At 43.7% G+C, this 72,089-nt stretch overlaps 1 protein-coding gene across 1 annotated transcript; it reads right to left on the reverse strand.

The window, feature by feature from the left end:
- Positions 1-1,936: 1,936 nt before the first annotated feature.
- Positions 1,937-44,233, reverse strand: LOC126284929 (gametocyte surface protein P230-like). The gene is made up of 3 exons (XM_049984196.1): positions 44,157-44,233; positions 18,680-19,747; positions 1,937-2,229 (listed from the first exon to the last, which is right to left on the reverse strand). Exon 2 carries the CDS (start codon positions 19,732-19,734, stop codon positions 18,790-18,792), a length of 945 nt encoding a protein of 314 aa, XP_049840153.1. The 5' UTR covers positions 19,735-19,747; positions 44,157-44,233; the 3' UTR covers positions 1,937-2,229; positions 18,680-18,789.
- Between the last annotated feature and the right edge of the window lie 27,856 nt (positions 44,234-72,089).

Consider the following 72,089-nt stretch of genomic DNA (forward strand, 5'->3'; position numbering starts at 1 on the left):
ACGCACAGAAGAATTCTGTTTTAGCGTCAGTCCGGCGCAGAAGTTTTGCTGTAGAGATCAGTTAGGGCACTGTATTTTAGTGTACATTTGGAGGCGATACTGTACTCTACCTGTGTTGGGAATCCACGTCTCGCGTCCAAGTTCTCTCTAGCACTTTGATGTTACTCGCTTGCGCTTAAGACATTGCTGAATTCCGCCTTGTGCTGGCAGTTCAAGTCCTACGTTCTCTGCTGGCAGTAAAGTGACAAGATTCTGCTGCATGAGAAAAAGTACCAACGCAACTGTAACTTGAGAATGTCTTAATTTTAGCACGCGACTAGTTTCGACGGTATCTGCTTTAATATTGTATATATTCATACTATTAGTATTGTTATTTCAGCTTTTAAAAAAATATTGACATGTTTCACATCCACGAGGATCTCCTCAGCACGGATCTATGGAACGAAAAATTAATCTAATCTGAACATCGCCGCCATCCTCAGACTCCGACACTGTCAAAAGAGTATTTTATATCCTTGACTCATTTGGCACTGGAGACAACGCGGTGTGCTAGTAACAAGGATCCTACAATAAATGCTCAAGGAAATCAAATACTCTTTTAGCAGTGGTAGACTGAGGATGGCGGTAATGTGCCACCGAAACTAGTCGTTTGATAAGATAAAGACATTCTCAAGATGCAACTGTGATGGTACTACTTCTCATATATATCATCTGCGGAAGTCCCTAGTCTATGAAATAAAATGGACGTCCATAGATTCATCTGTGCTTTAACAGTTATAGATTTCTGTCTAAGGTCTCTGCGGGTCTGCGGCTTTGTCGCCAGCGGCGTTTACATCGAGTTTCATCATTACAGTCAACCAGCACGCTTTTGCTACGGTGATATAGCCAGCGGCACCTTCTTCGTAGGGCAGATAGAGATTAAATTGTTGCGATGACGAGTAAGGATAATTCCACTGAGGTTACACGCCAATCAATACATTCCAATAGCTGCTTCTTCTATTGTACGACAGACATAGTCACATCGTGTAGTATTTCTAAGATCGTGTTACCCACTAAGGACAGATGCAGGCGGAAGTTTCCCAGTAGTAGTTAAGTCCATTTATTTCGCAATTGTTTGAGTTCACAAGAAGTGTATTGTTTCTTATTTCTGTCGGTAAATTTCTGGGCTTTTATTTAAAATAAACGGTGTAGTGAACAGTAGAATTTTTCCTTTCAGTAGATTTATTGTTTATCTCTGATCCTTCTTTTAAATATGATTGTTTTAATTTGTGCTCTAACATTCGCCACCGGGTTATTTGTAAGTGACAGGACCAGATTTCAATAACGCTTTAATTTAAAGTTTCCGTTGGGCAAATTAACACTGATAAGTCTCTCTACCCGCATATTCTGCGACTGAGCGGTAGAAAAGTCCTCGCGAAAATCACGCCTGTCCCAAACACACACAGCAAACGTGCGGAAGCGCGTTAGAACTTGATCGGCCCCTGTTACAGTTTCAAATAAACCGAGGGAAGGATGTTGCCTGTTAGTGTTGCATTGTGAAACCACTAACGCCATCTCTTGTTAGCTGCCCAATATTGCACAACGTCGGCTTATACAGGTATGAGTTTCAATTCCTTTTGTCTCGTGTCTGTCTTTACGTAGAGTGAGTTTTATCACAAACCTGTATTTTTACTCTTCCGTCCATCCGAGGCCATAATTTTTGGAACTGAGCTAGATTAATAGTCGTGGCAACCTATAGTTCTATTGTTTCTAGCTGGAGTATAAGAAGACGTGTTAGGCCGTTGACCCAATACAGTAAGCCATTCAACATCAGCTTTCCTAAGAAAATTAGCATTTCAGTGTGAGTGCTTCATTAATAACAGTAAAATCTATAGGCGCATAAAGGAAGGTTTTGTGAGGATTTCATATATACGTCACACAAGTGCAGACAGATAGATTAAATTAAAATTTTTATTTAGTATTTCATAGACTGTAGACGAAAAATCGCTGAGAAAATTAAAACGAAAGTAATAAAATTAGCGCAGTTGTCGGTAGTCAGTAAAATTGGTTGCTGTCTTGTCATTTAATGGCGCTGTTTCCGCATTGTGCTACTAAAACTTTGCGCAGAGCCACCAGTGGGTCTGCAGTAAATGCTTTCCGAATTCTCGGCCAATCAGCAGCTGTTGTTATTTGGCGATTCGTTGCGGAACCGCAAGTCAGCTTTGATAAAGCGCCAAGTATTCGGGAGCGCTGTAACACAAGAAAGAGTTTGTTATAATGGTTAAAATGGAAACAAAACACGTTTTGCAACAATTGTCCAACTTTGCTTCAGAGTAAAGCGTAGTAGATAAAGTAACTGAAGCAAAGCTCTTCATCTCATTTTTAGTTTCTTAGAGCTAAAAAGTCGAATCATAGTGCATGGATACATTTGAGGTATATTCTACGAACCTAGACATTGGAGGCACTTTCTGTGTGAACTACCTTTAAGAACGATCACATGAATGAAAAAATGGTTTATTTGAAATACAGAACTCAGAGATTATTGTGTAAAAGTCTGAAAGTATCTGAAGAGCTGTTGCTACATCACTGTTACAAATACTGTACGTTTATATATCTAGCGTGAGCGTATGCAGGTGTTATTCTCTGATATATCGGTGTAATAACGACTCTTCATTTCTGAGTGACTTTCCTCTATCCAGCTCTTCGTTTTCTTCCAAGTTGTAATCGCTACTAAGAGTCGGAAGTAACTTATTGTTTTAAACGCTCACCTACCTTTACGTACGATCATTCCCTTTTCTATTTCACGCTAACACCGCAAGAAAGCGTGACTGAACGTATGCTAGTTTCAAAGCTGGAAAAGGGCAGCTCTTAAGTTCAATGTCTTCTATCTGCAACTGAAGTGATCTTGCGTTACTAAAGGTACTTCAGAGCTTTTCCACATAATATCCCGTTAGGAAGAATAGCGACGTGATGGCCGTATTGCCAGACTCTAGTGGAGAGACAAAACAAATGCTATCTGCCGTAGCCACCACCCTGCCCTAGTCTCGCCTGATAGGAGATGCATATACCATTGTACCCTTACGATATTATGGCTCCTCTAAATCTGAAAGAAAACCTTGTCCATAGTAGGCTCTGTAGTTATCCTTTACGTGCCGTGCGATTGCCCAATTTCGACTAACAAGGAGACAGCACGACTGTGGGGTCGCGGATTTGTCCGAAATTTTGTGTGGTGAAAGAGGACCCCTAACACCTCACGTGGTTAAAATATTAGAAAGCACTACCTGGAAAATCCCGGGAGAAATTGACCCAAAGTTTCTTAGGTGCCGTATCACTATAAATGTCAGTCCGTTGCCGAGCCTCCGTCTGGCCTAGATGGTTAGGGCTCGGACTCTTACGCCAGAGGTCTCGGGTACGATTCCTCCTCTGGCACTTTTTTCCCTTCTGTTTCATTTTCTTTTGTTATTCCGCCAATTATTCAGAAGTTTTCCCAAACCTACATTGTCTTTAACAACTTAGTTACATTATTAAATAAAAATTATTTTCTTTTTGTCCAACAACACAATTCATGGCGGTGGGTTTTCCATGAGAATAACAAAGTCGATTGGGAAACATTCAGCTTTTATACATATAACAATTATAAACAAGAACCGCAGTGGCAATCACCGTAAAAACAAACAAAGCAATAATTTTTGCGAAGTCTTGCGCAACGTATAAAAGGGGATTTTTTTTACAATCACTGCGCGTTTGCAATAAATCTGCACAAAACGATGCCCCATTAACATTTACAAAATTGTTTCTAGTTTCTGATAATTTTGAGGCAAACCAGTCATATTAAATCATGTCTCGGAATATTGGTGACGATAATCGGTAGTAAATTATAGAATGAATTTTTGTACAATCTTCAAAAATGGTTCAAATGGCTCTGAGCACTATGGGACTCAACTGCTGTGGTCATTAGTCCCCTAGAGCTTAGAACTACTTAAACCTAGCCAACCTAATGACATCACACACATCCATGCCCGAGGCAGGATTCGAACCTGCGACCGTAGCAGTCGCACGGTTCCGGACTGAAGTGCCTAGAACCGCGGGACCACCGCAGCCGGCAACAATCTTCCCGGGTATTAATTTCACGATTCTCCTGTAACAATGTGTAAGGTGTCAGGCAAATCCAACACCTTCCATGAAAACCCTGACATATAAGCAAATCTACTAGTATGTCACATAGCTCCGAATAAATCGTGACATTAAATTAACCAAAGTAATACAAGTAACGAGTGAGCAAATGGAATGCCACAGACTAACAGAAGAATGCCTAAATGCATGTAGTACCTTCCCACCGTGAGGCAGACGCAGTTCCGAGGGGAGAAACGAGAACAGAAGCCGAGAGCAGAACCGTGTTAAGCTAGAAGGCCATACGATAAGGGAGGGGCTGGACACCCACGCCGCCAGCCTACCTGTACGACTACACAAGACGCACGTTTTAGCGTGAGGCTTTTTCGCGTCTCTGCTACGTCAAGGACCACCCCCCAGCCCACGTTAAAAGCAATAGCCCTCCAAAAAAAAAAAAAAACCAGTATAGATCTTACGATAACACAAAAAGGGCCACTACCACCCGCACGTTTTAGCGTGAGACTTTTTCGCGTCTCAGGTACGTTAAAAGATAGCCCTCCAGAAGAACAGTATAGATCTTACGATAACGCTAAAAGGACCACACCAGCTGCAGGTTTTAGCGTGAGACTTTTTAGCGTCTCTGTTACGTTGCAAATTTTAAAAACATTGCCCCACCACGAAAAGTATAACGTTTCTCATTGGATAGACAGAATTTTTGTAGACGGAGCTTAAGGTTAACATTGAGACCCTGATTGGTCAGATGAAAACACAGCCAGATAGTTTTTTAAACTAACTTCGGTAAATTGTAGTAAGGAGAAGTGAAGAGTTAGTTCCGAGACGGCGAGCTGGATGGCTGGTGCGCCGGCCGCTGCCGCCCTGACGCTGCCTAAACACCGACAAGGTAATGAACGCACGCGATGCCGCATTTTTGAGCGCATAAGGCTTCACACAGAACTGCAGAAGTCTCATCTGTTACACCCCCTTTTTGCGTAATACTAGTGTAGATCGTTAATTAAAACGCATGGTGTTCACATTTGCCACTTGAAGAACAGATCTGAAACGCGATGCTTTTTCTTTTATATACACTCCTGGAAATGGAAAAAAGAACACATTGACACCGGTGTGTCAGACCCACCATACTTGCTCCGGACACTGCGAGAGGGCTGTACAAGCAATGATCACACGCACGGCACAGCGGACACACCAGGAACCGCGGTGTTGGCCGTCGAATGGCGCTAGCTGCGCAGCATTTGTGCACCGACGCCGTCAGTGTCAGCCAGTTTGCCGTGGCATACGGAGCTCCATCGCAGTCTTTAACACTGGCAGAATGCCGGGACAGCGTGGACGTGAACCGTATGTGCAGTTGACGGACTTTGAGCGAGGGCGTATAGTGGGCATGAGGGAGGCCGGGTGGACGTACCGCCGAATTGCTCAACACGTGGGGCGTGAGGTCTCCACAGTACATCGATGTTGTCGCCAGTGGTCGGCGGAAGGTGCGCGTGCCCGTCGACCTGGGACCGGACCGCAGCGACGCACGGATGCACGCCAAGACCGTAGGATCCTACGCAGTGCCGTAGGGGACCGCACCGCCACTTCCCAGCAAATTAGGGACACTGTTGCTCCTGGGGTATCGGCGAGGACCATTCGCAACCGTCTCCATGAAGCTGGGCTACGGTCCCGCACACCGTTAGGCCGTCTTCCGCTCACGCCCCAACATCGTGCAGCCCGCCTCCAGTGGTGTAGCGACAGGCGTGAATGGAGGGACGAATGGAGGCGTGTCGTCTTCAGCGATGAGAGTCGTTTCTGCCTTGGTTCCAATGATGGTCGTATGCGTGTTTGGCGCCGTGCAGGTGAGCGCCGCAATCAGGACTGCATACGACCGAGGCACACCGGGCCAACACCCGGCATCATGGTGTGGGGAGCGATCTCCTACACTGGCCGTACACCTCTGGTGATCGTCGACGGGACACTGAATAGTGCACGGTACATTCAAACCGTTATCGAACCCATCGTTCTACCATTCCTAGACCGGCAAGGGAACTTGCTGTTCCAACAGGACAATGCACGTCCGCATGTATCCCGTGCCACCCAACGTGCTCTAGATGGTGTAAGTCAACTACTCTGGCCAGCAAGATCTCCGGACCTGTCCCCCATTGAGCATGTTTAGGACTGGACGAAGCGTCGTCTCACGATGTCTGCACGTCCAGCACGAACGCTGGTCCAACTGAGGTGCCAGGTGGAAATGGCATGGCAAGCCGTTCCACAGGACTACATCCAGCATCTCTACGATCGTCTCCATGGGAGAATAGCAGCCTGCATTCCTGCGAAAGTTGGATATACACTGTACTAGTGCCGACATTGTGCATGCTCTGTTGCCTGTGTCTATGTGCCTGTGGTTCTGTCAGTGTGATCATGTGATGTATCTGACCCCAGGAATGTGACAATAAAGTTTCCCCTTCCTGGGACAATGAATTCACGGTGTTCTTATTTCAATTTCCAGGAGTGTAGTTATTGAGAAGCCACATCAGCCACTGTAATCTACGACAAGTTAGATAAGTAATTAAAGATAATTGAGGGTCACTGTAGACCATTTTGATAGTTTTCTCTTTTGTGAAACTTAAATTTAACCTAGATTATAGATGTGATATGGCATAGGTCATCCTTCGATCGATTGTAGAACTTAGAAACCCATTCAGGGAATATTCGTTCACATTTTTGTTGAACGCGGTTGGTTTTTACCATCCTGTATTAAAACATTTTCTTTTATCAATAGTGCAAGAAAACGATGTTTTGTGAGTAGAATAAAATTTCCAATGGTAAACTTAACTGCTTTTTCGACGTTATTTTACCAGCTAACTAAAAATAGGAAAGCCTTGAACCCTTTCCTCTAAATTTAGTTATTATTAAGATTCTTTTACAGGGAGTGCAGTGGAGCTGACGCTGAGATCATTTAGAATTTGGTTATATCATCGCTAGTCTCACTGAACTCTTCTAAATTCTACATGTCATGTGAGGTCTGGCGTCTCCTTACCAGAAACAGGTCCCAGGTTCAAACTAGTTAATTCCCTAAAAAACACGCTCAGAGCGTCGTTGCGCGAAAGTGGTAGGGAGACACGATATAGTACAAACAGACACCACCATGAATGTTTAGAAATGTGCTATAATTTTGCAAGCGCTTTATGAAATTTTTAACTTGCTGTAAAAGTAAACATCACAAGTTTGCACCAAATAAGTGCATTTTGGAGGTATGACATTTACAGAACAAGTTGGCATATTTTCGTCATCTTGAAAAATTGCATCATATATCTCCGGATTCGTTTGACATCCCCAAGAGTCAACGAGAATAAAATTTATTCTCCCCGACGCAAGATTTTAAACATTTCCGGAGAAAATCTATGTAAAAAAACTTGTTAATTTTCCGGACTTCGATGATGTTACGATGACGTTCGATTAAGTATTGGCGTAGCCATCTATTAATTTGTGAATACGAGGTCCGAAAAGATCGGTCGCTTCTTGCAAGCATATGAAGACATGTGGGAGCAGTTTTCCGGATAATGTTATGGAATATCGTGCGGTGTACGAATGCGTCACTTCATTGAAAACCGACTTTTTCACGAAAACTGTTTTACTCCCTTTTTCAGTGAGAGTTGAAAACAGATTGATATTGGCATCCTGAAACAATATTAGTTTTAATATTAAACAATATTCGAATGTGTATGTAAGTATCTTTTTCTATAATTAAATTTGAATTGATGTATTTTACATCGGTGAAAACATTTTGTAGGCAGAAAACACGTATTTACCTGTTTGGTCAGTATTTATCATATAATCCTCATGGTATTGAGGGATTAAACGGCACGTCTGCCGACTAAAGGTCTCCGCAGACGACTGGATGTCCTCCATTGACGCCGGTTCTTTTATCGAAACCATTTTCGTGATCTTGCGTTGAGAAATTATGTGCTTCTGTTTAAATGCCGTGACCCATCGATCAGACGCCTTGAATTTGAAATCGACGAATTGTGTAGCAGCACCTAATGCCCATTGCTGTAAATTTCTTATCGTGACTTGCTGATATTGCTGTCTTACTTCCATAAAACGTTCGTAGGTCCACCAATCTATCGCCTCAAATTTATCCAATGGCGTACCACCACTTTTAATATCTTTTTGCCATTGTGAAAGATATTCTTTTCTCGTAAGTTGGCGGCATAGCAATATTCACGACTTTGACTTTATAGGCAGTGGGAATCATGTCACTTTTAAATCTTCTCGGTGACTGTTTATATTCGTCTGGAAACGAATCACTTTGTGGCACTTCCAACTGTTCGTCGTTCTCCTCACATTCTTCGCAATCAACATGAGCGTGAATTAATTCCTCTTCAGTTACGAATGTTTTTTCACCCAAAAGTTGCAGTGTATAATTATAAAGTTCTCCGGCCAGTAACGTAGCATCTCGAGAGATTTCTTCCGAAAATGTCGATGGAATTAAATTATTTTCCGTCAACAGCTTTTCATAATACACCACTGCGTCCTTCAATTGTAATTTTGACAGGTCACTATGAATGGATTCTTCAGGAATTTCTTCTCTTATTCCAGATGAGCCAGCAACTTCTTCAGTCGACATGTTTAACCTGGCATCGGAATAACATATTGACATTTGAAACAGGCACGTCTGTTCACGACGAAATCGAAAAACAAACTTCTCACGGCTCGCGTTCCCTTGGAATCCCATAAAACGAAATGGAACAACGAGTACGAATATTTTTCAGTGAATGAAAAACTTTACGTTCTTCAGCTAAAATAATGTTTTAAAACATTTTATACTCATACAGCACCTAAGAAACCTTCGATCGATTTTTTTCCGGGATTTTCCGGGTAGTGAGTCCTAATATTTTAACCACGTGAGGTGTTAGGGGTCCTCTTTCACCACACAAACTTTCGGACAAAACCCCGACCCCACGGTCGTACCGTCTCCTTGTAAGTCTTTTTCCAGCACCTCCGAAAATACACGAACGTGGACGAGTATTACATTGAAATATGTGTACTGTTGAATAACGACCTGTAGTTATGTTTAAATTTCATAGATGCGTTCTTATTTAGTTATCCATAAGCAATAACCTATGTGTTTCCTGTTGCGGCAGACGATGGGAAAAAAACTACTCCGTATGTTCATACATAAGTGAAACAATACATCGGTAGTGCAATCTGAGATGGAAAACATCGTGCTAGTAGCAAATAACAGCTTCATCTCAAGTGTAAACCCCGAGACTTTCACTTTCAGACTGTGGAAGCAGAGAGTTGTTCTAATTTCTAGCAAAGAATACACTAAAAATACACTCCAAAATTACGTTTCAATCTAACCTAAATTTTCCTCCGCAGTTACGCCTCTCACTTTCTACGTAAATAAAAATATGTGCATTACTTAGTTACTACACTGAGAAATAACGGAACTATGTTTGAGTGGAAAGCAGACATTGTACACATGTATCATTTTTTTGAGCTGATGTATTCAAGTGGTTCTGAGCACTATGGGACTTCATTTGATGTCATCAGTCCCCTAGAACTTAGAACTACTTAAACCTAACTAACCTAAGGGCATCACACACATCCATGCTCGAGGCAGGATTCCAAGATACGACGGTAGCGGACGCGCTGTTCCAGACTGAAGCGCCTAGAACTGCTCGGCCATACCGGCCGGCAGCTGATGTATTTCTATACCACGGGTATGTGTATTGCATTTTAGGTACAGAATATGACGATATCCATCCCTCTCTGTTTCCTGTTGTCCTTGACGAAACTAAGATTATGTACATAATTTATCGCCATGCCATGTCATGTCATAATGTTTGTCATTTAATATGCGTACTTGTATCTCTACCTTGAATGCGTTTAAACACTGTTTTATTAAGTGTATTTTATGCATACCACGTTGATGTCCTAAGCCTTGGTTCATTAATCTATTTTGACGTTATAACATGTTTCATAAAATATATTTCTAGACATAAAATGAAATTGCACTTTGTGGCAGGCAGCAAAGCGTGTAATGTGCACAGGGGTACATTATCCACAGTCTTCTACCTTATCTTTGAGTGTATTCTTTACTAGAAATTAGAGCAACTCGATGTTGCTACAGTCTAAATCCGGAAGTACTGGGGGTTACAAACGATATGAAGCGGTTATTTACTATTAGTACGATGCTTTCGATCTCAGATTGCAATGCAGATGTGTTAGTACACGTATGGGTGAACATATGAATCTTTTATTTTAGACTGTTTGTTACAAGACGTAACATACATGACGTACTGCTTATTGGTAATTAGGGAAGAACGCCTCTATGGAATGTAAACACAATTAAGCTTATGGTTAACGCTATCCCGCATTGTATATTTTAATGTGATACTCGTTCATGTTAATGTATTTCTATAGGTGTTGGAAAATGAGTTAGTCGAAATTGACCAATCGCACAACAAATAGAGGCCTACTACGAACAATGTTCTTTTTCACAAAATTCCAGGAGATTGTGGACCCACTTATGAACAAAATGCTCTAAATGAGATAGGGCAACAACATTAAGAGTGCAAAGGGAATCCACTGTTTAATGCAGAGGAGAAAGTGGATACCTGGAAAGGCTACATTAATGACCTCTGCAGAATGGGGGAACTTGACTGTTCATGCGGTAGATGAAGAAATGAGAGTCGATACGGAAGACATAGAAGGAGCAAATGTTAGAGGTCAGCAAAGTTTTCTAAGAGTTGCGATCAAATAGGCAGAAGGGCCACATTAGTTCGAAATTTCTAAAACCATAGGGGGAAGTGGCAACCGAAACGACTATTCAGGTTGGTGTGTTGAAACTGTGGGACTAACGACGAAGCATGTGCCTCAAGGAAAAACATCCTCACGGTTCTGAAGATCTTGCCCTTACTAAGTGCGACAGCTATTGAACTATCATGTCAACAACTCATGCACACAAGCTGCTGGCAAGAATATTATTCAGAAGACTGGAAAATGTAATTGAAGATATCTTAATTCCCTATCAGTCTGGAATTAGGAAAGGTAAACGCACTCGAGAGGGAATTCTGACGTTTCCCTTGATAATGAAAGCAAGACGAAACGAAAATCAAGACACGTACATACGGCTTGTCGACCTGGAAAAAGCTTTCGACAACATGTTACGGCGCAGCTGAGACACATGAAACAAAATGTGAAAATACAGTTGCCCAGCAATGCACTTACGTCAGATGTTCAAGAAACCCATGGAAGTAAACATTTACAGACTAAGTTACGTTCATATAAATGGCACGTGTATGTTTTTCCTGCCGAAGTGAAAACTAGAGGTGCAGTTAGTGGGTTGGGTTGTATGGGGAAGGAGACCAGACAGCGAGATCATCGGTCTCATTGGATTAGGGAAGGAAAGGGAAAGAAGTCGGCCGTGCCCTTTCAAAGGAACCATCCCGGCATCTGGCTGGGGCCATTTAGGGAAATCACGGTAAACCTAAATCAGGATGGGCGGACGCGATATTGAACCGTCGTCCTCCCCAATGCGAGTCTAGTGTCTAACCACTGCGCTACCTCGCTCGGTGTTCAGTTAGTGAGATGTTTCATTGTTCTAAACCTCGTACCTTGTGTAACATTGATCTAATGGTAGCCCGTTCCACCTTCCGGTTTTTTTTTTTTTTACTAGTCTTTCATTCCCTCCCGGAAAAGAGAGGGAGGATCCTACTAGAACTTAGTTGTTTTGAGAATATATTGCTGTAACTATATTTGTTAAATGAAGTGAATATTTTTGAAACAAATGAGAAATAATCAAGTAGTGTTTTTTACAATGTTGTGGTCCTTGCGTGGTCACAGTGGGGACATGTACGACTACATGGGTGGCTCGGGGCTCGAGCACCCACATAAATTAGTTTGATGAAAACAAACATTTCTCGCTTACCAGTATTAAAAATAATAAGCTGTTATATCTCTGAGATTGAAGTCAAAATTTGTAACCTCTAAAACGTAATTCGTTTCAAACATGTGCTAAGGCAACCACGCAACACTCCCCCAGTGTCTTTACCTGTCTCTGGCCAAAGAACAGTCTCTACAACAATAGTGGAAGTTTACTATGAACATAATCACGTTTTTTCGGCTTACTTTGACGGTTTCTTACAAATCACACACTACAACATGCCTGCTCTGTTCGTGAATAATTACTTTAAAATAACTCCTTGCCGACATTGAGCACTTCCAAAGAATAAACCAAAACACAAGGAAGCAGATTGTGACCCACCACCTCAGTACTGTAGTTAAATTTTCTTCTTCTTTTGTTCCAATCACGTAAGAGCGGTGTGGTTTGAGATTTCAGCCAAGTTGTTTTCGTGTAATCTGGATTGTTATCGCCTGCCGCTGTGTCCGAGCGGTTCTAGGCGCTTCAGTGCGGAACCGCGCTGCTGCTACGGTCGCAGGTTCGAATCCTGCCTCGGGCATGGATGTGTGCGATATCTTTAGGTTAGTTAGGTTTAAGTAGTTCTAAGGGATTGATGACCTCAGATGTTAAGTCCCATAGTGCTTAGAGCCATTTGAGCCATTTTTTGATTTATCGTTTTGCTTGTTCTCCGAGACACAGTAGCTTGGAAGGACGCGGGAACTTTGGCTGTAGACCAGGAAGTCATCATTTTCACAAAAAAGGGATGTTTCCGTGGTAATACTACAAAGAAGATGGTCTACTGACCGGATATGCCGCGGGCAAACATTTTCGCATTTTTCCAACGGGGCACGATAACTGGATACGAGTGGAAAGCTAAACAATATTGACTATTGCATCCTTAATGCACTTCCGAATTCGAACAGTACATTTGCTAGGCGCTATGAGTAAATTTGTTATTCGATTGTCGTCGTGGTCACAGATAGGGTGCATTACTGACACTGAGCATACTGACAACCATGTTTGGTCAGAAAATAAGGGACCCGAGAATATGCCTTCTACCAGTTCCTGTGGTAGAATAGCAAGAAACAAGTAGAAGGTAATCATTTTTTAAAAAATATAGAGAGCTATCTCAATACATTTACCTCGTTTCGCCGTCGATGTGCACCGAAAAACATTTTGCAAAGTCGATGCCCGTGGTCCGTAGTACTAAAAAGTCTGTACATCCGCGCTTTGAAGGATGTCAACGCTCCCCATTTTCTGCCAAAATGCCTGCAGTGTCCTAAAGCTCGCTATAAACAGGCAAATATCAGTACGTACTTTCTACCTACACTGTTTGGTCTACTTATGTCTCCATGTAGGGCCTGTTGTACTGCTTACTGCTTTCGATGTGAAACATGGAAACAAAGTGCGACGCATTTCACGTACGATTCGGACGTCGATTTCCTTACTGTATTGTGGCTTGTTTGCCTTTACTTTTGTCTAGTCGACATGCCGGTCTTCAATAATGAAGTAAACTCGATATCATGTTGATTGAAACCACAGTTGGAGCAGTGTATGCTGAATAGCACCCAGATCGACGCTTTCCTTCACCTCGTGCCATTGTAATCATCTGCTCTGGTCTCGGGTAAATAAGCAGCTAGGCTCCCAGTTAGCGTCAACGTACAAACACACAAACGAAATTACTGTTCTGGCTGCTGCAGCGCGCAATCCTGAGGTGATTGTTCGACAGATAGCACGCAGACCTACAGTAAGCCGTAGTCGCGTGTGGAGAATTCTGCATAGGCATACGTTTGTTCAGATGTGTGTGAATCCCTAAGGGACCAAACTGCTGAAATCATCGGTCCCTAGACTTACACAAAAACTGACGTACGCCAAGGACAACACCAACACACACACACACACACACACACACACACACACACACACGAGGGAGGACTCAAATCTCCAGCGTGAGGGGCCGCGCAGTTTGTGACATGGCGCCTCTAACTGCGTACTGGCAAATGTTTCATCCGTTTCATATCCCATACCGTCAAGACCTCTGTGGGAATGACTTTGAATCCGACATTCCATTCTGTCGTTTTCCACTCCTTCGGTTGCAATATAATCCTTAATTCCTAAGTGATACGTTGTTTACGGATGAAGCTGCCTTCACAAATCATGGTCACGTGAATCTCTGGAACATGCGCTACTGATCCATGCAAAATCCTCCCTGGCTTCGTGCGGTTAGTTCATCAACCTAACGACAGTTCGATATCAATTTCTGGTGCATTATCGTTGATACCCGTATTGTAGCTACTTATTTTGATCATGGACCGATAAACGAATAGCGAAATTTAAGATACTCTACCCCTTTTATTGGAGAGCGTGGGATCGGAAATGTGTGTATCAATGGGGTTCTAGCATAATGGATGTCATGATGTCCTCCACACTACGCACGTGTTGGCAGGGAAGTTACGGTCGCAGGGTTTCCAGATAGGTTGATAAGACCGGGAGGTAGTATGAGCTGGCCAGCCCAGTCCCCGACGTAACGACGTCAGACTACCTTATGTCAAGCGCAGTGAAAGAGAGTGAATGACGAAGAGGCAACGACGCCACAGGATATGCAACAAAGTATTACAGGTTCGCGTGTGGCAGTATCTGTAGAAACTGTGTAATCTGTCCCGTGCTCACTTGCTCACTGTCTCCAAAAGACTAATGATGCAAACGGTGGGCGCTTTGAAAATCTGTTTGAAATGACGTAATTTCATTGGACGTAGTGGATGCAACGCACTAGCATGAAGTTTCTGTTGCATACCCTTCACTTGTAACTGTGTTTAAGATCCTGTTTCTCAGGCTTATCACTACACTGTAACCAGTTTTCATTTTGATAGAAAAACCATATGTCATTCATTTGAATAAATGTAACTGAGTTGAAAGTGATGTTTATACAATATTATGGGTTGTTAATTGGTGCTCATTGTGTTTCATTTCGAAGGAAACATCAGGTTTGATGCAACAACCTGTATGAAATATGAAAGAAGGAGGAAGAGGGAAGGGGTGAGGGAGGGAGGGGGGGAGGGAGAGAGAGAGAGAGAGAGAGAGAGAGAGAGAGAGAGAGAGAGAGAGAGAGAGCAAGGGGGCCAGAGGGGGGGAGGCAGATTGCGGCAGAGGGGGCGAAGGTAGGGTGGGAGAGTGAGGGGTGAAAGGGTTGGGGGTGGGGGGGAGTACGGGACGAAGGGGGTGGGGTTGGGAGTACGGGACGAAGGGGGTGGGAAAAGTGAGAGGCGTGGGGGGTGGGGGTGGATAAAGTGAGGGGTTGGGTAAAGTAAGAGGGGTTGGGTAAAGTGAGTGGGGAGAGGGAGGGAGTGAGGGAGTGGGAGTGGGAGAGGGAGTGGGAGAGGGAGAGAGAGAGGGAGTGGGAGTGGGAGTGGGAGTGGGAGTGGGAGTGGGAGTGGGAGTGGGAGTGGGAGTGGGAGTGGGAGAGGGAGTGGGAGAGGGAGTGGGAGAGGGAGTGGGAGAGGGAGTGGGAGAGGGAGTGGGAGAGGGAGTGGGAGAGGGAGTGGGAGAGGGAGTGGGAGAGGGAGTGGGAGAGGGAGTGGGAGAGGGAGTGGGAGAGGGAGTGGGAGAGGGAGTGGGAGAGGGAGTGGGAGAGGGAGTGGGAGAGGGAGTGGGAGAGGGAGTGGGAGTGGGAGAGGGAGTGGGAGAGGGAGTGGGAGAGGGAGTGGGAGAGGGAGTGGGAGAGGGAGTGGGAGAGGGAGTGGGAGAGGGAGTGGGAGAGGGAGTGGGAGAGGGAGTGGGAGAGGGAGTGGGAGAGGGAGTGGGAGAGGGAGTGGGAGAGGGAGAGCCGTTCGGTCACAACCTGCAGGATATGATTAATAATTTTCCTGATCATGCCATTGTAATAGCGGGTGACGTCAACTTACTAGTGTGTTGGGAGTGTTACGCCATTGAAACTGGTGCCGGTGATTTGTGTGGCTTTGTTCTGGATGTTATGTCCAAAAATTATCTTGAGCAGAATGATTCATTTAACGTAGAGTATCAATGATCATAAGACTGTGACAGCATCTATGACGGCGGTCCTACAAGTAATGTTAAGAAAGGTAGGAAGATATATATATATATATATATATATATATATATATATATATATATATATATATATATTATTACACACTCAGTTAAGGTGACGGGTACAAATTTCAGAACACCTCAGCAGTCAGCATCAAATATTCGGTGATGAGGACGACGATGTGGAGAACAAATGGAAAACATTCGAAGACATCTTTGAATATGCTCTTGGCAAATATGTTCCGCCCATTCTTTTAAGGGATGGGAAAGATCCACCATGGTTTAATAGCCATATTAGAAAATCGCTACGTAAACAAAGAGCACTTTCTCAGATTCAAGAGAAGTAAGAAACTAGCTGACAAATAAAAGCTGAACGAAGCGAAAATGAGGTTAACGAAAGCAATGAGAGAAGTGTTCAATGATTTTGAAAGTAAGACGTTGTCAACAGACTGAGTAAAAAGCCTACAAGATTTGGGACGTATGTAAAATCTGTAACTGGGTCAAAATTATCTATTCATTCTCTCAGAGATCACGCCGGTACTGAAATGGAAGATAACGAACGGAGGCCTAAATACTGAATTTTGTCTTCCGAAGTTGTTTCACCGCAGGAGATCTTAACACCGTCCCTCCTTTCAATGGACGTGCGAACGTCGTAGTGGCAGATATTGAGATAACCGATCGAGATAACTACAACATTCCCCTTCTAGCAGTAATTTATCGCAAATCGCTTTAGCAACGAAAGGTACCTAACGACTTTAAAAAAGGGCAGGTCACTCCCGTTTTTAAGAAAGGCTGTTAAGACAGATCCACACTATTATAGACCTATCTCGTTGACGTCAATCTGTTGTAGAATTATTGAACATGTTTTATGCTCAAGAATTGCGACGTTTTTGTAAAATGAACATGTCTATAAAAATCAACATGGATACCCCAAAAAAAGGTCGTGTGAAATAGAGAGTTCTGTTCCTCCATGAGATGTACAGCGCAGTGGACAACGACGCTCAGGTTGATGGTATGTTCCTGGATTTCAGCAAGGCGTTTGTCACCATCCCGCATTACCGTTTAATGAAAACATACGAGCTTGCGATTCGATTCAAGACTTTCTTGCAGATAGAAGTGAACAAGTCGCTCTTAACGGAACTAAATCGATAGATGTAGAGGTAATATCCGAAGTACCACAGAAGTGGAATAGGACCTTTGCTGTTTACAACATAAATAAATGATGTAGTAGAAAGCGTCGGGTTCTCTTTAAAGCTATTCGCAGACGATGCATTTGTCTGCACCAAAGTAGCAAGGCCAGAAGATAGTAAGAATATGCAGAACGACCTGCACGGAATTGATTGGTGCAGACTCAGGCAGTTGACACTGAACGTAAATAACTAACATATTGCGCAGACATAGGAAAAGAAATCCACTACTGTACAGCTACACTGTTGACAGCTGGTGACAGAGTCTGCCGTAAAATATCTAGGCGTAACTATCCACAGCGACCGTAAGTGGAACGGCTTTATAAAACAGATAGTGGGAAAAGCAGTCACTAGACTCAGATTCATCTGAAGAATCTTAAGGAAATGTAACTCAATGACAAAAGAAGTGATTATAAGGCGCTTGTTCGCCCGATTCTTGAGTATAGTTCATCTATCCGCGCTCCCCATCAGGTAGGACTGATAGATAATATCCAACGAATAGCGGCTCGTTTCGTCACGGGATCGTTTAGCTGGCGAGAGAGCGTTACGGAGATGCTAAACAAACTCCACTGGCAGACGTTACAAGAGAGGCGTTGTGCATAACGGAAAAATTTACTATTGAGATTTCGGGACAGCACTTTTCAGGAGGAGTTGGACAACATATTACTTCCCCTCCATATGCATCTCGAGTGTTGACAACGAGGAGAAAAAACGCGTTATTAGAGCCAATATAAAGACTTACCGACGATCATTCTTCCCACGCACTATTCGCGAGTGTAACAGGGTTGGAGTTATCAGGTAGAGGTACCGAAAGTCCCCTCCGCCACACACCATTAGGTGGCTTGTAGTGTGTGTGTGTGTGTGTGTGTGTGTGTGTGTGTGTGAGAGAGAGAGAGAGAGAGTGTGTGTGTGAGAGTGAGAGAGAGAGAGTGTGTGTGTGTGTGTGTGTGAGAGTGAGAGAGAGAGAGAGAGAGAGAGAGAGAGAGAGAGAGAGAGAGAGAGAGAGAGAGAGGGGGAGGGGGAAATCGAATCCACTGTTTTCATATGCGTATGGCGACATCTCGGTGACCTTCACCCCTTGGCAGTGTGAATTTTTTTAAGTGAACGTATAGTGCTGGATATGAACCGGTTGTGTGATTGCATATGGTGTCAATGCCATCCATGTGGATGTGGTGGTTCTTGTGTGTGGGAAGGGATGACGCAAAAGTCGTAGAAAATGACAAATATTGCTTAACCTGTCGCCATCAATAAATGACAGATGTGTGCTATGAACTATGGTATGTATCTGAGATCACCATATGTCTTCTTTAGGGACATTTATCTTGCCTGTAAATGCTATGTAACAACTTTTTGGTGCATTACTTTCAGTACAGCTGATAAATATTTCTACAAATTGTAGTAGTCAATGGTAACCTTAGAAGAAAAGAGTAAAAAAACGAAAGAGAGAACTTACTTTCTGTTTACGTCAACAGCTCTGCATCGCTAGTCACCACACGAGCTGCTGTACCTGAAGCCATATCCTCTGCTGGAAGCTCAGTCTCGACAACAGCTGGAGGGTGTCTCTCACTCTGGCTCCTCTTCAGACCCGTCGTCATCGTCGCTGGGCAGCATCACGACGACGTAGTCACAGCCATCACCGGGACATTCACTCTCCAGGTGGGCCCAGCCTTTCTGGCAGGCACTCTCCCACCAGCTCAGAGTCTCTCCAACCTCTTCACCGTCCTCGGAGTCACCATCGTCACTCGTCAGCCTCACCACGATGCAGTCGCAGCCCCCACCCTGACACTCATTCGCCATGTGCCCCCACGATCGCCTGCTACCGCAGTCCTCTGGTACATATTCCTCAGTACATTCCCATTGCTCAGGTACGTATTCCTGCGTACATTCCCATTGCTCCGATACATATTCCTCCCTACATCCCATTTGCTCAGATACACATTTCTCTGTGCGTCCCCTTTGCTCAGATACATATTCCTCTGTACATTCCCTTTGCACAGGTACGTATTCCACCGCACATTCCCATGCCGAATCGCAGTCCCGCTTCCCCGACCTGTGACGGTCCTCCAGTGCATACTCTTCAACACTGTCTTCTCTCAAGTTGGGGGCTGTCTCCTGCCATATTTGGCCACCGTGATCCTCATAGCAGGCACTATCCTGGAGCCGCCACAGGCTCTGGATTCTACAGGCTGGCACGTACTCCTCCACGGTGTCAGAGGCCGGGTCGTACTCGGGCCAGTCCAGACTCTCCACTTGCGCTTCCGCCGCTTGCTCCTCCTCCTCCTCCTCCTCCTCCTCCTCATTTTCCTCGGAGTCGTCGCTGCCGTCCTCCTCGTCGCTGGACAGTGGACTGACCGGCCTGAACAGCGTCTTCTTCAGGAAGCTGTTGCACAGGGCCGCCACCAGCAACCGCCGGCGCTCCCTCTCCAGGACCCAGCTTCGGAGTCGCGCGCACTGGGCATTATGTCGGCAGCTGCTCTGGCCGTCATCTTGCTGCTCCAGCCGTACCATTGTGACCTGCAAACTGGAACAGTCACTACGATACTGTCCGACTGAACAACACTGGGAAAACAGGTCAGTCAACAAACAGGGAAAGGATAGGAAGATTACAGTACCTTGACAATGCTCAGGACACAAAACACTTTGTATGAGGAGTAATCACAGCTGTGATGCTGAGGGTGGCTATAATTACACTTTCGTTGCTTGAGAGGACCCCATCAAAAACGAGTGATTGTACGACACATGGAAGAGAAATAACGAATAATCTAGCGAAAGAAACAGTTCCACATGAGTATCGTTCGTTAATTGCGTACGATGTGTACGTTCCAGGATACAAACGTTCAATGTGACGACCACGACAACCTGGAACCGCACGAGTGATTTCTCTACAGCTGCGAAAATATCTGAGGTGCGATGTTTGCTACCTTCCTCGCTCAACTCATCTTCATCCTACGTTTTTTAGTGTGTTATTAATAAACTCTGTCGTTCAGGAACGCTACAGCCAAAAATCACACATATTTAAATCTGGTGATTTTGGTGGACATGTAGTGACCTCATGAGCATAGTGAGGTGGAGCTCCATCGTGCATCGAAACAGTTAAGTTCAAAGCACCTCTCTCCCGTAAATAAGGATCACATGTTGGTGAATCAGATCACATTAACGTCTACCGCTCACGCTGCATGTTCTTGATTTTTGGGCTCCAAGTTCGTTGCCCCAGTGAGTGTAAACTGCGTTCCATCAACCCATTAAAAGATTCAAGGCCACATGTCAATTACAACCCTTTTTGAAAAAACAGAAGAGCAACGTGAACAGCAAGTGAACGCGAAGGTCTATGATACGTAGCAACATTTGGTGAGTAATTTGAAGTTTGTGTGGCTACCATATTACAACTTTTTTTTAAAGGAATACACCGTCATTTGACACGATATTTCCGATAGTTTAACTGCACGGAAATGTACAGTCAAACGGCGGTGTATTCCTAAGACAGTTTAGAATTGCACGCAGCACTTTTCGAATGCTGGACCACGGAATGTTCAGTTGTCGTGACACAGCTCGGGGACTTGTTGGATACACCACATTGCGTCCAGTATTCTCAAACATGGCAACAGTAACTTCTGCAACAATTTGTGGCGCAATTGGAGCAATTCCCAAATCATCAGTTCATTTCAACTTCCTAATCATGTTCTTCACTCAAAGCGCCGAAATAAAACCTCTCCATAGTCCATGTGACGACGCTGGCTAAGATCAGCAGCACTGTTGCTGCTGTTCTGATAAACAGCTTTACGTGTAGAGACCTGCTTACCTTGTCCAGCCCCATATTGACTGACTGCAGCTGTAATGCACAGTGAAGCTTGCGTTCAGCCCTTTGTCACCGTACAAGTAATGGCGCCTAACGGCATGTCAGGACACTAACACTACTAGCAACAAGTCCTGCAACGCAGTCTGGCTATATTTCCTCTAAAGTTGGTACCCATACTCCTTTACTACTTTAAGTGTCTCATTTCCTAATCTAATTCCCTCAGCATCACCCGACTTAATTCGACTACATTCCATTATCCTCGTTTTGCTTTTGTTGATGTTCATCTTATATCCTCCTTTCAAGACACTGTCCATTCCATTCAACTGCTCTTCCAAGTCCTTTTCTGTCTCTGACAGAATTGCAATGTCATCGGCGAACCTCAAACTTTTTATTTCTTCTCCATGGATTTTAATACCTACTCCGAATTTTTCTTTTGTTTCCTTTACTGCTTGCTCAATATACAGTTTGAATAACATTGGGGAGAGGCTACAACCCTGTCTCAATCCCTTCCCAACCACTGCTTCCCTTCCATGCCCCTAGACACTCATAACTGCCATCTTCTTTCTGTACAAGTTGTAAATACCCTTTCGCTCCCTTTATTTTATCCCTGCCACCTTTCGAATTTGAAAGAATATTCCAGTCAACATTGTCAAAAGCTTTCTATAAGTCTACAAATGCTAGAAACGTAGGTTTGCCCTTCCTTAATCTTTCTTCTAAGATAAGTGGTAAGGTCAGTATTGCCTCACGTGTTCCAGTATTTCTACGGAATCCAAACTGATCTTCCTCGAGGTCGACTTCTACTAGTTTTTCCATTCGTCTGTAAAGAATTCGTGTTAGTATTTTGCAGCTGTGGCTCATTAAACTGATTCTTCGGTAATTTTCACATCTGTCAACACCTGCTTTCTTTGGGATTGGAATTATTATATTCTTCTTGAAGTCTGAGGGTATTTCGTCTGTCTCATACATCTTGCTCACCAGATGGTATAGTTTTGTCAGGACTGGCTGTCCCAAGGCCGTCAATAGTTCCAATGGAATGTTGTCTACTCCGGTGGCCTTGTTTCGACTCAGGTCTTTCAGTGATCTGTCAAACTCTTCACACAGCATCTTATCTCCCATTTCATCTTCATCTACATGCTCTTCCATTTCCATAATATTGTCTTCAAGTACATCGCCCTTGTATAGACCCTCTATATACTCTTACCACCTTTCTGCTTTCCCTTCTTTGCTTAGAACTGTGTTTCCTTCTGAGCTCTTCATGTTCATAAAAGTGGTTCTCTTTTCTCCAAAGGTCTCTCTAATTTTCCTGTAGGCAGTATCTATCTTACCCCTAGTGAGATAAGCCTCTACATCCTTACATTTGTCATCTAGCCATCCCTGCTTAGCCATTTCGCACTTCCTGTCGATCTCATTTTTGAGACGTTTCTATTCCTTTTGGCCTGCTTCAACTACTGCATTTTTATATTTTCTCCTTTCATCTATTAAATTCAATATTTCTTCTGTTACCCAAGGAATTCTAATAGCCCTCGTCTTTTTACCTACTTGATCCTCTGCTGCCTTCACTACTTCGTCCCTCAAAGCTACCCATTCTTCTTCTACTCTATTTCTTTCCCCCATTCCTGTCAATTGTACCCTTATGCTCTTTCTGAAACTCTGTACAACCTCTGGTTCTTTCAGTGTATCCAGGTCCCATCTCCTTAAATTCCCACCTTTTTGCAGTTTCTTCAGTTCTAATCTACAGTTCATAACCAATAGATTGTGGTCAGAGTCCTCATCTGCGTCTGGAAATGTCTTACAATTTAAAACCTGGTTCCTAAATCTCAGTCTTACCATTATATAATCTATCTGATACCTTTTAGTATCTCCAGGGTTCTTCCATGTATACAGCCTTCTTTCATGATTCTTAAACCAAGTGTTAGCTATGATTAAGTTGTGCTCTGTACCAAATTCTACCAGATGGCTTCCTCTTTCATTTCTTAGCCCCAATTCATATTCACCTACTACGTTTCCTTCTCTCCCTTTTCTACACTCGAATTCCAGTCACCCATGACTATTAAATTTTCATCTCCCTTCATTATCTGAATAATTTCTTTTATTTCATCGTACATTTCTTCAATTTCTTCGTCTTCTGCAGAGCTAGTTGGCATATAAACTTGTACTACTGTAATAGGTGTGGGCTTCGTATCTATCTAGGCCACAATAATGCGTTCACTATGCTGTTTGTAGTAGCTTACCCGCATTCCTATTTTCCTATTCATTATTAAACCTACTCCTGCATTACCCCTATTTGATTTTGTGTTTATAACCCTGTAGTCACCTGACCAGAAGTCTTGTTCCTCCTGCCACCGAACTTCACTAATTCCCACTATATCTAACTTTAACCTATCCATTTCCCTTTTTAAATTTTCTAACCTACCTGCCCGATTTAGGGATCTGACATTCCACGCTCCGATCCGTAGAACGCCAGTTTTCTTTCTCCTGATAACGGCATCCTCTTCAGTAGTACCCACCCGGAGATCCGAATGGGGGACTATTTTACCTCCGGAATATCTTACCCAAGAGGACGTCATCATTTAATCATACGGTAAAGCTGCATGCCCTCGGGAAAAATTACGGCCGTAGTTTCTCCTTGCTTTCAACCGTTCGCAGTAGCGGAACAGCAAGGCCGTTTTGGTTATTGTTACAAGGCCAGATCAGTCAATCATCCAGACTGTTGCCCTTGCAACTACTGAAAAGACTGCTGCCCCTCTTCAAGAACCACATGTTTGTCTGGCCTCTCAACAGATACCCCTCCGTTGTGGATGTACCTACAGTACGGCTATATGTATCGCTGAGGCACGCAAGCCTCCCCATCAAAGGCAAGGTCCATGGTTCATGGGGGGGGGGGGGGGGGGGGGGGGTCACTTTGCATATGACTATGGTATAGTAATGTATATCTGCTTACTAAGTGTAATACTGTTAAGACCGGCTTTCTCGGCTTTTTGTTGACACGGAGGTTTTCCTATCTTCCACTACTTTTAAGTATTTATGTATCGGTTTGGTTTGACACTTTGTCGTTACTTTTAGCGTGTGTGCCGTCTCTAGCCATTGTGTCGGTTCCTCTGGTTCCGTGCATGCGCTGCTACTCTACACTACAACGGCTTGTTTTTGATTATTTTCAGAGCGCAGGGTGTAAAGGCAATCTGTATCACCGAATTTAAACGCCACACTTTACACTTGCAAGCAGTTGTACCACAAACGGTCGTCAAAGAGAGATGAGGTAACATGATAGTTGCCAATTGAGTTTAATTTTTGCCCACGATATTTCAGTAAGCAATTTTTTTGAGTATGGATTCAGTGATTAGATGGAGGAGCTATCATCATGGCACCGCTTTAGGCTATTAACTGGAAGTGGACACTTTCTGTAACTTCTGAATAGGATCTTATGAATGATTATCTACTGCTGGATCTTCAAGAGAAAATCTACGCAAATTCTTTACCGATGCTGATATATGAAGTAAATGTGTGTGTTCTGTGACTAATTCGTTAACATTTGTGGTCATGGCGTGTTATCAATTGTCCACAGTGGACATAAATATTCATACAATACAGGATAGCTCAATAGGTGGGTGCTTTACGTAACTACTAATTCTAGCTTTTTTTAACTGAGCACATCACTTAAAAACTTATGAGTAAAAAATTAATTACAACATGGGGAAGTCTCATATATGATCTAAAATAATCGTGAAAATCATTAATAAATCTAGAGTAGCTAAAAACGCCATAAATGAACCTTAATACAATGATGCTAAAAAGCGACAGATTGTCTTACACTCTGTACCGAAATGTAAGGAAAGTCGACTGGAAATCGCAGGTAAACTTTGCAGCTTGTAGTTACTGGCGCTTGCTACCTTGTGCACGAATGCAGAGTGCGATGTATTACTTCTTTGTCGACTTTATTAAAAGTCTCGTCGTCGATGAGGTCATTAAAGACGGAACGGAAGCTTGGATTTGGTGACGGAACCTGTCGTGGCCTGTAGAAGGGACCATCCTAGTATTTTCCTGAAGAGATTTAGGAAAATCACGGAAAATCTAAATCAGGATGGCCGGACGAGGGTTCGAATCGTCATCCTCCAGAATGCAAGTCCAGTGTGCTAACTGCAGCGCCCCCTCGCTCGGTGAGGTATCACTAAGGTTAACTCTGGATGACAGGAACGGGAATTAAATCACCCTCCTCCCGAACGAGCGTTTAGTGCCTTATCACTGCTGTAGCCACGTGTACCGGTGTCTCGACGTTAACTATAAACCTTACAAAAGTTTCTTTTTTATTACATAAACATCTTTATTAGTGAGTTATTTATTAAGACAGTCTGTATTATACTCAAAAATTACTTAAACATACAGTAAAATCGTCAAACAAGAAAATACACTTAGTCTCTTAGAGGCGAGAAACAAAAATTCACATTGAATCTGTGAATCCCCAGCACCTGCTCATAATGCGTCGTGTTGGGCCGCTACTACAGATCCTGTTGGGTGTTTTAAGCGAATATTTTCCTGCTATTTGTTTATGCGCACTTGATTCGGATGCCCCGGTTAACATGCTCTTTCTGCAGCAGAATCTCCTTCACAATTAGTATATGCAAGACCCCCGTTAGATGTTTTTTCGAACCAAAACAATTCCTGCTCTTGAGACCAGGAGACATAATTCGTTGCAGTCGTTTCGAGGGCAATACTAATGGCGTTGGTAACTTCCAGACAGAGCAATAGGTGTATCTGATACCTGTTTCTCGCTTCTGAACAGCGCAGTACTTATCACTGCTAGCCGCATCTTTTGAACGGGCAGTGCTTTACATTGTGCAAGGTGACAACGAAGCAGGCAGCATTGGCGGCCCGACGCACAGCTCACCGCACCCACTCGTACTGCACTCGAAAAGAAAAGTTTACAGTTCGCCATCTCCACTGTCATGAGTGAGAACGGCAGTGATTTTGGACTGAATAGCCGACTGGAGGTTTACAGATGTTTACGAAGCTGCAGTATTAACTTCACTGGTGAAACAGAACAGCACCAGCAACGGCAGTCTCTGCAACAAGCGTTTAGCGTTTTCTGACAAATTTCTGTCAAGAAGTGAATGATTTCTATGTGTATCTGGACTGATAAGCGTTTAATCTCATTCTGTAGATGATTGTGTGTTTTCCCTAGTGTAACAGATTTGTTAGAGCTTGCTTTCAAGTGAAAACTGTTATAACAGAGTGTCTCTCCTAGAAGTGGTCAAGCGATTTCCTCTACTGCTTTAGCACATATCTGCAGTTTAGTTTTTGCATTATGTAGCTGGAATAGCCAAAACAGTAGTGCTTATCATGTCTTTCACGCGAAGACCAGTTTGAACGGAAAGCGTCAGTTTGTTTTCCGCTGCAAACAAAGTTATTTTTAAAGTGGTCTTTTAAGTGCCTGTTCGCTACAGTGGTCCCGCATTAGTCTAGTGCGATATTCGTGTCATTGATATGTATTAACAGGGAGAGTAAAACACGAAGAATAAACGGCAAGCCAGCAGCGACACAGTAGTTCTGGATATTTGGCGGTAGCAATCAGTGCGGGCCAGGGCAGTGTCGTCGCCTCTGGAGTAATGGTTTAGTCTTCGTGTTTTACTGTCCCTGATAATACACTCCTGGAAATGGAAAAAAGAACACATTGACACCGGTGTGTCAGACCCACCATACTTGCTCCGGACACTGCGAGAGGGCTGTACAAGCAATGATCACACGCACGGCACAGCGGACACACCAGGAACCGCGGTGTTGGTCGTCGAATGGCGCTAGCTGCGCAGCATTTGTGCACCGCCGCCGTCAGTGTCAGCCAGTTTGCCGTGGCATACGGAGCTCCATCGCAGTCTTTAACACTGGTAGCATGCCGCGACAGCGTGGACGTGAACCGTATGTGCAGTTGACGGACTTTGAGCGAGGGTGTATAGTGGGCATGCGGGAGGCCGGGTGGACGTACCGCCGAATTGCTCAACACGTGGGGCGTGAGGTCTCCACAGTACATCGATGTTGTCGCCAGTGGTCGGCGGAAGGTGCACGTGTCCGTCGACCTGGGACCGGACCGCAGCGACGCATGGATGCACGCCAAGACCGTAGGATCCTACGCAGTGCCGTAGGGGACCGCACCGCCACTTCCCAGCAAATTAGGGACACTGTTGCTCCTGGGGTATCGGCGAGGACAATTCGCAACCGTCTCCATGAAGCTGGGCTACGGTCCCGCACACCGTTAGGCCGTCTTCCGCTCACGCCCCAACATCGTGCAGCCCGCCTCCAGTGGTGTCGCGACAGGCGTGAATGGAGGGACAAATGGAGAAGTGTCGTCTTCAGCGATGAGAGTCGCTTCTGCCTTGGTGCCAATGATGGTCGTATGCGTGTCTGGCGCCGTGCAGGTGAGCGCCACAATCAGGACCGCATACGACCGAGGCACACAGGGCCAACACCCGGCATCATGATGTGGGGAGCGATCTCCTACACTGGCCGTACACCTCTGGTGATCGTCGAGGGGACACTGAATAGTGCACTGTACATCCAAACCGTCATCGAACCCATCGTTCTACCATTCCTAGACCGGCAAGGGAACTTGCTGTTCCAACAGGACAATGCACGTCCGCATGTATCCCGTGCCACCCAACGTGCTCTAGGAGGTGTAAGTCAACTACCCTGGCCAGCAAGATCTCCGGATCTGTCCCCCATTGAGCATGTTTGGGACTGGATGAAGCGTCGTCTCACGCGGTCTGCACGTCCAGCACGAACGCTGGTCCAACTGAGGCGCCAGGTGGAAATGGCATGGCAAGCCGTTCCACAGGACTACATCCAGCATCTCTACGATCGTCTCCATGGGAGAATAGCAGCCTGCCTTGCTGCGGAAGGTGGATATACACTGTACTAGTGCCGACATTGTGCATGCTCTGGTGCCTGTGTCTATGTGCCTGTGGTTCTGTCAGTGTGATCATGTGATGTATCTGACCCCAGAAATGTGACAAAGTTGCCCCTTCCTGGGACAATGAATTCACGGTGTTCTTATTTCAATTTCCAGGAGTGTAGATTCTGATAACAGGAATATCGGACTGACTAATCTGGGACCGTTCCATCGAATGGACACACAAAATTCCGCTTTAAAATCATTTCGTTTGTAACGGGAAGCCAACCGACTCACTCCATCGGCACTGGGCATCGTATGAAAGACGTAATGAGCAGTATTTCTTTTGGCTGACTCCAGGTACCAAATGCGGAAACGAAGTTGCAAATATCTACTGAAGCACCAGAGAAAACGCACCTGACAACTCTTATATTGCACCCTTCCCTGGAGCACCTCATAGCCTTTTAACTCCTCCGTGCCTGCATTCGCCAACTTATCAAACGACGGAAGCAGGAGTGTAGGGAGAGATACGTACCGACCATTGGTTGCCGTACATCACCTTCCCAAGTCTAGCAAAGATTGGACGAATAGCTAGTATTAAAATCAGTTTTGATCAAAAATTTATTTATTCTGGTAACCGTTTGCGACCATGACTGTGGTCATCTTCAGGCCAAAATGCTGTATGAGCAGGAGCCGCCTCCTGGTGGTAAATCACTGCTCAAACGTCTTTCCGGGTACCATATACCAACAGGTGTTCCCCGTGTTACCATAAATGGCATGTTATCTACCGACAAGCACGCAATTGTTATTTTTGTTCTTATAGTTTGTGGGTTTTGTGATCTTAGTGTAGTGTGAGATTAGAGCTATTTTACTGCTAATTTATTTAAAATTATTTTTCTTCTTTACATTTTGTGAGCACGGCAACTTTAGTAGAACTACAGTCGGACAATTTTCTTTCTTGCTGAATCTGTTCGTTCTGAACTAGTTGTGAGTGCTTTGTCTGACTTCCTGCGTTTTTACAGTTTTTGCACATTGCAAAATGGGCAGGGATTGTGCTTGTTGTGTGTGGACAGATACTATGGCGCTGTCCGGAAACGCCAGTGAGCAGCGGACGACAGATACCAGACTACCGCTCCCAGCTTCAACGACAAGTGACCCATGGCGAAGGCTGCGAGAGTGCCTTTGAATCCCCTTTGAAACACTGGCCGCACGGCTGCCCCCTTATGCCTTGGCGACAGTGACGAGGTGCTACCCAGTACTGGTAACATTTCTAAGGCAGAAAATCCCTGTGCTGTTGGGTCAGTGGATGATTTTCCTGCACAGGCCGGACAGGTGCAGAGGGCGGGTGTGGCAGTTATCAGGAGCTTCCACGTTAGGCGGTTAATGGAGCTCCCCAGGTAAACCGGGGACGGACTGGGAAAGAAGGCTAGTGCGCAACAGGTCTGTTTGCCAACAGGTCTCGTCCGAGAAGTTGAGGCGGCCCTGCCGTGGCTGATGAACCCACTAGGTGCAACAGGCTGCAAGTCAATGGTTGGTTGGTTGGTTTTGGGGTTTGATGGGGGCTAAACATCGAGGTCATCAGTCCCCTGTTCCAAATAGACATACTTGTAAACGGCCTACAACGTAAAAGCGTAACCTCTCCACCCAGACGGAGGGAACACCAAGCGGGTTCAAAGCTAAAATGAACACCGCAATAACACAAAATAGAGAACATTTAAAACGGTTCAAATGGTTCTGAGCACTATGCGACTTAATTTCTGAGGTCATCAGTCGCCTAGAACTTAGAATTAATTAAACCTAACTAACCTAAGGACATCACACACATCCATGCCCGAGGCCAGACTGTAGCGCCCAGAACCGCACGGCCACTCTGGCCGGCCGAACACTTAAAAGAAGCAGAGCAAATAGTTGACTAGAGTAAACCAGCTGGAAAGCGTTGATATAGGTACGAACACAACGTATTACCATTAAAGACACCATTTTGGTATCACGTCACAATTAAAAGCCGCTGGAGTGGGTATAGCCTGAGAAATCATGCGAGAGCGCCCACACTAGAGAGTGATAAAACCCAGCAGCAGCGATAAAACGTGAAAACTGAGTCAGCTGTAGAGGCATCGTCACCTAGAATTAAAGGAAGAGCAGCTGGTAAATTAAAGGACTGCCGCAAGGGGGCTAAAAGGGGGCAGTCCATCAGAAGATGGACCACTGTCAGCCCTGCATCACAGCGACACTTGGGCGGGTTCTCACGGCGAAGGAGATAGCTATGGGTCAACCGCGTATGTCCAATTCGGAGACGGCAGAGAACAACTGAGTTCCTACGCGTGCTCCTCAAGGATGAGTTCCATACGGCCGTGGACGACTATACCATGCGGAATTTATTTGGCGTGTTCAAGACAGACCATTTTGAGCTCCAGACATCGCGGACCTTGCGATGTAGGGCTGACCGGAGGTGTCTCTCCAGGAGACCAAGCTCCAGGGGATGCGAAGTGGTGGCCTGCTTGGCCAACCGATCGACACGTTCGTTTCCTGGACTGATGATGTGGCCCGGGGTCCACAAAAACGTCGCTGAACGACCACATTCGGCGAGAGCAAAAACAGCATCTTGAATACCGCGCACCAAGGGGTCCCGAGAGAAACACTGGTCGACTGCTTGCAATCCATTCAGGGAGTCACTGCATCTGCAAATCAATGAACGGCTACTGCACGAGTTCCTCTCTGTGTATTGCTGGCAGGTAGCATCCAATGCAGGGTGCAAGCTCGGTATTTGCAGCATCGTACTCAGAGCTGAGCGTCGTCCGCTGGTTTGGAGCAGAGTGGAACTAAACCAGAAGCTCAGACGATCACGCAACGATATCGGATGCAAAATTCTCGAGCTCCGCCACCTTGGGCCACACTGAATAGGTCAGATGTGCACTGCATGCAGGAAGTAGCTACTAGGGTAGCCGAGTACGTGTGGCGTGCACAGGGATGTTTTTCTGGACTTGAGGAGCGCCGACACCCCACCAACACCAAAAAAGCGGAATCTGTGATGAACAGCCGAGCGAAATCGGCCACATTATTCTCGTAACATACATCCTCGCAGGCCGAAAAGAAAAAAGTTAATCTGACATATATAATCTGCAGGAACATCCATGGCAAAGACCCACAGTTAGTATCCTTCTTAAAGGCCATAATGCCCAGACAGTATTAAGAACATATAGTTGGAAGAAACTGTAGGTGAATAACAACGAAATACTACGTAAAATTTTAAAAATTACAAATTGAAAAGATATATATATCCATACATGTTATAAAAGCCAATTTACTGAGAAGCCACAATCGCTGTGAGGGTAAGAACCAAAGAACCATGCAGGGCGTTTAAGTGGATAACTTCCATTAGCAGCAGACCCTTTCAGAATATATTTCTCAGACAGTAACAAACAGTATCCACATACGCCAGTGCCGCTAAATGCACCTACAAAGTATATCATGTTCAGAAGAGATGACGTCATAACCACTTAGATACGTGATAAAATCCATCATGCATAACATTTCAGCACATTTATTCTCTACTACCAAGACACACCTTCGGTGGAGCCAGCTAAACTAAATCCAGGTTAACTGGCACCACTTTTGACAGCTTTCAACTCAGCTCTCTGGATTCCAGGGCTTTCTGATTTGGTGAAGGCTGCCGGTCTTCCTTACGAGATGAAGGCAGAGCTCGCCATCTGCAGCATCGTTGACAGAACCGGCTGCGGACCTTTGGTGCAGAGCCGGGTGGAGGGTCTGAATCAGAGGCTCAGAGGGTTTTGTAACCGAGTTGGCTGTAGATTCCTTGACTTGCGCCATAGGATGGTGGGGTTTCGGGTTCCGCTGAATAGGTCAGGAGTTCACTACACTCAGCTGGTGGCTACACGGGTAGCGGAGGCTGTGTGGCGTGGACTGGGTGGTTTTTTAGGTTAGAAGGCCTCGGGAAAGTACGGGGTGGGCTGCAATCTCAAAGGGTGCATGGCAAATACAGGACGTGCTCGGATCAAAGAACAGTCGGAATTGTAGTTGTAAATTATTGTAGTTGTGCTGGGAAAGTCCCTGGGCTACAAGCGTTATTAGAAAGCACAGAAGCTGAAATCGTTATAGGTACAGAAAGCTGGCTAAAACCTGAAATAAGTTCTGCAAGAAATTTTTACGAAGTCTCAGACGGTGTTCAGGAAAGATAGATTGGGCAGAATTAGTGGTGGAGTGTTTTTGTCTGTCAGTAGTGGTTTATCTTGTAGTGAAGTCGAAGTAGATACTCCGTGCGAATTGGTATGGGTGGAAGTTATATTTAACAGCCGAACTAAGTTAATAATTGGCTCCTTCTACCGACCCCCAGACTCCGATGATATAGCTGCTGAACAGTTCAGAGAAAATTTGAGTCTCGTAACAAATAAATACCCCACTCATACGGCTATAGTTGGTGGGGACTTCAACCTTCCCTCGATATGTTGGCAAAAATACTTGTTCATAACCGGTGGTAGGCAGAAAACATCTTCCGAGATTGTCCTAAATGCTTTCTCCGAAAATTATTTCGAGCAGTTAGTCCACGAACCCACGCAAATTGTAAATGATTACAAAAACACACTTGACCTCTTAGCTACAAACAATCCGGAGCTAATAGAGAGCATCATGACATACAGAGATTAGTGATCACAAGGTCGTTATAGCTAGGCTAAATACCATTTCTTCCAAATCCACCAGAAAGAAACGCAAAACAATTTTATTTAAAAAAGCGGATAAAGTGTCACTAGAAGCCTTCATAAGAGACAATCTCCATTCCTTCCGAACTAACTATGCAAATGTAGACGAGATGTGGCTCAAATTCAAAGATATAGTAGCAACAGCAATTGAGATAGTCATACCTCATAAATTGGTAAGAGATGGAACTGATCCCCCATGGTACACAAAACAGGTCCGAACGCTGTTGCAGAGGCAACGGGAAAAGCATGCGAAGTTCAGAAGAACGAGAAATCCCGAAGATTGGCTAAAATTTGCAGACGCGCGAAATTTGGCACGGACTTCAATGCGAGATGCCTTTAATAGGTTCCACAACGAAACGTCTCAAAATTTGGTAGAAAATCGGAAGAAACTGTGGTCGTATGTAAAGTACACAAGCGGCAACATACAGTCAATACCTTCCTTGCGCAGTGCCGATGGTACTGTTACCGACAACTGTGCCGCTGAAGTGGAGTTATTGAACGCAGTTTTCCGAAATTCCTTCACCAGGGAAGACGAATGGAATATTCCAGAATTTGAAACACGAACAACTGCTAGCATGAGTTTCTTAGCAGTAGATACCATAGGGGTTGTATACCGATTAGGTTCCTTTCAGATTACGCTGATACAATAGTTCCCTACTCAGCAATCATATACAACCGCTCGCTCACCGATAGATCTGTACCTACAGATTGGGAAATTGCGCAGGTCGCACCAGTGTTTAAGAAGGGTAGTAGGAGTAATCCATCGAACTACAGACCTATATCATTGATGTTGGTTTGGAATAGGGTTTTGGAGCGTATACTGTATTCAGACATTATGAATCACCTCGAAAGGAACGATCTATTGATAGGTAACCAGCATGGTTTCAGAAAACATCGTTCTTGTGCAACGCAGCTAGCTCTTTATTCGCACGAAGTAATGGCCGCTATCGACAGGGGATCTCAGGTTGATTCCGTATTTCTGGATTTCCGGAAAGCTTTTGACACCGTTCCTCACAAGCGACTTCTAATCAAGCTGCGGAGCTATGGGGTATCGTCTCAGTTGTGCAAATGGATTTGTGATTTCCTGTCAGGAAGGTCGCAGTTCGTAGTAATAGACGGCAAATCATCGAGTAAAACTGAAGTAATATCAGGTGTTCCGCAGGGAAGCGTCCTGGGACCTCTGCTGTTCCTGATCTATATAAATGACCTGGGTGACAATCTGAGCAGTTCTCTTAGGTTGTTCGCAGATGATGCTGTAATTTACCGTCTATTAAGGTCATCCGAAGACCAGTATCAGTTGCAAATCGATTTAGAAAAGATTTCTGTATGGTGTGGCAGGTGGCAGTTGACGCTAAATAACGAAAAGTGTGAGGTGATCCACATGAGTTCCAAAAGAAAACCGTTGGAATTCGATTAATCGATAAATAGTACAATTCTCAAGACTGTCAATTCAAAATTACGAACAACTTCAGTTGGAAGGACCACATAGATAATATTTTCGGGAAGGCGAGCCAAAGGTTGCGTTTCATTGGCAGGACACTTAGAAGATGCAACAAGTCCACTAAAGAGACACCTTACTCTACACTCGTTCGTCCTCTGTTAGAATATTGCTGCGCGGTGTGGGATCCTTACCAGGTGGGATTGACGGAGGACATCTAAAGGGTGCAAAAAAAGGGCAGCTCGTTCTGTATTATCACGTAATAGGGGAGATAGTGTGGCAGATATGATACGCGAATTGGGATGGAAGTCATTACAGCATAGACTTTTTCGTCGCGGCGAGATCTATTTACGAAATTTCAGTCACCAACTTTCTCTTCCGAATGCGAAAGTATTTTGTTGAGCCCAACCTACATAGGTAGGCATGATCATCAAAATAAAATAAGAGAAATCAGAGCTCAAACGGAAAGGTTTAGGTGTTCGTTTTTCCCGCGCGCTGTTCGGGAGTGGAATGGTAGTGGGATAACAGTATTATTGTGGTTCGATGAACCCTCTTCCAAGCACTTAAATGTGAATTGCAGAGTAGACATGTAGATGCAGATGTATCAGTCGGTAGACCTAAGAAGAGCCGTTGCCATAGAGACGCTTGGAAAATTGCGTTCGAGACATGAGCAGTTGCGGCCAACTGTACAGAAAAGTCCGGGATTATGGTTCTTAATTTGGATACTGTACGTATTTCTTTGCACGACCTTTTCGTACTCTCAAATGTGTTTTCACGAGTACACCTTACTGAAATTGTTTCGATACTTTACTACGAAAACAGTTAATTTTTTGTTTTCGTTTCTAACAGAAAATTGTTATTACGGGTATTAAATATAACATGGGTGAAGTTAACGCGCCCTAGGTGGGTCAAACGAAGTAATCGGATGCTTTTATAGATCGCCTGCCACGGCAGCTTTGGTTATAGAGCAGCAAGCCCTACAATATCGTGGTTAAGTTTCCGGACCACACGATGTAATATGAGGGACACGTCAATTTGACAGCTATAGAATGGGGGACTCATGCGATCAAAGCTGGTGCCAAAGAGTCAGGGATTCATGTGACGTTATACTGAATGACTTCTCCGAAAGGTATTTCGAGGAGATAGAGAACCAACTCCTGATGTTTAAGGCTGTATATCTCCTAGCAACTAACAGATCTGGAGTGTTCGTACCATTTATCGTAGATTAGAGCATCAATTATCAGTAAGACTGTGATAGGATTAGTGACCACAAATGGTACAAGGAACGGTAAGAGAAGTAGGAAACTATTTTTGCTTGGCAAGGGTGACAGAATGCAAACTGCAGAGTATCTGAATAGTCAGCATCAAATATTCAGTTCTTAGAATGAAGGGGATCACAAATGCATAAAATCCGAAATTATCGTTCAATACCCCTTTGACATGTTCCGAACAAGATTGTAAGGGATGAGAAAGCCCCAGTGAAGTTTAACAGCCGTGTTGGAAAGTTTCTGCGGAGCTTCAGGAGAGCAGTGAGACAAGCATTTGATCTTGAAAGTAAAATTTTGCCAACTAATACAACTAAAAAACCTTATGACTTTTGGTATCATGTAAAATTAGTGAGTGGCTCGAAACCACCTATTCAGTCGCTCAGTGGCTGTAATGGCAAGTTGACAGAGAGGATATCGAAATACTGAAGTCGCTCTTCCGAAACAGTTTCACCGCGGAAGATCGTAAAACAGACCGTCCTTCATCTGGACTACAGGAAATACCCGTAACATCGTACAGAGGTCTTGCTGGAGAACTTCTAACAGCAGTTTCTTTTGGATTACTGGATCAACGACGGGCATCTAGCTAAAAAGACGCAGGTGATTCCAGTTTTGAAGAACGGTTGGAGTCTCCTGTTTTACACCATAGGACTCCAGAGAGTACGTTAATTTATCTGTGGCGTCTTGATCTTAGGTCGCGAAACACGTTGACGCAATTAATGGCTCGCTTTACGGGTCATTATCTTGACCTGGTCGACACACGGAACACCACAAATAAGAGAAATTGCATTTCATACACTGAAGAGTATTACAAGTAAAGTGAGTACAGGAAATATCAACAAGCTCGTTTTCGAGAATTTTTTGTCGCTCCTTCCCATTCAAACTCCCACCCCAGTGGCAGTGGGGAATCCACCTCCCACAGTATTTTGGTACTTTCAAGTAGGTACCTAAAATTTTGATTGAAATTATTAGTCTAGGTGTTACTGAGCTATTCTTCAACGTCATCCCTTTCTCATTCCCACCCCCGTGAGGTGTAGATTGTTCTTAACCAAACAATGCTGTTTTCCAGATAATAAATAACCAGTAAACCTCCGATTCCTTAAAGAGTGGAACCTCCCGTGTAAAGTAACTTCAAGCTTGTCATTACTTTACACATTAATTAACATGTTAAATATTTAACGTTAAGCACGTAAGGGAGAAAAATATGCAAAATGTTTGAGATTATGTTTAAAATTTGTTGCAAGTTGCTTAAGTGCTCTCATTCTCGAATGCGAGCGAGAGAGAGAGAGAGAGAGAGAGAGAGAGAGAGAGAGAGAGAGAGAGAGAGAGAGAGAGAGAGAGAGAAATGGTTCTTACCAACTACTATCTCATGCCCCCCCACACACCGCACTCTTACTGGTTCTTTGGTTCTTTCCAGCAAGCAAGTGATGTTTGTGGGGGGGAGGCGATGTTTAACTTACATACATACACATTTTTGTAAGTTATAGAGAATAGAGATATCGCTAACGTCAATCTGTAGTAGAATTATGGAACGCTTCATGCTCATGTATTATGACGTTCTTGAGGAACGGAAAATCTCTCATATAAAAAAATCAGCATGGATTCCGTACACAGTAATTTGTTCGTCCTTGAGATCTAGGGCGCACCAGACATTGGTTTTTCAGGTTGATAGCGTGTTCCTCGCGACTTCAAGAAGACATTTGAACATTTTCACACTGTAATACTGATCGAAATGCAAGCTTACCGAGTATCGGACCAGATTTGTGATTAAGATTCAAGGAATTGTCAGTGTCCAAATGAGACAGAAATCGGTAGATATAGTGTACATATATAGGCAAACAAACGATAATTTCAGAAAAATTGTATGATTTATTCAACGGAAAGAGCTTCACAATCTGAGCAAGTCATCTCTGCCCTTTTGTAAACAATTATTCTACGTGGCATTGATGAATGGAGTTGTTTGCCGTCCTCCCGAGGGATATCGTGCCAGATTTTGTCCAATTGGCACGTTAGATCGTTAAAATCCCGAAATGCTTGGAAGTCCCTTCCTATAATGCTCCAAATGTTCTCAATTTGGGAGAGATCCGGTGACGTTGCTGACCTAGGTAGGGTTTGATAAGCAGCAGAAACTCGCGCCCTGTAGGGAAGGGCATTATCTTGCTGAAATGTAAGCCCAGGATTGCTTTCCATGGACGGCATAGAAACGGGGCGTAGAATATCTTCGACGTACTGCTGTGCCATCACGGTGTCGAGAATGACAAAAGGGTTCCGCTTTGAAAAGAAATAGTACGCCAGACTTACCACTCCTGGTTGCCAGGCCCTATGGTGGGCTACAGTCTGCTTGGTATCCCACCGCTTTTTGGGGTGTCTCCTGATACAACGAAGAGAAATCTGAAGACGCCCCAGACAGAGGGGTGGGATATACCAACCTGACTGTCGCCCGCCATACGATCCTACAAGCACGTGTGATAGTCTGGGGTGCCGTAGAGTTTCATAGTAGGAACCCTTGCAGCAGAGCGGTACGTCGACGATATTCTGCGCCGTGATTCTTTGCCCTTCATGGCAAGCCATTCTGACCTTACATTTCATTTGGATAATGCCCACATGCTCACAGCGAGAGTTTATACTGCTTGTCTCCTGCCTGCCAAACGGTACCTTGGCCAGCAAAGTCACTGAATCTTTCCCCAGTTGAGAAGATTTGTAACATTATGGGCGAGATCCTCCAAAGAGCTCGAGATTTTGCCGATCTAAAGCGCCAACTGGACAGAAGTTGGTACGATATCCCTCAGGAGGACATACAGCAACTCTAGCATCAATAATGTTAAGCCGAGTAACTGCTTGCATAAGGGCCAGAGGTGGATCAAGGTGTTATTAACTTACTCAAGTTGTGAAGGTCTTCTTCCACTCTAATATCTTATCCAGATTTTCTGAAACTGTAATCAGTTACTAGCGTACCGAAGGAAGACCTGCAGAAGATTTACGAACAGTTCACGGACTTATGGTTCACCCTAAAGGTAAATAATGATAAATTGCGCATAGAAAGAGCGAAGAAATTCTCCGCTGAATAACCACACGATTGGTGGCACAAACATTATGGTAAAATATTTAAGAGTAAGCATCCGGCTCGAGGTACACTGAAATGACCACATAAACGGAACAGCAGGGGAGACAAATAGGAAGGCTGGGATTCACAGGAGGAATTTTAAGGTAATTTAGTTCATCCACGAAAGAAGTGGCTTGCGGGAAACTCGTTTGACTGATTCTAAAGTATAGCTTATCGGTCTGGGACCTTCACCAGGTTGGATTAACAGAATAGAATAATCGAACCAACAACGATGCATTTAGTCACGGGTTTGTTAGCGCGAGAGCGTTACAGAGGTGTTCAACAAATTCCCTCGGCAGGCGCTACGAGAGAAGCGCCTTCCCCACTCAGCAACCATAGTAGACAGTAAATGCACAGCTTTGTGTGGGAACAATGGACTGCTTCCAGAGACGAGTGAGCCAAAACATGGGTGTGCTATCCAGTCAGACGTGGAAAAAAGTACTCCCACAATGGAAATCGAAACAGTATATTGTCTGCTGCGCAGCTGGAGACGAGGTACTGGCAGAAGTAAAGCTGTGAGGACGGGGCGTGCGTCGTGCTTGGGTAGCTCAGTTGGTAGAGCACTTGCCCGCAAAAGGCGAAGGTCCCTAGATCGAATCTCGGTCCGACACACAGTTGTAATCTGCCAGGCAGTTTCTTACCCTAAATAGTACAAACCAATATCCCCACCCCCCGTTAACCATGGACCTTGCCGTTAGTGGGGAAGCTTGCTCAATGATACAGATAGACGTACCATAGGTGTAACCACAACGGAGGGGTATCTGTTGAGAGGCCAGACGTGTGGTTCCTGAAGGGGGGCAGTAGCCTTTTCAGTAGTTGCAGGGACAACAGTCTGGATGATTGACTGATCCGGCCTTGTAACAATAACCAAAACGGCCTTGCTGTCCTGCTACTGCGAACGGCTAAAAGCAAGTGGAAACTACAACCGTAATTTTTTCCGAAGGCATTCAGCTTTACTGTACGATTAAATGATGATTGCGTCCTCTAGGGTAAAATATTCCGGAGGTAAAATAGTCCCCCATTCGGATCTCTGGGCGGGGACTGCTCAAGAGGACGTCGTTATCAGGAGAAAGAAAACTGGCGTTCAACGGATCGGAGCGTGGAATGTCAGATCCCTAAATCGGGCAGGTAGGTTAGAAAATTTAAAAAGGAAAATGGACAGGTTAAAGTTAGATATAGTGGGAATTAGCGAAGTTCGGTGGCAGGAGGAACAAGACTTTTGGTCAGGGAAATACAGGGTTATAAATACAAAATGAAATACGGAGAATGCAGGAGTAGGTTTAATAATGAATAGGAAAATAGGAATGCGGGTAAGCTACTACAAACAGCATAGTGAACGCATTATTGTGGCCAAGATAGATACGAAGCCCACACCTACTACAGTAGTACAAGTTTATATGCCAACTAGCTCTGCAGATGATGAAGAAATTGAAGAAATGTACGATGAAATAAAAGAAATTATTCAGATAGTGAAGGGCGACGAATATTTAGTATCCATGGGTGACTGGAATTCGATAGTAGAAGGGAGAGAAGGAAACATACTAGGTCAATATGGATTGGGGCTAAGAAATGAAAGAGGAAGCCGCCTGGTAGAATTTTGCACAGAGCATAAATTAATCACAGCTAACACTTGGTTCAAGAATCATGAAAGAAGGCTGTATACATGGAAGAACCCTGGTGATACTAAAAGGTTTCAGATAGATTATACAACGGTAAGAGATTCAGGAACCAGGTTTTAAATTGTAAGACATTTCCAGGGGCAGATGAGGACTCTGACAACTATCTATTGGATATGAACTGTAGATTAAAACTGAAGAAACTGCAAAAAGGTGGGAATTTAAGGAGATGGGACCTGGATAAACTGAAAGAACAAGAGGTTGTACAGAGTTTCAGGGAGAGCATAAGGGAACAATTGACAGGAATGGGGGAAAGAAATACAGTAGAAGAAGAATGGGTAGCTTTGAGGGACGAAGTAGTGAAGGCAGCAGAGATCAAGTAGGTACAAAAACGAGGGGTAGTAGAAATCCATGGGTAACAGAAGAGATATGGAATTTAATTGATTAAAGGAGAAAATACAAAAATTCAGTTAATGAAGCAGGCAAAATGTACAAACGTCCCAAAAATGAGACCAGCAGTGAGTGCAAAATATCTAAGCAGGGATCAGGCTTATCTCACTAGGTGTAAGATAGATACTGCCTTCAGGAAAATTAAAGAGACTTTTGGAGAAAAGAGAGCCACTTGTATGAATATCAAGAGCTGAGATGGAAACCCAGTTCTAAGCAAAGAAGGGAAAGTAGAAAGGTGGAAGGAGCATATAGAGGGTTTATACAAGAGCGATATAATTGAGGGCAATATTATGGAAATGGAAGAGGATGTAGATGAAATGGGAGATATGATACTGCGTGAAGAGTTTGACAAAGCACTGAAAGACCTGAGTCAAAACAAGGCCCTGGGGGTAGACAACATTCAATTGGAACTGACGACCTTGGCAGTGCCAGTCCTGACAAATCTCTACCATCTGATGAGAAATTCCCTCAGACTTAGAGAAAAATATAATAATTCCAATTCCAATGAAATCAGGTGTTGACAGATGTGAAAATTACCTATCAGTTTAATAAGTCACAGGTGCAAAATACTAACGCGAATTCTTTACAGACGAATGGAAAAACTGGCATATGACGACCTCGGGGAAGATAAGTTTGGATTCCGTAGAAATGTTGGAACACGTTAGGCAATACTGACCCTAAGAGTTATCTTAGAAGAAAGATTAAGGAAAGGAAAACCTACGTTTCTAGCATTTGTAGACTTAGAGAAAGCTTTTGACAGTGTTGACTGGAATACTCTCTTTTAAATTCTGAAGGTGGCAGGGGTAAAATACAGGGAGCGAGAGGCTATTTACAATTTGTACAGAAACCAGATGGCAGTTATAAGAGTTGAGGGACATGAAACGGAGGCAGTGGTTGGGAAAGGAGTGAGACAGGGTTGTAGCCTCTCCCCGATGTTATGCAATCTGTATATTGAGCAAGCAGTAAAGGAAACAAAAGAGAAGTTCGGAGTAGGTACTAAAATCCATGGAGAAGAAATAAAACTGAGGTTCGCCGATAACATTGTAATTCTGTCAGAGACAGCAAAGGACTTGGAATAGCAGTTGAACGGAATGGACAGTGTCTTGAACGGAGGGTACAAGATGAACAACAAAAGCAAAACGAGGATAATGGAATGTAGTCGAATTAAGTCGGGTGATACTGAGGGAATTGGATTAGGAAATGAGAGACAAAGTAGTAAAGGAGTTTTGCTATTTGGGGAGCAAAATAGCTTATGACGGTCGAAGTAGAGAGGACATAAAATGTATACTGGCAATGGCAAAAAAAGTGTTTCTGAAGAAGAGAAATTTGTGAACATCGAGTATAGATTTGAGTGTCAGGAAGTCCTTTCTGAAAGTATTTGTATGGAGTGTAGGCATGCATTGAAGTGAAATATGGGCGATAAATAGTTTGGACAAGAAGAGAATGTAAGCTTTCGAAATGTGATGCTACAGAAGAATGCTGAAGACTGGATGAGTTGATCACATAACTAATGAGGAGGTATTGAATAGAATTGCGGAGAAGAGTGTGGCACAACTTGACCAGAAGAAGGGATCGATTGGTAGAACATGTTCTAAGGCATCAAGGGATCACCACTTTAGTACTGGAGGGCAGCGTGGAGGGTAAAAATCGTAGAGGGAGACCAAGAGATGAATACACTAAGCAGATTCAGAAGGATGTAAGCTGCTGTAGGTACTGGGAGATGATGAAGCTTGCACAGGATAGAGTAGCATGGAGAGCTGCATCAAACCAGTCTCAGGACTGAAGACCACAACAACAACAAACCAACATTTAAGTATTATCGTCCTTATTTGCTAGAAGAGCTGAAAATGTTTCATCCTTTTAAGCAGCCTGGGAGATTCATTAATGTAGACTGCGTATCCACAACAATATATGCATACTGTGACTCGAAGTGGTTAAGGAATCTGCTCATGAGAAGCGGTAAACCCGAGTTAATAGTCCCGGCACAGCAGAAATTTTCAGCTTTCCCCACTTATAGTCGTTGTCTGTCTCTTTCCTTCGATTCGTTTTCATACAAGGCTCCAAGATTAGACAACTGGTGTCTATTCTTTCTCATATGTGCTAATGAACAGACATTCTATATCAGAGGGGAGAGGGGGAGAGAGAGAGAGAGAGAGAGAGAGAGAGAGAGAGAGAGAGAGAGAGAGAGAGATCTATACATTTAAATAAAGCTAGTAATACTATCATAGCAAATTTTGTACACACAAGTTTGTTTTGTTGACATGTAGTGTGTACATTGTACATTGCCCTTAATTTGTGTGATGTTACAGTGGACAAATGCTGCTCCACTGGCCAGCCATGCTTCTGTCTACAAACATATTTTCTCGTAATATTCTTAGTGTGTAGTGTAATATCGGCTTTTCAATAAACCATTCTGAGATGCTCATCTTGACACTGTAAGGTATTGTAATGCATCTAAATAAAGTTATTTTGTGTCTGAAGGAAGTAATTTTACAGATTTATTTTAATTGCCATGGCAACGTGTGGTGGTGGTGGTGGTGGTGGTGGTGGTGGTGGTTAGTGTTTAACGTCCCGTCGACAACGAGGTCATTAGAGACGGAGCGCAAGCTCGTGTTAGGGAAGGATTGGGAAGGAAATCGGCCGTGCCCTTTCAAGGGAACCATCCCGGCATTTGCCTGAAACGATTTAGGGAAATCACGGAAAACCTAAATCAGGATGGCCGGAGACGGGATTGAACCGTCGTCCTCCCGAATGCGAGTCCAGTGTGCTAACCACTGCGCCACCTCGCTCGGTATGACAACACGTATTTCTGTCTTTATGGATAAATTAAGTTCATAGCATGGGCCGGTGAAAAGGCGGAACCAAAACATCTGAACTAGAAGCAATTTATCAACGGAGGCAAAAGAAAGTAATTACACAGAAAAGATGAACAGGACACCCTCAGTCAGGCCGGTGGAGGGAGTAAGCTGTGACTTACAAGCCCTTGGGTTTGTAACAGCTATTTTCTTTAGACGATATTTCAAAAACTTCACTAAATGGCCTCGTCAGGCGTAGAGCGCATTCTTCGCTGCTCCCCGTTCTGATCCCCAAGCAAACTGCTTCCGCTACACGGTGACAATTTCTAGAGCGGATCGCAGCGTCCCGTTCACAGTTTGATTAGAGTTTTGCTAGTGAGCATCGAAGTCGGCCTCCGTACCTCGAGAAGAAAACTGCTCCTGCAAACTGTCGAAATGTCGTGTAAAGAAAACTTCGTATCGGTTGCACAAGCAAGAACTTAACCACGAATTTGGCCGAGAAAGTCTGAAGCTTTACAAAGTAGGTCATTGTTAAATGGGGGACGACGAGGGAACGGATTAGAAACACATGCCGTCTAATTATTGCTGCAAAGTGTGAAGCTCCCAGTATTGAATTCTGCTGTCATCCAAACAAGAGATAAGAAAAAGATAAGAAAAGCTATGCAGAAATCAACAAGTGTGGCTTAAGAGGACACCGAGACTGAACAATGTGTTAAACATGCGGCAAAAGCGTAAAAATCATAAAAATGTGCAATAATGTCAGAACGCACTCAACATTATTTCAGCAGAGCCCTCAGAAATACAGAAAATCACGTTACGGTATGAAACGGAGCAAAATACTCTGGAAAAACTACAGCCAGTGCTGCTGGTGTGTTTACCTCGGCTGTTAACCCGTGTGGTGATCTGGCGCTGAGCACGTGACACTAGCCGTGCCTTCCCACAGACTGGCGCACAGCTACGTTGCACGCGTAGTTCAATGAAGCGCCACCAGAGCGTGTGTCTGTGCGCGGCTCTAGCCTCTACTTCGAAAAGTAGACTACCTGTATTCGCAGAACACTACATTACTCTGATACTTATTTATATCGTTATTATTGTCTAACATATTAATTTTGGGCGTTTTGTACTTTTCTGCCCGCCATGTTCGTATGTGGTGCTTCTGTCACTCTTAAAGTCTTTCAGGTAATCAATTAGCGGATGCGGATATGAAACTAGCGATAACCGAAATGTCAACATTGAGAACCAAGCAGTAGGTGGAGGAATTCTGTTACTACACACGCACCAACCGATCGACCGATAAATTCGACGTATGTAGGCATTTTGAGCGACCGACCGTCGTACTTTCCATGTCGTGGGTGGGCGTTGAGGGGGGGGGGGGGGAGGGAGGTGACGGGTATTAGCGCTGTCGTGCCAACGGTCCGACACTACTCTGAACATGCACAAGTAATTTTCAAGGACCGTGGGAATCTTAGCTTCAGAATTCCAAGGGAATACGTTCCGATGCGAATGGATAAAGATATGAGACGAAATCTGAGAACTAATGGAGTATTCTGGAGTTTCTAGTGCACTACCCGGGATTGTAACTGGTAGGACGGATATCACTGGTACACAAAGTATCCTCGGCCACACGGTGGTTTGGGTGTAAAGACGTAGATAGTGCCCTTTTTTTGTTATGTTTCATTGAGTCCACAACAGCTCCCGAGACACAACAGTAAATTTTATGTAAACTTTAACCTCTTTTTTTATCTGATACTTGCGGTAATATTAGCGATTCTCCAGAGTTTAAATTGGCTAACAAAGTACAAAAATGGTTCAAATGGCTTTGAGAACTATGGGACTTAATTTCTGAGATTGAATGGTTCAAATGGCTCTGAGCACTATGGGTCTTAACATCAGTCCCTTAGAACGTAGAACTACTTAAGTCTTAACTAACCTAAGGACATCACACACATCCATGCTCGAAGCAGGATTCGAACCTTCATACCGAAGCAGTCGCGCTGTTCCGGACTGAAGCGCCTAGAACCTTTCGGTCACCGCGGCTGGCCAACTTCTGGGGTCATCAGTCCCCTAGAACTTAGAACTACTTAAACCTAACTAACCTAAGGACAACACACACATCCATGCCCGAGGCAGGATTCGAACCTGCGACCGTTGCATTCGCGCTGTTCCGGACTGAAGCGCCTAGAACCGCTCGGCCGCTCCGGCCGGCCACAAAGTAGAAATATGACAAAAATAAATTGATAGTTTAATCAGGTGTTTCAAGTTTCAAATATTTCCAGGAAATAAATTTCAGAGCATGAAAAAAAAGCGGGTAGGTCTCTTGATGTTTTCTGTTGTATTTCTTAAGTCTTTCCGCAGAACTATACAAATGGCGCAGCTTTTAATTATCAACCGGAGTAGTTTTGATCCTGTTCGCAGATATATAAAATTCGTTTCGGTTGCTTAGTATAGCTTCAGTTTATTTATGGTTGCTAGAAGCAAACAATGATCTTCTATTCTTGTGACACTGTCCGGCATCTTCGATTGGTTGGTTGATTTGGGGGGAGGAGACCAAACTACGAGATCATCGGTCTCCTCGGATTAGGGAAGGATGGGGAAGGAAGTCGGCCGTGCTCTTTCAAAGGAACTATCCCGGCATTTGTCTGAAGAGATTTAGGGAAATCACGGAAAACCTAAATCATGATGGCTGGACACGGGATTGAACCGTCGTCCTCCCGAATGCGAGTCCAGTGCCCGCATCTTCGCGCGGTCGGCATAGTTATTAACGGATTTGGCACGGTTAATTGAATGGGTGGCTGGATACCCTTGTTATCACCAACCCTGCTGCGAATTCGTCACGTGTGACTATGGACAGCCAACAGTACGATAATAAATGTAAATGTGTGACTAGGGCCTCGCGTCGGGTAGACCGTTCTCCGGGTTCAAGTCCTTCGAATTGACGCCAATACGGCAACTTGCGCGTCGATGGGGATGAAATGCTGATGATTAGGACAACACAACACCCAGTCCCTGAGCGGAAAAAATCTCCGATCTAACCGGAAACCGGGGCCTTAGTATTGACATTGTCTCGATGACCACTCAGCTACCGGGGGCCGACAATCGTACGATACATACTTACAGTACGGAGTCGGAGGAAATTTTATTTCGAGGCTTCAAAGTTGCAATGTTTGTTTGCAAAACCGCGTGGGTGCAGTAACGATTCATTATCAACTGTCAATGTTGTCGTATGTTTGGTTGTTTGTTGTTGTGGTCTTCAGTCCTGAGACTGGTTTGATGCAGCTCTCCATGCTGCTCTATCCTGTACTAGCTTCTTCACCTCCCAGTACCTACTACAACCTACATCCTTCTGAATCTGCTTAGTGTATTCACCTCTTGGTCTCCCTCTACGATTTTTACCCTCCACGCTGCCCTCCAGTACTAAATTGGTGATCCCTTGATGCCTCAGAACATGTCCTACCAATCGATCCCTTCTTCTAGTCAAGTTGTGCCACAAATTTCTCTTTTTTCCAATTCTATTCAATACCTCCTCATTAGTTATGTGATCTACTCATCCAATCTTCAGCATTCTTCTGTAGCACCACATTTCGAAAGCTTATATCCTCTTCTTGTCCAAACTATTTATCGTCCACGTTTCACTTCCATAGATAGCTACACTCCATACAAATACTTTCACAAACGGCTTCCTGACATTTAAATCTATACTCGATGTTAACAAATTTCTCTTCTTTAGAAACGCTTTCCTTGTCATTGCCAGTTTGGTACACATCAAAATTAATTCCATAAAAACAAATATTTTAAATGTAAACCAAGTCTGTTTTTGCCGAATTCTCATAAAGTAAAATGTAGTTGCGCGTATTTAAGATTGTGTCCAGTAGATGTTCTTGATACAAGAAAGCTACAAACGAAAAAACTGCAGAATTCATTCGGGAATCGTACGCAGGTTCTCCGGTCACTAGCCATATGCCTTGGTCGTTATGTCAGCGGCACTTCCATTCAGCATCGTCTTTGTCATTGATACGTAAGGGGACAGTCGTAACACTCTCTTTCCTCGATTTTTAGAAAAATATGCCTTTGCGGACCCCATATACACTCCTGGAAATTGAAATAAGAACACCGTGAATTCATTGTCCCAGGAAGGGGAAACTTTATTGACACATTCATGGGGTCAGATACATCACATGATCACACTGACAGAACCACAGGCACATAGACACAGGCAACAGAGCATGCACAATGTCCGCACTAGTACAGTGTATATCCACCTATCGCAGCAATGCAGGCTGCTATTCTCCCATGGAGACGATCGTAGAGACGCTGGATGTAGTCCTGTGGAACGGCTTGCCATGCCATTTCCACCTGGCGCCTCAGTTGGACCAGCGTTCGTGCTGGACGTGCAGACCGCGTGAGGCTACGCTTCATCCAGTCCCAAACATGCTCAATGGGGGACAGATCCGGAGATCTTGCTGGCCAGGGTAGTTGACTTACACCTTCTAGAGCACGTTGGGTGGCACGGGATACATGCGGACGTGCATTGTCCTGTTGGAACAGCAAGTTCCCTTGCCGGTCTAGGAATGGTAGAACGATGGGTTCGATGACGGTTTGGATGTACCGTGCACTATTCAGTGTCCCCTCGACGATCACCAGAGGTGTACGGCCAGTGTAGGAGATCGCTCCCCACACCATGATGCCGGGTGTTGGCCCTGTGTGCCTCGGTCGTATGCAGTCCTGATTGTGGCGCTCATCTGCACGGCGCCAAACACGCATACGACCATCATTGGCACCAAGGCAGAAGCGACTCTCATTGCTGAAGACGACACGTCTCCATTCGTCCCTCCATTCACGCCTGTCGCGACACCATTGGAGGCGGGCTGCACGATGTTGGGTCGTGAGCGGAAGACGGCCTAACGGTGTGCGGGACCGTAGCCCAGCTTCATGGAGACGGTTGCGAATGGTCCTCGCCGATACCCCAGGAGCAATATTGTCCGTAATTTGCTGGGAAGTGGCGGTGCGGTCCCCTACGGCACTGCGAAGGATCCTACGGTCTTGGCGTGCATCCGTGCGTCGCTGCGGTCCGGTCCCAGGTCGACGGGCACGTGCACCTTCCGCCGACCACTGGCGACAACATCGATGTACTGTGGAGACCTCACGCCCCACGTGTTGAGCAATTCGGCGGTACGTCCACCCGGCCTCCCGCATGCCCACTATACGCCCTCGCTCAAAGTCCGTCAACTGCACATACGGTTCACGTCCACGCTGTCCCGGCATTCTGCCAGTGTTAAAGACTGCGATGGAGCTCCGTATGCCACGGCAAACTGGCTGACACTGACGGCGTCGGTGCACAAATGCTGCGCAGCTAGCGCCATTCGACGGCCAACACCGCGGTTCCTGGTGTGTCCGCTGTGCCGTGCGTGTGATCATTGCTTGTACAGCCCTCTCGCAGTGTCCGGAGCAAGTATGGTGGGTCTGACACACCGGTGTCAATGTGTTCTTTTTTCCATTTCCAGGAGTGTATGATGATGAAAAGTGTTCAGTTATTTATTCGTGGTAGGGAAGGCTACGGTCAATTTCGCATTATTGAGAGAATTTTAGGAAAGAGTGGTTCGCCTTAAAGCAGGCTGCATATAGGACGGTAGTGAGATCTCTTCTTGAGTACTGTTCGTGTGTTTGGGATCCACACCAGGCATTGAAGGAAGGCATCCATGCGATTCAGAGGCGGGCTGCTAGATTTGTTACCGGAAGTTTGGAGCAACACATAAATGTTAAGGAGAAACTTCGGGAACTCAAATGGGAATCCCTGGGGGGAAGGCGACGTACTCTTCGAGAAACGCTACTGAGAAAATTTAGAGAACCGGCATTTGAAGCGGACTGCCGAACGATTCTACTGCCACCAACGGCAACTGCTCGTAACGACCACGAAAATAAGATACTGGACCTTAGGGCTTATGTGGAGGTACACAGACGTTTCTGTCTCTCTCTGGTTGCGAGTGGAACACGAAAGGGAATGACAAGTAGTGGTACAGAACACCCTCCGCCTGGCACCGGACGGTGGCTTGAGGAGTATCTGTTTGTATCTGTTTGTATGTAGATAGATGCACATGTAGATCCTGTCAGTTCTAAGCCAGTTACGCGTACTGAACTTTCGGCTCGTTTTCTCGAAATCTTAGAATCTTTCATTTTCGATTGCCACATATGAGCCGAATCGGTTGGCCATTTTTGACGCCTTCCTCTTGTTAACTCCCCATCGCCACTATGAATAAGAGTACGTTTCTTGTCGACCGCGATATTATGTCCGATTTTCCCGCGATTAAGAATGCAGTAACAATAAAACGATTCTCTGTTAACATTGCGGACAGCTACCGAAATTTATTTTCTTATTTATTTATTTAAATGTCAAGTTCCGTAGGACCAAATTGAGGAGCAAATGTCCAAGGTCATGGAACGTGTCAGTACATGAACTTACAACATAAAAAGTAATAACAGATAAAAATATATGTTCATGAACCTGTAAGAAAATCAGTCCATAAGTTTAAGCAAACGCTATCAGAAATACAATGAGAATCATCTTCATTTTTCAAGGAACTCCTCGACAGAATAGAAGGAGTGACCCGTTAGGAAACTCTTCTGTTTCAATTTGAAAGCACGTGGATTACTGCTAAGATTTTTGAATTCGAGTGACAGCTTATTGAAAATGGATGCAGCAGTATACTGCACACCTTTTTGAGCAAGAGTTAAGGAAGTCCGATCCAAATGGAGGTTTGGTTTCTGCCGAGTATTAACCGAGTGAAAGCTGCTTATTGTTGGAAATAAACTAATATTGGTAACAAGAAACGACATTAAGGAATATACATATTAAGAAGCCAATGTCAAAATACCCAGACTCATGAAAAGAGGTCGACAAGAGGTTCGTGAACCCAACCACTTATTGCCCAAACCGCCCGTTTCTGAGCCAAAAACATCCTTCTAGAATGGGAAGAGTTACCTCAAAACATAACACCATACGACACAAGTGAATGAAAATAAGCAAAGTAGACTAATTTACGTTTCGAAATATCACTCACTTTCGATACCGTACGAATAGTGAAAATGGGAGTATTAAGTCTTTGAACAAGATCCTGAACGTGGGCTTTCCACGACAGCTTACTATGTATCTGAACACCTAGGAATTTGAATTGTTCTGTTTCACTAATCATATCCCCGTTCTGTGAGATTACAACGTCAGGTTTTGTTGAATTGTGTGTTAGGAACTGTAAAAACTGAGTCTTACTGTGATTTAACGTTAGTTTATTTTCTACAAGCCATGAACTGAGGACATGTACTGCTCTACTTGAAACCGAGTCAATGTTGCACACAACATCCTTTACTACCAAGCTAGTGTCAACAGCAAACAGAAACATCTTAGAGTTACCCATAATACTAGAGGGCATATCGTTTATATAAATAAGGAACAGGAGCGGCCCCAACACTGATCCCTGGGGCACCCCCCCCCCCCCACTCAGATCCCACATCACAGCCGTTATCAACATTGTGAATAATGAAGTAAGAGGTGAACCAGTTGTGTGCTACTCCCCTTATTCCGTAATGGTCCAACTTCTGGAGCAATATGGTGTGATCAACACAGTCAAATGCCTTTGTTAAATCAAAAAATACTCCAAGCGTTCGAAACTTTTTGTTTAGCCCATCCAGTACCTCACAAAGAAAAGAGAATATAGCGTTTTCAGGTGTCAAACGACTTCTAAAGCCGAACTGTATATTTGATAGTAAATCGTGTGATATAAAATGATCAATTAACCTTACATACACAGCCTTTTCGATAACTTTTGCAAACACTGATGGCATAGAAATAGGTCTAAAATTATCTACATTATCCCTTCTCCCTTTTTATAAAGCGTCTTTACTACTGAGTACTTTAATCGCTCAGGAAACTGATCATCCCAAAGGAAAAATTACAAACATGGTTAAATACAGGGCTAACATGTGCAGCACAGTACTGTCACATTCCGCTAGAGCCTCCATCATAACCATGAGAGTCCTTAGTCGTAAGTATTTAATTATTGACTCAGTTTCCCTCTTGTCTGTATCACAGAGGAGTATTTCACACATAAGTCTTGGATAAGCATTTGCCAAGAAAGTTATATGATTACCTGAAGAAACTAAATTTTTATTTAATTCACCAGCAATGCTCAGAAGATGATTGTTAAATACTGTACATATACCTGATTTACCAGTAACAGAAATATTATTACTGCAAACTGACTTTAAATCATCAACCTAGTGCTGCTGAGCAGACACTTCCTTCACAACTAACCATATGGCTTTAATTTTATCCTGTGAATTAGCTGTTCTATCTTCATACCACATACTTTTTGCCTTGCTAATAACATTTTAAGCACCTTACAATTCTGTTTGTAATGGGCTCCTGTAGCTTGATTGTGACTACTTCTAACATTTTGATATAATTCCCGCTTTGTTCTACATGATATCCTTATCCCACTAGTCAGCCAACCGGGCTGTCCATTACTGCTAGTACCCCGTTTAGAATGTTCTAATGGAAAGCAACTCTCAAAGAGCTTGAGAAATGTGTTATGGAAAGCATTGTATTTATCATCTATATTATCGGCACTATTAACATTTTGCCGCTCTTGTTCCTCGAGAAGTTTTGAAAAACTCTCTATTGCTGTTGGATTAACTTTCCTATGTAGTTTGTAATTAAATACGAGAATGGTTTGAGTACAAAAATCTTTTAGAGTTAAAATTTGTGCATCCCGGTCTGAAAGGCCATTCACCCTTTTACTAACAGAATGCCCATCTAGTAATGAAGAATGAATAAAAATATTGTCTATGACTGTGCTACTGTTCCCCTGCACCCTAGTTGGAAAAACACAATTTGCATCACATAATATGAATTTAGGAGATCTACCAACATCCTTTTTCTTGCACAATCATGTACAAAATTAATATTGAAGTCACCACATAGAACTACTTTCTGGTACTTCTTACAAAGTGAATCAAGAATCCTCTCTAACTTAAGCAAAAATGCTCTGAAATCGGAGTTAGGGGACCTATAAACAACAGCAATTACATGTTTAGTTTGACTAAATTTAACTAATGCTGCACAACTTTCTAATATCTGTTCAGTGCAGTGTCGTGATACGTCTATGGACTCAAATGAAATATTGTTTTTTACGTACAGAGCCACTCCTCCACCCCGCAAGGAACTCCTTGAGAAACAGCCAGCTAATCTGTAGCCTGGTAAAGGAAGCCTCTGAATTATCAAATTATTTAAGTGCTGCTCTGATATACCAATAATTTCAGAGTTAACATCTATTAGCAGTTTACTAACTCTATCTCTAATACCTCTTATATTTTGATGAAATATGCTAACTCCTTCTCTCCTTGGAAACATTACATCCTCTGGAGGTGAGCCCTTAGTTAGACGCACTTCCTTTAAGCAGGTATACCTATCAGCTGACTTCAGTCTAAAAAGAGGTGCAGCTCTAACACCAACTACTATAGGAATTTTTCCATGAGTGATACCACTACCACCACCACCCACTACACTGTCAGCTATAAGCTTAGCCAGTCTCCCCTTCCCATACCTATTGTGGTGCAGGCCATGCCTAGTGAAACCCCATCTACTGATAGACCCAACTGTCACCACTGAGATGTGATCCATGCCCTCCGCCATCAGTGCCCTCCCCAGCCCCACATTAACGCGCCTAACAGCCTCATTAAGGTGTGGCCGATCATGACGCTGAAACAGTTGCACAAAATGCACGTTAGTACCACCAGTTTGAGTAACTATCTTAACCAAGTCACCACTGACATCATATTTCCCGTACCTATCGAGACTGTTCCCTGCTCCACCCACTATCACTACCTCATCCCCCTTCGTAAAATTCTTACATAACTCCCCTATTCTTTCAGTCACCTGAGCCAACCTTGCACTAGGCTTCACAATGCTGGTGACCTGGTACTCACTCCGCAACACTTCCTGCAGCTGCTGGCCCACATCTCTACCGTGGGAACTACCTAGCAGCAGAACCTTCTTTCTGCTAGACTTTGCAACTAACCTAGGCCTCCTAATTGCTGAGGACTGCTGCAAGTTACCTACATCTACGGCTACACGAGGCTCCTCTCCACTCAACTCTGACAGTTGCAAAGTAAAACTGTCTGAGTACCTCCTCTCCCTAGCTACCTTCTTGCCAACTGCCAGTTCCCATTCCCCACCACCCTTCATCCTCCTCAACCTATCTAGTTCCTCCTTTGCGCATTGTAACTGCACCTGCTCCTCTATTAACTTGTTTCTGCTACAGATTCTACAAATCACAGGAGAGAATCTCCCTAAAATGACCACTGGCTTCCCCACTGCATTCCCCCCCCAATGAAAATACTTTGAACAAATCCCACATCGTAATCCACTACTCACAAACCTACGACAGGGCCCAGACTTTTCACTCATGGTAAATGTTACAGTTAATGAAAAAAAACTATATGCCTACGTTAAGTTCAGTTACACCAGTAGAACTATTTAAGAACTAACAATAATGGTCTCGAAATTCTCTGCCTACTAAGAAAGCAGCTACTTGTATTAATACTACTACAACACAGCCGATACCAATACCAGCAAAACTTCACAAAATTATTAGCTAAACCAAAAAATTAAAACTACCACTGTAACACTAAGCGAAGTAAAACACTATATGAAAATTTTACTGAAATATTTCACTAGAAAGAATAATAAATGTCAGTTGAAAACTAAAGCACGAAAAATAGTAACGACTTCAACACACTGAAAACTCTCTAAAACACAGCGAGCGAACGATTACAAAAGTTTATTATGTCGTTATTTCGCCACAAACGGCACGCAACACAGCTAAAAACTATTAAATTTAATAACTATATTACAGAGCACAAATAAGTTAGTCAGTACTTAGCTTATAACCGCAACAGCTGCAGTGCACGCCTCAAAATGTAAATGAAAATATGCTCTTTAGTGGCTATAAGAAACTCCGTTTCCTTGAACGGAGTATGTGGTACCTAAAACCAAACTGCTCATCGAATATACTGTGTTGGGCTGCGTTCTCATGTGCTTAAAACGAGGACTACCGTTTAAAGTTTGCAACACGCACAGTTTAGCTTTACGCTATCATGTCAAGAACAACGCGTCTCTAAAGTTGAAGCGATCGATTTAGATTTCCTCGGACGATGATGTAAATATTCGTAACGGTTCCTTTGAAGTGGTCGTGTTCGATTTCTTCTCAAATCTTGTCGTTTCCGTGCCTGTGGTGTATCTCTGGTCACCTCGTGGTTGCGAGACAGTGATCCCTGATCGGCTTCGTCTTTGTTTTGCCGTAGTACTGAGTGGTGGCAGCGAATCAGCTGCGGTATACGAGGGCCGTGGCTCGGAGCGGAATAATCGCGTTGAGTCTGTGTGTGCGCCCGTTAGCTTGTTCTAGTGTTGTACTGTCAGTGTACGGTTAGCTGGAATACAGTATTCCGCTAGTTATTTCGGTTACACGTTCCGGGATCGCCAGGTGTTTACCACGTTTCGTGCGCGGGCTATTACTTGGCTTCCGTCGATTATTGTGTATGGGCTTCGCGTTTCGACTACTTTGCAGTGATGGCTCACAGGCAGTGTCCGTGTTGTGTGTGCTTATTGGAACGGCAGCAACGGCCATGTAAAGTGAACGCCGTTCCTATCAACTTGGTTATACGCCTGCCGTGTGTGTGGAGCACTTAAAATATATCCTCAGAGGAGCTCGACAGATCGCTGATTCTGCGGTTGCTGTGGACGGTTGACTGATGGCTGTTTGACAAACCATCCGGCACGCGCTACCGAAGTCGTCCATCACATAAGGTGAGAGCGTTACCAGCTCTTCATAGTGTCTTTGATTTGTGTGTTTCCCCAGTATATGGTAGCGATGAGTCTGTTTACTAAACGATGCAGAAAATTCCCTGTAGTTGTTTACCCGGTCTCTCTTTAACTGTCACATATCTGCACGACGCATTTCGTCCGTGATCCTGCGAATGCGGAATTTTTTCGCTCTGAGGCATTGTGCGATTCAGAATGTTACATCTTGCAGTCTGGGAATCGTAATTCCTTATAGTTTGAAATAGGTTATATTATGAACAATTCTGCTGTTGCAAATGGAACACTGTGTGTGTTGTCTATGCAGGCTGTCTAGGTGTCGGTGAAACCAAAGAACTTCATGCGAAAAGTGCTAAGCGTGTCGAGAGGATCCACTGAAATCTGTCTGACGTAACTTATTTACTCGAACGTCTCAATGAAAATGACTCCTTTCACTGCCGATAGATGACACGATGTTTGCACATATTTCTCAAACAACTTAAAATACGAAGGACCAAACAACTTAAAATACGAAGGTGACAGGTCCAACATAGAGAGTTTGTGTGTGTGTACACCTAAGAGAAAATTTATTCCATCTTGGAAACATCGCTACGTGAAACACAACAATGTTTCGAAACAGTAGTCACAACATGTGATGCTATACTTAAAGAAATATACCGATAGATCACGTAGTTCACTACCCATCATAGTTCCTAATTCTGCGTTACGTAGACAGTGTCTGGGCGGTGTTTTTGTTTCTATGTATTAGTCCTAGGCGTTGTTAGTGTGTTTTGTTTACGCTACGTCGTTTAGTTCTAGTTGATGATCATATTGTGTCGCACACTAGACCTTTGAAGGTTTATTGAACATGGTTAGTGTATTCCAGATAGCTACAGTGCCGTTCTGCTATGACCTGTACCGTAATTTCTTTCTGTGGATGGTGCAGGAAGAGACTGAACTGTAACGTAGCCTTACGCCTACGTTAAACTGTAAGGCGATAGTTAGGTTGCAAATCCACGAAGTCAAGATCTGCATCGTGACAAATAGCTGTTTTTATTAAAAGACGATTGTGGTGAGAGAACGATGTGTGGCGTAGCCCGAGGACTTGGGTAGAATGCTGTCTGAGAGTTGGAGCCAACGAATAAGTCACACTTTTTTATACGCATTGCTCTTTCCATAGTTACATTTACCGCAATAAAAGTCCTAATTTAGCCATTTGATGTTATATTTTCAGGTTCTTAATATATTTGGAGACGTTAATAATACCCTGTGGAGGTTCCATTATCAAGTCGACCGTGATTTATCTCACCTACTCATACCACCAGTCTGCTCTGATCCATTACTTTACCAGAACGGCTGTCATAAACGATTCATCTGCATTCGTTCACAGTACATACGCGTCACAACAAAAATTATGGTTATCCTGGGCTGCATGATTCGGACAGTAGTCCAAACTATTGTCTACTACCTCAAACGTAAACGAGACAAAACGTTAGTAAATAACTACCGACCCATCACATTACTATCAGTATTTTCAAAAAAATATCTAGAAGATAATATAAAATGGATTTCATGCAAACTCGGTACAGGGGAACATGCTCAGTAGAAAACAGTTCCGATTTCAAAAAGCACCATAACAAGCTACATTTACCTTGACAAGTATTATACGGCACTACAATCAAAGTCATAAATTACTATATTTGGCAAATTGATAAAGGCTTTTGACTGTGATATCCTAACGGAAAACTTAAAAATATTACACAGTAAGTGTATTATATCTATGTATGATAGTCCACTTAGTTTTTAAAAAATAATAATTTTGTACCCGTCGTCTTGTAGATGCAATTACAGGATTGAAAGAACACCAGCTTCCTTACTGGAAAGGCTGATAACAAAATTTTATAAAACATCCACAGATGATTTAAGGCAAATGGATTATGAGGAAATCTCGAAAAGGTTCAGTATGTGCAGTTCAAAACTTGTCACAGGCATACAGATAAGTTTCTCGAACAGAGGAATACAAGAAGTAGAAAGCGTTGTCTGTTGGCACAACTCCCTAGTGGACAACCCACTTCCTTGGTTCAGCTGTGTTTCTAGTACGCACTATAGGCGATTTAAAAATGAAGAGAGTTTATACTGCATATTTACATTAACTAGTGAATTATGGAATCACTTTTGGGGGGAATTAGTTACATATAGTTTTCAGAATATAGGAGCGCGTTATAAGAATTATATTTGGTGTTAGTTCAGCATCATCCTGCAGAGACTTTTACCGAAAACAGCGTATTTTGACAACCACATCGCCATTAACATATTCCTTAATGTCCTTTGTCATTACCAACGTGTCAGTTCCATTCCAACCACAAAGTGATTGCCAGTGTCGATACAGTTTGTTTAGGTATCTGATTTTACACATGTTTATATTGTGACACTAACGAAAAAGGAATATAAGAATGGAGAAGCATTCTTTTTTAAACGGAGATGAGAAATATCTTTTCCATGCAGTACAGAAGATTTTGAACCTTTAATGACTTTCATGATTACTGAAAAGAAAAATCATTTTGCACAGGACAAACACACTCAATTTTAAGCTGACATTACAGTAACAACGAAAGTAAACATCTATAATAGAATGTTTCCGGCTAGACAGGTGACATACCAATAAATTCTATGCTAATCTTTCTCTACCGCAATGGTTCCTGCTTTAAGTTGACTTTGATAATATTCTGTATCCTTCCCGAGAAAGATACAGTAAAACTTCAGTTTTTTTCAAATTTCTCATGGAAAAAAATAGTATCATGCTAACTTAGTCAACTTCTGTATTTTCAGTTGAGGTAAATAATTGTTAGTTCACGTCCTCCATGAATAAAATTCTGTCGCATTTCGTATAAAAATTGTACAATTCTATTAAAACCGGAATTTTGCCCTATGACCACATTATACATTATTCCATACAATCATTATTTGAAGTTAAATTTATTTCTGTCACATTTATTGTCATATTGAAAGATTCCTAAGATACAGTGATAGGATCTGGTGGGCCTGATTAACATTTTAATTTTTAAAAAAAACTCTAAGACTGAATTTTTATTGGTTACATCCATTTACATACAACATATACAAATAATTTTATTAATACACTTACAAGTTGCAGTTTACATTTTATAACATTTGTTACATCCAATTTCAATTAAAACATACTCATTATTTACAATATTATGTATATAGGCAATACTTTGACAAATTATTCATTGTTCACATAAAATTGCATTTTTCTTAGTTTTCAACATGGGACAAACAAGAAGCACAAAGAACGCCACTATGTTGCTTACAAATCTTGGTCTTACAATTAATGCATGTCATAGCACTATTCATGTGTTTACTATATGGACAATAACTGCATCTTCTTCTTTTTCCTGAAACTGGTAGTTGGTTCGGCAATATGACATCTTTCTGAACACCACATCTTTGCATGGCATCAACGATTTTCTTTGGAAAATTAGGTATCTGAATACGAAGTTCCATTAGTGGTCTTACCATTTCCTCTGCTAAATTTCTTAGGAACCAACGCCTTTTATCACTTCTTCCACTATGGTATATCAGATGTTGGGCGGAAAATTAAAATTTCACTGTTCATTGCTGCGACGTCCATCATATTCATCCGTAATGCAAATGGCCATCTTCCTGTTTCTCTTGCAAGTGTAATAACAATTTTTATGGTCCATTTGATCTACTCCACCCTTCGCAGATTTATATAACTTTATTATATCTGGTTTCTTTTTTGCATGAGTTTCATCAATGTTTCTGTCGTGATGCATTGTGCTAATGAGAACTACAGACTTTTCTTTTTGGGAACATAACTCACCATTGTAATGTCACCTCTAAATGCAGACAAAGAGGAATGAATCGCTCTTAAGGCAGATGGTTTCATCTCATTAGGAATTTCTGGTTTATTTTGTATGATTGTTCCCACCATTGTAATTTGCTTCTGAAGCATCTCTTCTGCCAGCTGCACACTAATAAACAAGTTGTCAACAGTAATATTTTTGATGATCCTTCAATGCTTTCAGCAAGATCTTACACCACATCCAATCCAAGATTTTTCTAAACAGATTTATGGGGCTCCCTTCCCGTGTAAATAATTCCGTTCTAAGCATAAGCACATGTAGCATCACATAACGAAAATATGTTTATGCCATACTTCTCTGGTTTAGAGGGCATATACTGGGTGAAGCTGCATCTTCCACGGAATGGGACTAGCTGTTCGTCAACTGTGAGCGAATAATTGGGAATCATTCTATTTCTACACTTGTCAAGAAATAGTTCCCATACATAGCGAACAGCTTCAAGTTTGCCATCTGCAGATCGAGCTTCACGGGTACACCTGTCATCAAATCTAATAATGCTCCTTATATCCTCGAATCTATTTACTGACATGGTGGCCTTATATGTAGGATTTGCTCTTTCATCAAAGAATAATTCTCTAATAGGGATATCCCAACTCTTCTAAACACCAGAAAGCAGTAAAAGACCAAGAAAACTGTCCATTTCAGCAAGCGAAACGTTTTACCACGTAAAGCAGCCACTCTTCTGTCTTCAATATTTGTGCAGTTGATTTCCTCTAGTATTTCCTTGGAGTTGAAATAGTCCTAGCCATCCTTAGGTTTACAGGTTTTCAAACCATGGGCTGGACCAGGTGCCTTCTTTACGATATCATTTGACAGGCGTAAGAGAAGTTGCAGGAGGATATAATTTCCAAATCGCTCCATTCCAACTAATGTATGTGTGGTCTTCTATACCTTTTTGTGGTGGTTCTTCATTTTCAGACTCTGTTGAAGTAATATTATCGGAAGGACTGTCATCTGCCTCAATATTCACATCTGCAGGTTCATTGGCTGATTCTTCACTACTTGCATCTTCAAAAATATTTCCTTCCTCGCAAGAACCATCTTCATCAAACCACAGAGCCACAACAATTTCAAAATTAGCTACATTTGCACGTACTGACTCTCTTGCTTTGCGTGTTGAAGCCATAGCAAAAGGCGTGTCTCTCGAACAGCAGCTTGTGCAGCACTATGCGAGTCATACTCCTAACAATATGGGCCTTGAAGCAACAAACAAACTACAGTAACAATGAGGCTAACAAGAGCAGCACAGGATAACGATACTATGCAATAATGAAACATTTGATAGCAAAAAGATCAATAATACACCGACATTGCCAATAAGTGAAAGTAGTGTGTATTTTTTAATTATACTATTACTACTACAGTTACTGCTACTGTTGGCACTCCTGTTGCTGGAAATACCACTACAGTTATTGTTGAATTAATAACTGCTCCCAAACAAACTTTGAAGACAATATAGGCTAAAGAACATTTATAAATGTGTGAGGGCTTCTGAAGCCCCTCTTATGCATTCACGGTGTATGGGTAAACGTATTGAATTATAGAAAAAAACTTAAAAAGGTATCTCGTTCAGACTTGATAGGAGGAATGTCACAGTATTGGTGAAAGAGTACTGGAAAGCAGTTTGAAATCAAACAAAAAATTACTGAATTTTTAAAAAATGAAGACATACAAGGGCCTCGGAGGCCCTGTATATGCATCCTAGAATAGGGTCGTCAGCTAGAAAGTGACTTTAAGAGCTAGAATCAACTGGCACCAAAGCAATGCTTCCTCCTGTTGGTTTTATTAGGACAGTATAGTACTATTTAGTCTAATCGTCACTAAAGTTGTTTGTGTACATAATACGTCAATATGAGTTGCAGGACATTAAAACACTGCTCGTTAAAAATGGATCACCTCAGCAAGTATCCTGCCTGGCAATTGTTACTTACGCTTACGTATGTTGGTAACACTTCCTGCAAAGTCTTCCTTCAATTCAACAAGAAGTTAACCCTATTAATATCTGGTACAACTGTAAGGTAGGGAGCCCTTATCCTGAGAACGTAGTGTACATATGTACAGTGAACATTACGAAACAATGGAATAGAAGTGAGATTTTCTGCTTCTGCCTATTTACTACGAAGCGGAGAAAGTGTTAACGATTAAGCATGAATGGACTCCTGTTAACTTTTCAAACGAATGAAATATTTACGTTTACCGACTCCATATTACCATAAAATAAGTTCAAAGTCAGAAGCTAGAGTTGTACGAAAATTTTAAGCGCTTACACCGTATAATGGAGGAAGCAGACAGACTAATCGCTGACACTGCTTTCGTACCATACGTTACACTTGCAGAAACATCCAATGTTCTAATTCTTTGAAAACTCAGTGATCATAACCGTTCGAAATGGTCACAGCTTTCTTGATTGGTGGTCGCGCGCAGCATAGCCCTGCACGTAGTTTATAAACAAACAACGACCTAACTTAGCTTCGCCTACAGGTCGAACACTCCCTTGTCTAATCTATGGATGCTGAACGGTGGTCTTCCCGAGAAACTGATACCAGTATTTTAGTTCTGAATAACCGGTATTTGTTTGGTTTCTGTTACAGCAGGTGACTTCTTTTTTCTTTTTTTTTTTGCAACCAAGTAACAAAAACCGAAGTATCACCTTTCTCATAGCGGCAGTGCTAAAATCTTTCGTTTTTAAATAAAACTTTTGTAAATAAAGGGTAATTATTATTTGTAAAATTTACATTGGTTTGAAATATTGCGATACATAGTAAATTAGGAAAGTGATCAGTGCTGTCTTCGTAACAATGTCAACAGAAACGAGCAACGAAAACGTGGTATAAGAATTGGTACAGCATTTCTGGGGCAACAATGCGCTAGAAAGATAACCGACAACTCAACATACAGCCAACTAATTGTCCATAACTAGTAGGTACATGGACCTAGGTTTCGACACCTACTAGGGGTGTCTTCATCAGAGATTTTATCTTTGACTTGGGCATAGCTGACCATTGCTTTTTAGCAAAGTAAATTTAAGATTAGGAAAATTTCATTTTGATGAATACGCCCCTAGTAGATCTCGAAACCTAGGTCAATGTACCTACCAGTTATGCAAAACCGGTTGGCTGTATAATCCTATGTTGAAACAACTGAGTAACACACATGTCCAAAACTATAACCGAAAACTGGTTCTTTCAGCTACAACCGCCATCCCTACCATGAGAATATGAGCATCATTAGAATGCGGAAAAGCGGACGATCTCATTAAGGGCGGGTGGCAGGATTTGGGTTAAGAATTTTGCGGTAATGAGCCGTGGCGAGAGGGGGAAGGGTTGGAGGTTCTTAGCATTCGCGTTTCTCAAACCAAGCCAATCAGTAGCGAGGTGCAACTCAGTAAGCATGAAGTTATTTAGTGTTGTACTGAAAGTGGTCTCATGTGAGAGCTTTTGGATACTGACGTCTTAAAAATCCTTGCTCTAAAAACCTCTGAGCTCAGTGCTGTTGTAATTCTACTATGCTAATAATTGTCTGTTCAATTTTTTTTTTAAATTCTTAAACTACCCACACAAAGTGGCAATGTTTTGTTGCTTTTTTGAATTACTGTCCATTGGAGTTTTTATACATTGTGGTAGTAAAATTACAGGGATAACTGGAGCTTCTTCTCTTGATTGGGTTTTGCTTTAAAGGCATGCTTCTGTGTTAATTAAAAAGCTCGTTGTTTTGGAATGTTATTGTTCACGCGACTCAACTCGGCAGCACCGCTACAGTGTACCTTCATAATACTCGCACACTGAGCAAGCGGCGGACATTCGTAATAATGTGGACAGTAACACGCCAGGAAACACTAAGCACCCGCAGTAACCAAGGACGTATGGATCAAAAATATACATCCATAGACTTAATGAGTCTCGAACCCACGATCATGACAATGCCGGATGCCACTCGATTCAAGACTTCCTTACAACGAGAACTGAACATGTATCTCTTAACACAATAAAATACAGATGTAAATGTAGTTTCTCGAGTACCACAAGGAAGAGTGATAAGACCGTTACTCAGTACGATGTACATAAATGATAGAGTAGAAAGCCTCGGTAGCTCAAGACTGTCCGCAGATGATGCAGTTGTCAATCATAAAGGTCCAGAAGACAGTATCGATTTGCAGAATGATCTTCAGGGGATTGATAAATGGAGCAGGCTCTGTCAGTTGACCCTGAGCGTAAATAAATGTAACATATTGCGTATACACTAGAAACGAAATCAACAAATGCACTGCTGATGACGAATAGCTGAAACTGTATCCATCATAAAATATCTATGGGTAAGTATGCACAGTGACCTTCAGTGCGGTGACCACCTATAAAACAAAGGGCAGAAAAAGCAGATGACAGACTGAGATCCATAGGAACAATCATAAGGAAATGTAACTCATCCACAAAGGAAGAGGCTGAAAAGGGACTTGTTCTACCGATTCTTGAGTGTTTTTCCTCAATATCGGATCCTTACCAGGCGGGAAATATAGAAAACATACAGGAGGTCCAAAGAAGAGCGGCGCGTTTCGTCACGGGATCGTTTAGTCGGCGGGATAGTGTTATGGAGGTGCTAGAAAAACTTCAGTGGCAGATACTTAAAGAGAGGCGTTGTGCATCAATCAGAAATTGACTTGAAATTTTGAGAGAGCACTTCCTCCCGCATACATCTCGAGAAATGACCTCAACGAAATAATAATAATAATAATAATAATAATAATAATAATACAGAGGCTTCCGATGCGCCATTCGCGAGTGGAACAGGGATGTTAGCGCTACCAGACGTATGCCTGCTACACACTGTTAGATGCCTTGCGGCGTATGATGTAGCTGAACGTAGCTAATTTCACCAGCTATTATGAGAGCAAAGATCGAAGCCCTCACCAGTGTGCCAACTGCGTGACTGAAGATTCCTTTCTGTACTGTATGCCCATTTTTGTTATTATTATTATTATTATTATTATTATTATTATTAATCGTAGTAACTGTAGTGGTGGTGGTTGTTGTTGTAGTAGTTAGTAGTAGTAGTAGTAGTAGTAGTAGTAGTAGTAGTAGTAGTAGTAGAAGCCGCTATGGATTACATTAATTTCGAATGTCTTTCCTTCTCCTTAATCTCCATAACACTGTCACAAGTTTTTTTTTCTTCAGTTCTGGTTGCACCAGCTTCCTTTTTGAGCATTTCATGGGCATTTGCAGAGTCCTGCAACTTTTCTTTATGTGATGCATGTACTTGAAAAGTCTCTTACAAGGCAGGCAGCGTAGTGGTTAGCACACTAGACTCGCATTCGGGAGGACGATGTTGTAAACCCGCTTCAGCCATCCCGATTTATGTTTTCCGCAATTTTCCTAAATCGCTTAAAGCAAACGCCGTGATGGTTCCTTTGAAATGGCACGGCCACTTTCCTTCTCCATCCATCTCTAATCAGAGCTTGTGCTCCGTCTCTGATAATCTCGTCATCGACGGGACGTTAAACCCTAATCTCCTCCTCCTCCTCTTCCTCCTTCTCGAATAACCTGTTGAGCAACAGTAGCTATGAGAGGTGTACTATGCTCTTTAGATTTTCCTCCTTTTCGATCTAATAAAATGGTTACATAATTTTCTTGTCGGTGTGTTTATTCATTCTACGAATATGACTATAAGAAAGGATTTTTTCTTTCTCATTATATCTGTAATTGTTTCTTCACCTGCAAAAATTCCATTGCTTGGACATCCGTATTCTTCTTAAACTTTAATTGAGCCTAATTTTGATAGCACCTCTCTCTCAATGCTATCCACATCATTTTCTTAGCAACTCGTTTTCTGCATGCAAAATGTTTTTCGGTGAACCACCTTGCACAGTTTCGAAGCCTCCACAAGGGGACTCTCTGCTCTTTGGCGGGTTTGAGCTTGCGCGGGACCCCAGCCTTTGCAGCACCTTTTCTCTTCCGTGCTTCATGTCTGTCCTCTTACTGTTCTTTTCCCCATCCCTTGGCGAAGATGTCTAGGGTGCTTTTTTGGGAGTGTTCTGACGTGTAACAGGTGAGAGGGTAACGCATAATTCCCAGGCCTGGACCAACAGATAGGGTTCACACGTACCCCCTGGTATAGGCCAGGCCCAGGGAGGGATGACTGGCTGACCTGCGACCTTCCAAATTGGTCCCTCTGTCAGCTGTTTGGGAGGTGTGTCCTGAGATGTGAACACTCTCCTAAGGCAGGTGTATCCCCTTGTGAAGGGGACACCAGTTAGCAGGAGCGTGGTATTGGAGATGCTGGCAATCACTGGGGATTTCCTTGCAATGAGCCATTCATAATCTTCACAGTCCGTCTACCAAACGTACAGTAAATGCAATGAAACTCCTAATTCAAAGACCCTCCCAGCTGCACCACAGTCAGTCCTTAACAACAGTAAATCTGTTTATTATTCAGAAAAGTCTTGATGCAATTGTCAACCCTGTGACATCATGCTCTCGTTTGCAGAATGGCACTTTGCTTTTGGAGACTGCTTCTTATTCTCAAGCACAACTGCTTGCAGCTTTGCTTCTCCAAGGCTATCTTGTTCATGTCGAGATCAATAGCACCCTGAATTCTTCCCATGGTGTTACTTACTCTAGGCTGCTCGATGGTCAGACCAAGGCCAAAGTCCAAACGTAACTGTCTTATCAGTGTGTCAGTGCTGTACATCGGGTAATGAAAAAGGTAGATGCTTCCTTAGTGGCCACACAACTATTTTTCCATCTTTAATAGAGTGTCACTTCCAGCCAAGATCAAAGCAGGCTATGAAGTCCGACCATATACACTACTGGCCATTAAAATTGCTAGACAAAGAAGAAATGCAGATGATAAACAGGTATTCATTAGACAAACATATTATACTAGAACTGACATACGATTACATTTCCACACATTGAGGGTTCATAGATCCTGAGAAATTAGTACACAGAAAAACCACCTCAAGCCATAATAACGGCCTTGATGCGCTTGGGCATTGAGTCAAAAAGAACTTGGATGACATGAACAGGTATAGCTGCCCATGCAGCTTCAACATGATACCACAGTTCATCATGAGTAGTGACTGGCGTATTGTGACGAGCCAGTTGCTAGACCACCATTGACTAGACGTTTTCAATTGGTGAGAGATCTGGAGAATATGCTGGCCAGGGCAGCAGTCTAACATTTTCTGTATCCAGAACGGCCTGTAAAGGACCTGCAACATGCGGTCGTGCATTGCCCTCCTGAAATGCAGGGCTTCGTAGGAATCGAATGAAGGGTAGAGCCACGGGTAGTAACACATCTGAAATGTAGCGTCCACTGTTCAAAGTGCCGTCAGTGCGAACAAGAGGTGAGAGAGACGTGTAACCAACGGCACCCCATACCATCACGCCGGTGATACACCAGTATGGCGATTATGAATACATGCTTCCAATGTGCGTTCACTGCGATGTCGCAAAACACGGATACGACTATCATGATGCTGTAAACAGAACCTGGATTCATCTAAAAAAAATGACGTTTTGCCATTCGTGAACACAGGTTCGTCGTTGAGTACACCGTCGCAGGAGCTCCTGTCTGTGATGCAGCGTCAAGGGTAACCGCAGCCATGGTCTCCGAGCTGATAGTCCTAGCTGCTACAAACATCGTCGAACTGTTCGTACAGATGGTTGTTGTCTTGCAAACGTCCGCATATGTTGACTCAGGGATCGAGAAGTGGCTGCACGATCTGTTCCAGTCATGCGGATAAGATGCCTGTCATCTCGACTGCTAGTTATACGAGGTCGTTGGGATCCAGCACGCGTTCCGTATTACCTTCCTGATGCCACCGATTCCATATTCTGCTAACAGTCATTGGATCTCAACCAACGCGAGGAGCAATGTCGCGATACGATAAACCTCAATCGCGATAGGCTACAATCCGACCTTTATCAAAGTCGGAAACGTGATGGTACGCATTTCTCCTCCTTACACGAGGCATCACAACAACGTTTCACCAAGCAACACCGGCCAACTGCTGTTTGGGTATGAGAAATCGGTTGGAAACGTTCCTCGTGTCAGTACGTTGTAGGTGTCACCACCGGCGCCAACCTTGTGTGAATTTTCTGAAAAGCTAATCATTAGCATATCACAGCATCTTCTTCCTGTCAGTTAAATTTCACGTCTGTAGCACGTCATCCTTGTGGTGTAATAATTTTAATGGCCAGTAGTGTATTACGAACCTGATGCACTGCTACCAGTATAACCATTTCAACCTCACTTGAATGTACTGACAACATCCGCCAAATGTGTAACTTGTGGGAGGGATGCACAAGAGGCCGTCTGTGTGCGTTCTTCTCCCTGCTGTATAGACTGCAATGCGACCATGCCGCCGCCTCTCGCGATTGTTCCGTATATCTTGACGAGTCGGCTGTCCAGGAGATCTGGTTAAAGGAAAAAGTACCTTATCTGGTACATTGCAAGCTACTGGCTTGTTGCAAAGCCTATGTTCTACCTTCTGCCATAGATAGTAGTGTTTTTGTTACATTTCGCTCCATGAAGGACATGGCCACGCAGACATGCGATGTCAATCAGCTCTGTGGTTGTAAAATCGCCCAGTGTGATGGTATCATCGCTGTCCCCTCATCCGGCTGTGCAGCAAGCCATCAAACTCTCGCCTCATGGGGCGAAGTCACCAGCTAGCCAACTGGCAGGCCTGAAAGAAGGAATACACCTGTAAAGACTTCATATGTCCCTCCAGTCAGCCAGCATTAGAGTCTTCCTCAGCTAACAGGAAAGGCCAACAAAGGCAAACGGTCTTCTCCTTCACTGACTCAAAGATCCTCTTCAACAATGTCACCAAGTAATATCTTCTCCCAGCCGGCCTCGGTGTCGCTGGTGCACGCCACCAACAATTTTTCTACATTGGGCTATCGAGGCCGTAAGCAGAAGACAGCCGACACTTCTGTGGATCCCATGCAGCAATATCCTCCAGCGTCTGTGCCCTGTAGCAGCAAATATTTACAGGATGCCATTCAGCAGCCGCCAAGGTGGCACCCCTTCATGTTTTCATCACGACTCTCCTCCAATCGAACATTCAGAGCCTTTGATCCTACGAAAAGGATTTACGGCTGCTTTTAGAATCGCCTTCACGAAACAAAATTGTGTTCTCACGACCACTTTGAGCTTTTGAATTACTTCCCTGTCTGTTTGGACCTTCCCCATCTAATGGGCAAGTCATGGTGCTTATATGGGATGACATTCATACTCAGCTCATTTTCCTGACTACCTGTCTTCAAGCTGTTGTAGTTTGCCTTTTTCTTCGCCACTTGAACTTTTCTCTTTGTACCATTTACATCCCTTCATCATTCGATGTCACCAGGGCAGACTTCCTCCAGCTTATTGGGCAGCTACTTCACCCATTTCTGCTGCTCGATGACTTTAATGCTCGGTGACTTTGCGTTTCTTCCAGAACCTGTCTGAGAAGTGCCTTCTTGGCTGACCTTAATCAACTTAACCTCTTCTGCCTTAACACATAAGCAACCACGTTCCTTTCAGAATCCTCACACATATATTCCCATGTGGATCTATACTCGACTGCCCAGCTTTCCCATCGTCTCGAGTGGTCCATTCTTTCTGACACCAATTCGAGCAACTATTTACCATATGCTATTTGTTTGCTGACTCCTACCCCACCTGAGTGAACATAAATGGGGGCTTCCTAAGGCCAACTGGGAGCTTCTCTCCTCACCGGCGACCTTCAATGAAGATTTCTCCAGTGACCAGGTGGAATACCTTACAAACGTTATCCTTACCACTGTAGAACGTTCCATTCTTCGCACTTTCTGTTTACCGCACCTTGTCCTAGTCCTATGGTGGTCTGAGGCATGTCTCGACTCAGTTCACGCACGGAGACGAGGTCTCCACGTTCTTAACCATCATCCTAAGATGGCAAACTGCATTCATTACAAACAAATGCATGCACAGTGTTATTGCGTTCTTTGGGATAGCATTTCATTGACTGTTTCTTTTAACAGTTGCACTCTGTCCTCAGTCATGTGGGCCAACATCCAATGGCTCTCTGGGAAAAAGATCCATTCCCCATTTTTCAGCCTGACAGTACCAGACAATGTCATTGGGGACTCTCTTGCTATCTCCAGCACCTTGGGCAGCCATTTTGCGGTGATTTCGAGCTCCTTCCACTATCACTCTGCCTTCCCCCATCGGAAACGAGCGGAGGTGGCACAGGCGATACCCTTCTCTCAGAATCGTGAGTGTTACAATGCTGCCTTTACTATGAGCGAGCTAGAATATGCTTTCACTTCATCCCGATCCTCCACATCAAGGCTAGACTATGTTCACATTCAGATGTTATAGCACCTTCTTCCTCTTGTAGGCAAGGACTTTCTGCTTAATATGTAAATCTGTTTCTGGGGACAGTGCACGTTTCCCCAGACACTGGCGTGAAGCCACTGTCATGACCTTACCTGAGCCCGGTAAAGACAAACACCTTCCTTCTAGTTATCACCCCATTTCTCTCACCAGTTGCGTTTGAAAGGTGATGGAACGAATGAGTCATGCCTGGCTGGTGTGGTGGCTTGGGTCCCAAAATTTACTTATCACTGCACAGTGTGGATTTAGTGCAGCGTTCTGAGGTTGACCATCTCGTCACTTTGTCCATCCAAGTCGTGAATGGATTTCTGAGGATATCCCAGACGGTTGGAGAGAGGTTATGACACCTGCTGCCGGCCAAAGTGGCCGAGCGGTTCTAGGCGCTACAGTCCGGAACCGCGCGACCGGTATGGTCGCAGGTTCGAATCCTGGCTCGGGCATGGATGTGTGTGATGTCGTTAGGTTTAAGCAGTTCTAAGTTCTAGGGGACTGATGACCTCAGAAGTGCCATAGTGCTCAGAGGCATTTGAACCATTTGACACCTGCTGAAGAACTGGTATCCTCCATACTATCTACACGTTGGGTTTCCATGGCTACCTGTCACATTCCCTTGAGGAAATTTTAAAAGACCGAAATTTCAAGGTTTGCGTGCGTTCCACCTTGTCGGACACGTTTACCCACGGAAAGTTGGCCTCAGGTTTCCATCCTAAGCCTTGTCCTCTTTGTTATCGCCGTTAAGTCTATAATGAGTTGCCTACTGCTAGGCAGCTCCGGCAACCTTTGTGTTGACCATTTTGCCATCCGTTCTCCTTGGAGCGGCGTCTTCAGCGATGTCTTGATCGTCTTTGCTCAAGGAGCATCGACATTGGCTTTCATTTTTCCTCTGAAAAATCGTTTGTATGAATTTCTGGCGGTGCAGTTGGTTTCTTGGGCTTTCTGCCCTTCCGTTCACTGAAACTACGAAATTTCGGGGCCTCCAGCATGATAGGAATCTTTCTTGGTCCTCCCACGTGTCTTACTTGGCAGTGTGCTGTACACATTCCTTCAATGGTACTTCCTGTGGTGCAGATCGAATCGCACTGCTCTCTTTGTACTGATGCCTTGTCCGTTTGAAATTAGACTATGTTTATGTGTCTGCATGTCTGTCCCTCTTACGGTGTCTCAATACTATCCATTTCTGTGGTATTCGTTTTGCCACTGGTGCCTTTTACATTGCTGTAGCAGATTAACTTCATGCTCCCTGCAACTTCCCCAGTGTGTGTCAACCCTTCACTACCTTGACTTCGTGTGGTGGCGCATGTTCATCTTGGCCTTCACTCTTTGTTCCTAAGGGAACTACTCTAGCCTCGCTCTACTTCCTTCAGCTTCACATGGAATTTCGCGACAGTACCTTTGTGTAAACTGATGGCTTTCAGACCGACTGTGGCGTCAGATGTGCTTTCGTCATTTGCGCCGACGTTTTTCGGTATCGGCTTCTGGCACACTGCTCAGTATTTATAGCAGGGCTCTTATCACTATAGCCCTCAGGGTCTCGGCATTGATTTGTTGGATACGGACTTGGCGGTCCCAGGGTTCATGAGCAGCTCCGGCACCCTGTGCGTTGACCATTTTGCCATCAGTTCTCAAGTCTCTCAAGCTGCGCATCCTCATCACGGGTACTTGCACACATTCCTCTACAGCTACTGGGTCATTCTCAGCCATCGACCTCTCTGAGACGTGCATGGCTCTTTTTTATGCCATTTCTCATTTGACATACTGTTTCTACTGTACTACCACCTGGTTAAGTTAATTACAATTACTGGTGTCAAAGAGTTGCCGCCTTGCCTGCCCGTGAGCAGCAGCAACGGAGTTTATCAATATAAGCCCTGGCGTATTATCTTTGCTGACTGCTATTACTTCCTGGTTACTGTTTGTTGGGAGTTAGTTAGGATCTGCCAGTGAGTTGGGAGGTGCTAGAATTGTAGTTTGGACCTGGCAGTGTTTGACCTAGGACACAGCAGAAGTACAGTCAGGGCGTGGCTGCAGTGAGGTCCGGACAGCCATTACTCATCCGACAGCTGCCTTTACATATCACATCAGTGCGTACCACCTTGGTTGGTCGTCGATCAGATGAAGTGTATGTTGGCTGGGGATCGCTTATGGGTTGCCTGCCTGCGTGTGCCAACTCGTGATTCGTCCTTCTTGTTGCACAGTCGCTGGTGTTAGTATTGTCTAGTCCTTTATGCAAGTGGTTGTGAAACTGTGTGTAGCTTGTGATGTCGACTGCTCAGGTATTTTAGTGCTGTCTGCGTGCTGATGTGTGGCAGTCGGTTGGTTGGTGGTTCATCCAGGAAATCTCCACACGTTGCAGTGGGCCAGGCCTGCTGGCGGTCTCTATGCAGTGTTGGAGTGTGTTGGAGCTGTTCAGATTGCTATGAGGTTCGTGGCTCACAGACCCAGGACATCAAAGCTGAGTGGTGATTTAATTACCGAAGCTAGTCTGTTCAGATTGTGCCAATGGTTTTCATGGTTGGCTGTTGGGGTTATTCCCGTGAGCAACAGTGAGTGTTTGAGTTGCCGGATGTTTGGCTACCATCCAGTGGAGTTTAACTGTATTTTGGTTATTTTAACTCCAAGTGCACCAGCAGGTTTTCTGCCTCATGGCGGTTAGCGTTCTGGTTACCTGCCCTGGCCTCTGTCATAAAATTCAGGCAGTGTCC

Source organism: Schistocerca gregaria, chromosome 1 (genome assembly GCF_023897955.1).
Source record: "Schistocerca gregaria isolate iqSchGreg1 chromosome 1, iqSchGreg1.2, whole genome shotgun sequence".
NCBI lineage: Eukaryota > Metazoa > Arthropoda > Insecta > Orthoptera > Acrididae > Schistocerca > Schistocerca gregaria.

Bases quoted from the DNA above. Each gene is read 5' to 3' on its own strand.
- LOC126284929 (XM_049984196.1), bottom strand. From the start codon at position 19,734: ATGGTACGGCTGGAGCAGCAAGATGACGGCCAGAGCAGCTGCCGACAT.